This window comes from Mercenaria mercenaria, chromosome 10, assembly GCF_021730395.1.
Source record: "Mercenaria mercenaria strain notata chromosome 10, MADL_Memer_1, whole genome shotgun sequence".
NCBI classification, from domain to species: Eukaryota; Metazoa; Mollusca; class Bivalvia; order Venerida; family Veneridae; genus Mercenaria; species Mercenaria mercenaria.
This window is the reverse complement of record NC_069370.1, coordinates 43,052,827-43,124,915: the sequence shown is the minus strand read 5'-3', so window position 1 is coordinate 43,124,915 and position 72,089 is coordinate 43,052,827. Positions and strand designations below refer to the sequence as shown.

At 34.2% G+C, this 72,089-nt stretch overlaps 1 protein-coding gene across 1 annotated transcript; it reads right to left on the bottom strand.

Annotated features, from left to right (window-relative positions):
• Positions 1 to 19,160: 19,160 nt before the first annotated feature.
• Positions 19,161 to 70,933, bottom strand: LOC123561787 (dual specificity tyrosine-phosphorylation-regulated kinase 1A-like). The gene is made up of 9 exons (XM_045354386.2): positions 68,749 to 70,933; positions 48,023 to 48,234; positions 38,813 to 39,013; positions 31,405 to 31,552; positions 30,202 to 30,488; positions 29,441 to 29,587; positions 27,110 to 27,250; positions 25,930 to 26,212; positions 19,161 to 19,177 (listed from the first exon to the last, which is right to left on the bottom strand). Exons 1-9 carry the CDS (start codon positions 68,897 to 68,899, stop codon positions 19,161 to 19,163), a joined length of 1,587 nt encoding a protein of 528 aa, XP_045210321.2. The 5' UTR covers positions 68,900 to 70,933.
• Positions 70,934 to 72,089: the final 1,156 nt, after the last annotated feature.

Genomic DNA, 72,089 nt, shown 5'->3' with positions numbered 1-72,089 from the left:
TTAGTATGCCCTTTATGCATATTTTTAACAATAAAGGGCCATAGCTCTGGTCTGACTGACAGAAATCCGGAACAAAATCCCAGGTGCATAACTTCACATGCTGAATAACAATCCAATGATGTTACATGACCCTAGATGAGATAGTGCGACACAAACTTTTATGCCCTTTTATGCATATTTTTGACTAAGTCAAGTGCAATAACTCTGGTCTAGCTGAGTGATATCTCTAACAAAACCCGAAGTGCACAACTTCACATGCTGAATAATATTCCTGTAATGTTTCATGATCCTAGGTCAAATATTTTTTGAGATACATGCCACGCAAACTGAGGCCCTATTTACGCAAAATGATAGCGGGAGTAACGGAAGCTATGTTATTCAGTTGCTATCACCATGTTACCATGACAAAGAAGTGTAAAGGTTCATTTAGTTATGATTAGTAGTTACTGTGGACAATCGCAATCAGACTTATTTCTTCAATAAACGTCTAAGTAAAGAATAGATATGTATTCATCGCCGAAATGACAGTGTAACTTCTGCAGTCATTGACTTGCTGCTATTATGGGGAAGGAATCTGTAAAGTTTCATTTAGTCGCAATGAGTAAGAGCTGAGAATCATGAATAATGTGTCTATGGTATTGGTAGGACGACAACTAGTTGAACCCGGTCCCAATTTTTAACAAGGCAAGTTATATAACAAAATGTTCGTAAAGGTCTGAAGTTTATCAGGCTGCCGGCATAAATTAGCATAAATGGTGGCGACCTGAGAAATCTAAGATGGCGTCCAAGATGACCGCCACAAAAGTAATGATGACTACAATGTTTAAACACACCATCAAGTCTGCATTTTCATATAAATTTTAAATATTTTTCTGTTTAATATTTTACTACGATATTCAGATTTGATGAGTATCTTTTTAACATAAATTGCCTAAAATCATTATGCAGATTAAAAGTCAAAAGGTCAAATAATCACAAAACTCAAATATCGGATGGATAAAACTATATTTTAGCATAAGATTTAAGGACAATTTTCAGATTTTAAAAGTATTTATGCAAAAACATGTCCTTAAGTTCATTCTTGGTGATGTGAACACTACTCAGGGAGCAGTACTTACGGTAATGTGAACAGTACTCAGTGAGCAGTACTCACGGTACCGTGAACACTACTCAGTGAGTAGTACTCACGGCGCCGTGAACACTACTCAGTGATCAGTACTTCAGTACTCATGGTGCCGTGAACACTACTCAGTGAGCAGTACTCACGACGCCGTGATCACTACTCAGTGAGCAGTACTCACCGTGCCGTGAACATTTCTCAGTGAGCAGTACTCACGGTAATGTGAACACTATTCAGTGAACAGTACTCACAGTGCCGTGAACACTACACAAACAGCAGTACTCACTAAACCATTGTGGTATCTACAAAACGATATCTTTACATTTGCTTGTAGTCAGCCACCATTTTGGAAAAATCCGCAAAGAAATGCATACAATATAAGTAGCAATATACATGCCAGTTCATGATACAGAGAAACCCACAATATGTTTCGTCTGCATCATCGCATCCGTCTGCGTCTTTATTCTCAAAGTACCCCAACATTATATTAGAAAAAAAAACAGCAATGCAAAACAAAAAGAATAAAATGCAGAAATAAAACAAAACTATTGAGCACGTTTACCCGGATGTCGTCTGCGCCTTATGTCTGTCGTCATATGTCTTTCCGGCTATCTAAAATTCCTGTGACCAGTAAAATTATTAAAACACAACTCGCAACATTTAACATATTCTAATAATTGTTTACAAGAATAAATGTACATATAATATATTGCTAATGGCAGAAGTAACGAAACGAAAGACAAAGAATCCAAAACGACAAACAATTCGAACCAACAAAAATCCTTTACGACAAAACAACTCAAACTGTATCGTATACAACCGAAAAGCCCACATTGAAGATATGGTCCGAGAGCTCACGGACTTTTTTTGCAACAATTGAGGCCAAAAGAAGTTTATACATTTTTGGAAACAATATTTCATATCCTCCATGAAAACCCATCTCTTAAGTGTCAAAGCCGTGCCTATCTATATTTTGTTCACTTATGTTTGTGATAGGGGAGGTAAAACTCACTTGTTAAAATTTAGGGGGTAGGGTAAAGTTTACGACTACCAGTTTTTTCACTGTTTAATTACAGTAACTATCTTATTGTCAGTAAATGTATATATGTCAACCAATGTCAGCAAAAAGGAATTCATCAAAAAGGAATGAATGGTACACTTGATATTTAAGGTCAAAGGTCAAATTTATGTATAAATCACAAAAATTGGCATATTTGAAATTTATTTTTATTCTTAAAAATTAGTTTGTTAACATAAGTCACTCAGTTTTACTTATGTAATGTGTATATATCAGCCAAAGTCAGAAATGCAAATCTTATTGCAAAACGTCAAAGTCAACCAAAGATAACTGAAGGTCAAAGTTCATTTTTATGCAAAAATGTGAAAAATGTTACTTTTACTTTTTTAATCTTTTCCATATGTATTCGCATTATTAGTCACTGAAGTTAATTTGTTTTAATGTCTGTATGCCAGGCAAAGTCAGCAATGCAGATGTAACCCCAAAACTGCCAAGAGTAAAGCTTATATCAAAGGTCAAACGTCAAATTTGTGTGAATAATTGCATGAATAGCTTCCTGTTTGAAATATAACAGCTATTTCTAATCATTATTAGTAATTGCTAGTGGTTTATTTTTATGTATAATATGTCCTACAATGTCAGTAATAAAGATATCGTCTGAAATCAGACAAGTTCAAATGTGATATTAAGGGTCAAAGGTCATTTTCATGTAAAAGAATGAAAAAATGGCTCTTTAACTTTTCTAATATTTCGTCAATATAAGTCAACGATATCAGTTCATTTTAATGTATAAATGTTAGGCGATGTCTAGTATGCACATATAATTTCAAACATTCAAGGTCAACCATAATATCAAAGGTCAAAGGTCAAAAAAGGGAGTAAAATGTTGCAATAATATCACCTGTTTGTAATAATTTTTATTGTTTAGAAGTTGTTTTTTTTGTCATTTTAGTAACTAATCGTTGTTCATTTTACTGTATATATGTCAGACGATGTCATGGAAGAGAAAATAAGTCAAGGTCAAACCTGGTATTTGAGGTCAGGGGTCACTTTTGTATAAAAGATCACAAAATTTACCATACTTACTCATTACTTTGACCAAAAATAGGTTGTTGTTATAATTCACTGTTAGCAATTCACTTTAATGTATACATGTCAAGCAAGGTCAGCAATGTAGGTCTTATTCTTATAAGTCAAACGCAAACCTATTATCAAAGGTCAAAGGTCAAATTTGTGTAAAATTTCGCAAAATAACTAGAATTTTGCAATTATTTTTTTTATTGTGTAGGTTATTTTTGTCACTACTAGTAAAATTGATCAGTATTCATTTTAAAGTATATACAACTGACAATATTACTGTTGAAATAATAAGGAAAAATAAGTCAAGGTCAAACCTGACATTAAAGGTCAAAGGTCATTTTCATGTAAAAAATTCAAAATACATCATTTTTAATTTTTTCTTCGTTACAAATTATCTTGTCATTTTGTTCATTGAAAATAATTTTGTCTTATGTTTATTTGTAAATCAATGTCAGCAATGCAGATCTAATTTCAAAAACAGTGATTGGTAAAGCTTATATCAAAGGTAAAAGGTCAAATTTGTGTGAAAGATCGCAAAAAAAGAATTTTTGCAATAATTTTCATTGTTTAAAGGTATTTTGTCATTATTAATATCTTATGGTTAATCCTTGAAGTTTCATACATGTATATATATGGGTCAATGTCAACAATGAAGATATCATAAAACATGAGTCTAGATCAGCCTTGATGTTAAAGTTGTAAATTCATTTTCAGGTAAAATATTCAAAAGATAGCACTGTTATTTTATTTCTTTGTTCAAACATAACTTGTTATAACTTGCTGTTAATTCATTTTAATGTTGGCCTTTACTTATTTACGTCTTTACTGCCTTCCATCTTTTTATGGCCGTTTTATATCTTATGATTAGATGCGGCAATGAACTGCACCGTATTTTGCAGGTTGCTGGCATCTCTCCACGGCTTGGTCTCAAATGGGATGTCTGTTGGCCAGACTTTCTGGCATGCTTCTTCCAGATAGGAACAGCTCTGCAGAATGTGAAACGGTGTTTGTTCCTCTGATCCGCACTGACATTTAGCTTTCTCTGCAGCTCCCAGCTTCTTCATATGTTTTCTCAGGCCACAGTCTTCAGTGCGCAGAGAGAAGACAGTTAATTGACTGTTTAGCTTGTGTAGACAATCCTGATTTGGCAGGTAACCTCCATTTATGTTCTTTCAGTCTGACGCAAAGCTGTTCTTCCACAGAGTCTGAGATTATCTATATGAAGTTGGAGATTGGGGCTGTATTTGCCTGGTTGCTGTCTTTGCAAGTTTGTGTGCAGCTTCATTTCCAGCTATACCCACATGTGCAGGAATCCATCGAAATGCTACATTGTTGCTCTCAGGCAGGAGACTGATGTTTTTCAACAGCTGTCTGATTTTTGTCTGATGGACCTGCTGAGTGAGCCTGACGAGCTGACTTGGGGTCTGTTAGGAATATATTGTCTCTTTTCTCCTCGCCTATACAGTTCGAGTGTCGCCGATGTGAGGGCTTACATCTGGATCTGTTGTTGGAGCATCTCTTGCTGACTGGATGAGAGAGTATAAAGGAGGAGCTGTTTGAAAATTTGATGTAGGCACAACTCCCAGCTTTCCGAACAGCCTTTTCCACTGATCCATCGGTATATGCTTGGACCCAAGAGTGTGCTGGATAGCGGTTATTGATCATTTCTAGCGTAAGAGATTGTTGGTAAGCCTGATGTTGCTTTCCCTTTTCTTCTACTCCTGGCACTTTCAATCTGATCTTGGGAGCACATTGTATGGGAACCCATTCATTGGGCTCGAGCGGCTCTGCCTCTGTGTCCAGTGCTGCTAGTTTCCCTATTTGCAGTTCTTTGACGATGTGGTTAAGACTCTGCCTTTTCAGTCTGTTTTTGGTTCTGCTCTCGAGTTTTGAGTGGTGTGGATGTGATGGTAGTCTCTTTGCCTTCTCTGCATGCACAAAAGCTTTGTTCTCTCGCCTTGTCTCTTATGGCTCAGGGTTGGCTGTCTTTTCCATTTATTTTATTGGAGTTGTTTTCATTGCCCCGGGATTATCTTCAGACCTGAAATTTAACCTTGTCCCGTTTATCTTTACTGGTTTTGGAAGCAGGTACCAATGAGGTTGATGCGTACCCTGCTATGGGCCGTACGTTGCCTGTGTAGATTTGCAGAGGATCTTTGCATTTACTCCCCAACTTGTTCCAGGCAGTTTTTTTCATAATGACGAGGTATTTTAAGGCTCTCTCCTTTGACCTTTAATCTGTTATATATACAATGTACTTTAAAATGAATAATAATTAGTTAATAGTTTTGATATACCCTCAAAAAATGATGAAAAATCATTGCAAAAATACTGTTTTTTGGCTAATTTTCACGCGAATTTGACCACTGACCTTTGATAATATGTTTGGCTTTGCCTTATTTGGATAAGACCTACATTCATGACCTTGCTTGACATGTATACATTAAGATAAATTGCTAACAGAAAATTCTAACAAGCGCTATTATTTTTGAACAAAGTAATGAGTAAGTATGCTACAATTTGATCTTTTACACAAAAATGACCCCTGACCTTTAATACCAGGTTCGACCTTGACTTATTTTCTCTTCCTTGACATCGTCTGACATATATACAGTAAAATGAACAACGATTAGTTACTAAAATGACAAAACAAATATTTTTAAACAATAAAAATTATTACAAACAGGTGATATTATTGCAACATTTTACTCACTTTTATGACCTTTGACCTTTGAAATTATGGTTGACCTTGAATGTTTTGAAATTATATGTGCATACCAGACATCGCCTACTTTTATACATTTAGATGAACTGATATTGTTGATTAATATCGACAAAATATCATTAACTAGAAGAAAAGTTAAAGAGCTATTTTTTTCATTCTTTTACTTGAAAATGACCTTTGACCCTTAATATCACGTCTGAACTTGTCTGATTTTAGACGATATCTTTATTACTGACATTGTGGGACATATATACATTAAAATAAATCACGAGAAATTACAAATAATGGTCAGAAATAGCTGTTATATTTCAAACAGGAAACTATTCATGCAATTTTTCACACTAATTTGACATTAGACCTTTGATATATGCTTTACCCTTGGCAGTTTTGTGGTTACCTTTGCACTGCCGACTTTGCCTGACATACAGACATTAAAACGAATTAACTTCAGTGACTAACAATGTGAATACATATTAAAAACGTTAGAATAAGTAAATGTAACATTTTTCATATTTTTGCATGAAAATGAATTTTGACCTTCAATTATCAGGGTTGACCTTGACATTTTGCAATAAGATTTGCATTTCTGACTTTGACTGATATATATACATTACATATATAAAGCTGAGTGACTTATGATAACAAACTAATTTTTAAGAATAAAAATAAATTTCAAATATGCCAATTTTTGTGATTTGTACATAAATTTGACCTTTGACCTTAAATATCAAGTTTGCTCTTCATTCCGTTTTGATGAATTTCTTTTTCTGACATTGGTTGACATATATACATTTACTGACAATCATATAGCTACTGAAATTAAAAACATGAAAATACTGGTAGACAAAAATTTTCCCCCCCCAACCCCCCAAAATTTTTAAAAAAGTAAATTTTACCTCCCCTATCACAAACATAATTAACCAAAATATAGATAGGCACGGCTTTGACACTTAAGAATTTTGGGTTTTTTTCATGGGGGAAAAAAATAAAAATATTTTTTTCCAAAAAGTATAAACTTTTTTTTCCCCCTTCAATCGTTACAAAAAAAGCCCGTGAGCCCCTGGGCCCAAATACCATAGACACCATCAAAAAAACAAAACCCCAACAAAAACAAAACAACAAAACAAAAAACCCCCAAATCCCCACTCCCTGTAAAACAAATCCCTGACAAAAAAAGAAAAACCGAATAAAAAAGTTTTAAACAAAACAAAGCATCTCGGGTGCCATAAGCCATCTTTTTTATCAAGTTCTTTTTAAAATTTCAATTTTTTGCCTGTTTTCTTTTACCGGTTTTGGGAAAAGTTTAAACTATTTAAAGCTATGCATTCACGAGGGGAATCGGTTGCATGGTTTGGGTTTTTGGGACCCTGCCCAACCATTAACGTTTAGCCCCCCAAAATTTCAAAAATTTGGATGCCCCACTTTTTAATTTGGTCAGTACCTTTTTTTTCGAAGGGATTTCACTGAAGATTTACGCTGAATAACAAACCCGTACAGACCCAAGATCAGGTCTGAAAGATGTCGGGGTGTTTTTGGGTCCAATGACGAAAAGGCAAATCACTTTTCGCCAGCGGGCCTAAAGATTAATACCATTGCCTGGTGTAGATGTAGGTTTTTTTGTGGTAACTCTTTTGGGATGTATAAAACAAAAAATCATTTTGAAAAAAACAGAAACAAATATTGAAAAAACTTGCAACATCCCAAACCCTACTTTTTCCCAAAAACCCTGCTCAAAACTCTTACATCTGAACGCGTCACCCAATTTCCTTTGGGGCCTAGATATAGAATACTTTTTCCCTTTAAAAAACCCTGGAAAGGTCAAGAGTAAAGATACAAAAAGGGAAATGTAAAAAAAGATTAAAAAAAAAACAGAAAAGAAACATCATTTTTTTTTAAACAAGAAATAAAAAGTAAACATAAAACGCCCCCCAAATCTAGTGAAAACTTTAAAAACTTTGTAAAAAACGTTGGTCCCCCCATTTAAAAATCATTCCCCTAAATTAAAAGTACCCCCTTTTTTAAACCTCCAAAAATCTGCTTTTTAAACTTTGTAATCTGAACGTCGTTCTTTTCCAATTTTTTTCTTTTTTAAGAAAAAAGCACGCCACGCACGAAACAAAAACCAATCCACTCACAAAATAACCCTCCTTTCAGAATGTGCTCTTGTAAGACGTTTCATCTTTTGTAGTGAGCTTCGTTGTCTGCTGCCAACTCTTTCATTTTAGTACTCACTTTAACAGATAAATAAAAAAAAACAAGAAAAACGAGTGAAAAAGAAAACCCTTTTTTATTTCCTTGTTTCCCTTGAAAATTTAATTTTTTACATCGGGGTTTTTGGCCCAGTGGGGGGGGGAAAAATTTTGCTCCCCCACTTTGTATGGGAAAAAACGTTTTGGATCAAGTACTATCGATTAATTGTGAAACCCTTTTAAAAAAAAGGGTTTAAAAATTTTTGGTTACTGCCATAATAAAAAAGACTTTTTAGGGGACAAAAAACCGCATCTCGGGATCAGCTTAAAAAAAGTCATATCAAACGGATTTTTTAAGTTTTTGCATTTTCATTTTAAAGGGTTTACGCCGGGCTGTCCTAAAAATGTTACAAAAAAAAGAAAAAAAAAACCCAAAAAATACTGAAAAAACGTTGATCTTTTTAAAGGCTCTAATCCCTTTTGTAAAAAATTTGGGCCCATTTTTTCCGGTTATCAAAAAAAAATAAAACAATTTCGTTTAAAAAAATAAATTTTTCCCCATAATTTTTTTCCTAAATTTTGGGTAAACCCGTTTTTGAATTTTGATGAACAAAGTAAAACCTTTGAATATTGATGAACAAAGTGGGAAGTTTTTTCTATTGTTTTTTTTCCCATCCCTTATGACTCTAACTGAAAAGGGGTTTATGTGCGGGCATTTTTCTGACCGTATAATTATCATCAAAAACTATTTTATAGTTTTTTCCCAAATCTTTTTTAACAAAAAATTTTAAAGGGCCTTTAAAAGGAACTTTTGATTTCATTTTGTTTTCCCGGGTTTTTTTAACCCTAATTTAAAACCGTTTTTGCTTAAAATACCTGTGCCGACCCCTTTGGTCTAGGGTTCAAACCCGGGTTGAAAACTTTTTCGGGCCCAACACGCGAAACATCGACCTTTCACCCCCCAAACCCCAAAGGCACCAATTTTCCCTGTCTGGCCCGGGACATAAGATATACGTCCATATATAAAAAAAAAAGGGGCCAAAATTTCCGAAAAACGTAATTAAAATTAAATTTTAAAAATTCAAAATTTCCGTTGATAAACGCATTTTTGCTCTTCTTTACATAAATATTTACTTGATTTTTTCCCTTTCGCAACATCATTTTGGTACTTGCAAATTTTTGGGGATAATATTGACGCAAACCCGACTTGGCTTTTTCGCATTTATATATTTCTTTCTAAAGAAAACCGGCCCCAAAAAAAATTTTTTTTGGGGGGGTTTTAAGCGATTTTTTCATAACAAAGTTCTTTGGGGGTCACCTTTTTTCCCCAACCGGGAAAAGGGGTTTCTGAAATATCCCCGTCCAAAGTCTTCAAATGGGCCCGAAAAAATTTTTGAATAAAAAAAAAGGGAAAAGTTAAAAATTTGTCCGATACTAGTTTTTTTATTTACAAACATGCCTTGTCAGGGGAATTTAAATAAAAATCAAAAGGGGCGGGTCTTTAAATTTATTTTCGTTACCCCCCCCTTAAAAACCTTAAAAAAAGCATAAAAAAATAACTTTAAAACCTTTCGCCAAAACCGCGTGGATAAAAAAATTTTTAAAAATAACATATCTTTCATACATGAAAAAAACACCCTTATTTTTTAAAATCTTTAAAATTTTTTAAATTTTAAAAAAATTATTTTCTGATGTATCATAAGAGAGAACTAAAAACCAACATTAACTCTACATAAAATAAATTTTCCCTTTTAAAATTTTAAAGCCCCTGGGGGTTTTAAAAAACCCTGCCAAAAAGTTTTTTTTAAAACTTTTTTTGGGGCATGACGGGCAACCGTCCTTATAATTTTGGCGGGGTTTTTGGTTCAATGAACGTAAAAGTGAGGACAAAAACTGCTGCACAAAAATAAAAAAAACTACACCTTTCGCTCGCCCTAAGGGAAAGGGGTCTGGAGAAATTTTCGGGAACCCATAGGGAACAATACAATCATATAGAAATTTTTAAAAAAAACCTAAGTGATAGATATTTTGCCAAAAAGGCCCTTTTAAAAAAATTGGGTGAGCACCCCCAAATACATTCTTTCATTTATTTAAACATTAAAAGAGATCCTATTTCATTACAAAATTTGGTGATTCCTAAAACAAGGCCCTGAAATTGGGTTTAAAATCCTCAAACAAATTTTCTTTATAAACTAATTACCTATTATTTAAAGACAATATTGAAAAAATCAAACTCAATTCAATGGTATGTCCATGAAGACTAAAAAATACAATTCTTAAACAGTTTGCATTGTTTTAAAAAAACAGTATGTTCCCCTCCATAAAAATAAAAGGTTTTTTTCAATTCCAAAAAAAATTTTTCCGGGAAAAACCTTAAATATCTTTCCCAAAGTACTTTGCCTAAATCCTAAACAAAAGGGTGCTATTGCCTAAACCTTGGTTTGACTAAAACATGATACAATGTCTGGAATTGCCTCAAGACAATAATTATGTTTAATTAGATTTGATCGAGAAAATGCAAGATCTGCAGGGGAAAATATTGCGCGACTTTAGGAGCAAAAATTTTCTTGATGCAAATCTAATTAATCTTTTTATTCCATAGTTTGCCTCTACATTTAAAAATTTAATTAAAATAAATGATTAAAATTTGATAAAAACCCCCGGGAGGGGAAAGGGGAAAAAATTAAGAAAATTTTTAAAAAATGAAACAGCATACATGAACTGACACCCACAAATAAACTTCATACCCCCCAAGATAAAATTTTAAAAGGCCCATTGGGAAAAAAATTACTTTTTGGTTCCACTAAAAAATTTTCCTGTTTTTTTAAATGATATTAATAAAATGACTATTTTAAAATTTGCCAACACACCAATAAGGACTGAACATCAAAAAACCCCTTTTCCTTTAAACCCTTTTAAATGCAAGGACTGATTTTTGCCTAAAAGAAAGTGGCCTTCAGAACTAACAACATTTAAAAGGATTTTCTTTTCCCCCGAAAACTCTAAACTGAAATGGGAAAATACATTGAAACCCCATAATTAGAATGCCTAAATTGTTGTCTCAACATTACATGAAAGGGTTTGGGTTTTAGCCTCATTACCTTTTCATTAAAGGGGCAGTTTTGGGCCTACTGGACGGCCAGACACATTTCACCCCGAACCAGTCCCATTTTAAATGAGGACAAACTGCCCTAAACCGTTTCGTAAAAAAAACTTTTGGAAGTTTCAAACACCATTTTAAAAAAAGGGAAACGGGTTTTTGTTTTAAAACCCCCAAGAAAAAGCCCCGGAAACGCAAATCATTTTTTGAGTAAAATTTTCCCCTCCCCCATTAAAATTTGTTGCCCGATAGCTTTAAACCTGCACAGCCCTTTTTTTAAAGACTAGTTTTTTTTCATTCATAAAAGGACTTCGACCCCAAAACCCCCAAATCTTTTTTTGCCTAAAACTATCGCAAAAGAGAAAAATGGTCAAAACATCTTTTTGGGGGGGGCTCGTTTTTCCCTCCAATATTTTCAAAAAAGGGCCTCATGTTGCCTCTTGAACTTTTCAAAAAACCTTTTGTGTTTCCTAACATTTCATACAAAGACTTGTGTTGCCTCAACATTTCATACAAGGACTGTGTTGCCTCAACATTTCATACAAAGACTTGTGTTGCCTCAACATTTCATCCAGGACTTATGTTGCCTCAACATTTCATAAAAGGGAAACTTTTTTTTGCCTAAACCAGTTCAACAAAGATTTTTCTAAAATTTCAAAAAAGGGACTTGTGTTGGTTCTACTTTTCATACAAGGACTTTTTGTTCCCCTCAGTTTTTCATACAAGGTTTTTGTTTTACCTCTCCCTTTCTTAAAAGGGATTTGTGTTGCCTCAACATTTCAACAAGATTTTGTGTTACCTAAAATTTTCCCAAACAAGGATTTTTTGTTGCCTCAACTTTTCATAAAAGGGATTGTTTTCCCTTTCAATTTTTTCCATAAAAGACTTTTCCCCTCAACTTTTCCCAATCAAATATTTTGTTTCCTTTTTCTTTTCCCATACGGATTTGTTTTAAACCCTACATTTCATACAAGAACTTGTGTTCCCTAAAATTTCAACAAGGATTTATGTTCCCTAACATTTCATAAAAGGGGATTTTTTTTGCCTTAACATTTCATATAAGAATTTTGTTTGGGGCCCCTCAATATTTCACACGGGGGCTTGTTTTTCCTTAAAAATTTCATAAGAGGGTTTGTATTACCCAACTTTTTCATACGGGACTTTTTAATTGCCTCAACTTTTTCAACAAGGACTTGTATTGCCTTAACTTTCAACAGGGTTTTGAAATCCCCTTAAAACATTTGGGGGTTTGGGTTTTCCCTTTCCCATTTCATACAAGGACTTTGTGTTACCTCAACATTTCAAAACAGTTTGTGTTACCCTCTACTTTTCCCATATAACTTTTTTCCCTCAGCATTTCATCCAAACACTTGTGTTGCCTGAACTTTCCCATACAAGGACTTTGTTCCTCTAAAAATTTCATACAGACTTGTGTTCCTCAAACTTTTTCAAAACAGACTTTTGTTCCCCTCTACTTTCATCCGGGACTTGTTTAAATTTAAATTTCATAAAAGGTTTTTTGTTTCCTGAACATTTCATAAAAGGGACTTGTTTTCCTTTTAACATTTCATTTAAGGATTTGGGTATTGCCTAAACCTTTTCATAACGAGGGCTTGTATTCCCCTTTAATATTTCATAAGAGTTTTTGTATTCCCTTTCAGCTTTTTCAAAAACTTGTATTCCCCCTAAAACATTTAAATACAAGGTTTGTAGGGGCCTTTAAAAACATTTCATATGAGGGCTTGTTTTCCCTTTTAACCATTGGGGGCTTGAAATTGCCTCACCATTTGAGGGTTTTTGCATTGCCTTAACATTTCTACAAGGGATTTTGTGTTTCCCTACATTTCTTAAAAGACTCTGTTGTTCATTAAAAACCTTTTCTTTCAAGATTTGTTTTTCCTAAAATTTACCCAATAAGGACTTAAGGGGCTGCCTAATCATTTCATACACGAACCCCGTTTTGCATAAGCTTTCAAAAACACCCCTTTTGGGGCCTTTTTTTTGGGGGCCAAATTTTTGGGTATCATTCCCCTCCAAAAATTAAACTTTTTTTTTCCCCTTTTCTCAAAAGAAAATTCCCCTGAGATGGGTTTTTTAAACAAATAATATCTCTTTCTTTTAAATATTATATAGGCCTCAAAGGGAAAAGATTACTTTTGGGCAATTTTCACATAAAACTTAGAAATGATTGAAAACAGTATTGTAAGAGTGAAAAGTAGTTACATATACAGGCAAAAAACCTTCCCCTTTTCGCTTAAAATTTTAAAAATTCCCCTTCCCCGAGGGTAGGGGGAAAAACCTGTCCCCAAAATTTTTGTCTAGTCCCTGGCTTTTCAAAAAAGTACTTTTTCCAACTAGACTTGACCCTCCTATACTTTTTGGGTCCCAAAATTTTTTTCCTTGCCTCTGCATTTCATAACAGATTTTTTTTTGGTTTAAAGGGCTTTCCCATACAAAGACTTTTTAATGCCACAGATTTGAGCTCCCGCATGTCCTTAAAGCCGCCTTTTGCTGGCTTTGCCAATATATAAGAATTCTAGCTGTGTAGCATTCAATTAAAACCCAACAAACAAACCCCAACTATCTGTTTTTAAATCTTTTTTTAAATGGGGCAATGTTTTGGGTTTACATATTCCAACATTACTTTACAATTTAATAAGTATTAAAAATTTATTTTAAATTTATGAGGGCGGCACTGTGCAAAAATTTTTTTTTGAGACTTTTCCCTCAATGTCATTTATAGAATTAAAATTTTCCCCCATATAGTAAGTGGTCACAATGCTTATGTGAAAAAAATCTAACCTGAAAAAACTTTTAAAAAATTTCATTAAATTTTTTTTCAATTAATTCTATGTAATTATCCCAAAATATTGGGATTAAAAAAAAATATAAAACTTGTTTTCCCCAGGGGAAAAAAAATTTTAAAACCCCAATATTTATATTTCAATTATAAATATAAAACATTTAAATTTTAAAACCATAAACCACTTTTTTCTTTTTTGTTTTTTCTCCATTTAAAAATAAAAAATTACCACAGAAAAACCCAACTTTTTAAACTAAATTTAACTTTTCATTTAAAACTTTAACATGGAGAAGGAAGTAAAAACATGATTTTAGTAAAAATTTAAACATTTTAGGGGGAAATATTTTACAAAATCCCTTTTTTAAAAAAAAAATTCTTTTTTTTACTATTTTTTCCCTATTTTAAATTTAAAAAACAATCCAAACAAAAAAAAATTTTTATATCATTTTTAACCCTAAATTGAGGCCGTTTTTAAAGAAAGTATATTTTAAAAACACTACTGTGATAAAAGAGCCGTTCATTCAAAGTGCATTCTGTATTTAGTGCTTCTTTGACTTCTAAGCGCTACACTTCTAATTTATATATAGATTAATATCAGAAACCTTTGCATATGTCACAAACATTAATTTAGCACAACCATATGTTTAGGACTTTCTTGTTATAATTCTTAAATTTTCAGTAGCTTCGTCAAGGACTTTTTGTGAAAATTTTCAAAATTAGTGATCTTACAGAGAACTTTTTTTGCTTTAATTTACAGCAGTCTTTTTAAAATTATTAAACAATAATTTTTTTTTCCCTTTAAAACAGTTTTTTAAATTTATTTGCAGATTTTTTTTTTTTTGTACTTTTGGGGAAATTTACAGCTTTTAACCTTTCCCCCCCCTGCAAAAACCCGGGAAAAAAATGAACATTTTCTACCTCTTTTTGGGCAGTCCCCACTTATTTTTTGGGAACCCCGGGGGGTTAAACAAAAATTTTACTGACTAAATTTCCGAACAGTGCAAAACCATGTCACCTGCACGTATGTTCGGGCTGATTTTGGGGCCTGCCCTGGTCACAAAGGAAATCACAAACCACCAGCATTTTTAAATTAAACGCGGGTTCGTCAACTAAACTTAATTTTTTTCCAAAGGGGCAACAATCTAAAACACTTACAGAATTGGTAAAACATTTGGCAAATATGTAAAAGTTTTAAAGTTTTTTTTGGAAAAAAGAAATTAATTTTACAAAAATTTAGATTCTTCTCAAATTGCAAAAAATTTTAAAAAACCCTTTTAAATGGGCCCTAACCAAGGGGAAAAATAGTTTTTTAACACCGTTACCCTTTAAAATGGTTTAAACTAAACCACTCCCATCTTAAAAAATATTTTTTCTAAAAAAATGTCGCTTTCCGAATTTATTGATTACAAAAAAACAAATTTGAGGGTACTAGTAAAAAATAGGTTTCCCCAAATCAACTATGAATTTTAAAAATCAAATTCTTTTAAAATGAATACGGGTTTGGGAAATTTTCTCCTCATTTCCCGTAACATATTCCCAAAAACATTTTGACTTTCCCTTTACACTGGTGATTTACTATGAAATGACCAAAAATTTTTTGGGGGGATTATTTCTTTTAAAATTTGATTAAATTAAAAAATTCCAAACTTTTACAGGGTAACAAAACACAGCACCACTACTACCATCCCTACCCCTCCAGTTTTTGATCAAAACCCAACTTTATAAAATTTTGGGGAACTTTTTTTTTTCCGACAATGCTTGAAAAGTCCGGGGTTACATCAAGAACCCCAAAAAAGTTTTTAAGGGTTTTATCTACTTAAAAAAAAAATAGGGAATTAAACAAAAATTCCCAATTTCAGATCTTAAATCCCGTATACCTTTAAACCCAAAAATGATTTTTTCTAACTGATTTTGGACTCCCAATTTTTAAATGCCATTATCACAGTTAAATCCTTTTTCAGCCTTAAATTTAAAAAACATTGTAAAACCCACTTTCAGAGTTTTAAAAACAGACATTTAAAAAATATTTTCATTTTCTGGGCACTTTAATTTTTTCATCATTTCATTCCTCAGTAAAAAAGGTAATTTTTAAAAATAATTTTTCCCCCATTTTAAAACCCCTTAAAAAAATTAAAAAAAAGAAGAGATAGGTTTTTTTTTTAACCAGACCCATTAAGCATAAATTCCCCGGGCCCTTTAAAAAATTTTTTTACACATTAGCAGAAAGACAAAAATTTAAAATTTATCTCATTTTTAAAAGTCTAATTTTTGTCTAACAACATAAATCATAAAAACCCTCAACACTAAAAATTTTTTTTGTAACCTTAACACTATTAAAAAACTTTGTATCAATTTTAGGTAAAATCTAGTACTTAAAAATACTTAATAATAAAAAATCCAGAGTAAAAAAAGCATGTTTTTTTTTTTAAAAACCCCAAAAAAATTAACCCCTATTTCTTTCTTGTCATGCAGAAATCGAAATTTTAAAACTAGCTTGTACTTTTTTTAAAACTTTTATTTTTTTTGAACTTTTTAATGTAAAAATTGAAAGTTTAAAACTTTACAGAAAAAAAGGTAAAATTTTTTTGCAAACTGGGCCTTAAATTTTTTAAAAATTTCAAAAGAAAATAAAAGGACTCCATTTTTAAACTTTTAAACTGAATAAAAAAAACTTATAAGATTTGATTTAAAAATTTTCAACTCACAAAATCGAATAATGATCTGTTTCTAACTTCTATAAAAAAAGCACCTTTGCAGAAAAAATGAAGTGTAAATGATCAACATTCAGTATATTTTTTTTAAAAGACCCTCCCCCCATCTGCTGAAAATGACACTTTTTTAAAATTCTTTGTTTATTAATTTTCTTTTTCCGTCTATTTTTTATCAAGTTAAACCCTGCCTCCCCCCTGCGGTGTTGAGAGCAGAAAAAAAAGCTTTGGGGTCAAAACTTTTTAAACCCCGTGATCCAAACATTCAAAATTAGGTTCAAGCCGGGGGCCACAGGAATTACTCCAGGAGACACTGGGCCCCCTGAAACGTCAATACTTTATCAAACAGTGTTTTCACTGACAATAATAAAAAGAAACGTTAAAAAATTTTTCTATTCTTTTCAAAGACATTTTTAGAATATTTGGTTTCATTTTTATGAAAAAATAGCAGGGAAAAAAAATTTCAAAAAAATCTATAATTTAATATACAAACAAAGCTTTTTGGGAAAAAATTTTTTTCTTTATATTGAATAATAAAACCCTTTGCAAAGAAATTTAAAAGAAATTTTTTTTCAATAGTCAAAAATAGGGTTTTTTTCCCTTTTTTTTTTTTTCTAGATTAAAAGGGATTTAAAAAAGATACCATTTAAAAAATTCTCCTATTTAAAAACAAGAAAGAAAGTAAACTCCACGTAACCCAAATAAAAACCTTTTTTTTTTTTTTTCCCATTTTCCAATACAAAAGAGCGGGATAAAAAATTTTGACTACTTTTATCAAGGCATGTTTAATGAAAACTGAAAACTGTTTCCCCTTTAATTTTTTTCATCGAGTTAAAACCCCTTTTCATAAACAATCATTACATTTTTGTATTTCTACAGCCATTACAAACATTTAAAACCCTGCCGGGGAAATACACATATTTCAACCACTGTACTTCTATAGTTTTTTCACATACATTAAAAAATGTTAGCCCCTGTCCTCGAAAGAATATTTTTTTCCCCTATTTTTTTTTAACCTACACTAAATCAATTTTTTAGCAACAACCATTTCCCAAATTTTCCCACCCCCTCCTGAACCAAATTTCCCCCCCAACCCTAACTTGTCTATAAGGGCTTAAAAAACAAACAATGGGTCAAAGGCATTTTTTATTGTTTAACGGACCTCGCACCCCTCCTTTAAACCTTTTTTTAGCTTTAGTAAACCCCCATTTTCGCTTTTTTAACCCAACTTTGGGTTGTTGTAGGGGGTGTAAAAAGGAACAACCATTTTTTGTTTTCCCCCCGACATCCAACAAAACCCAAATCCCTTTTCAAATTAAAAATTTATAGGGATGGAAAAACCCCCTTACCTTTAAACCCATTACTTACATCCCATATGGGAAATTTTTGCCCATGAAAGAATAAAGATGGGCCCTTTTCAAAATTCTATTCCATTTGCTACAACATGTTTAAAAAACCTGCGCTTTCCTTCCCCTACCTTTTTTTCCCTGGGAAACCCCGATTGCCATGGTGATTAAAACCCAAAGCCGCTACAACTTTAATTTGTTTCCACACAAAAAAAAGGGGCCAACCCCAGTGCAACCGAACGGTACAACACAAGCATGAAACCTACCATAAAATAAACCCCATTTGTTTCCCCTACCTTTTCAAACAAAAAAAACAAACCTTGCTTTAACTTTCCCCCATTTCATGACAATGAACAAACAATTCCCCCCATAAAACCTAAAAAGTTGACGGCCCTCAATGACTTGCTACTGGACTTTTTTGACACCACACCCACCATCGGGATTCCCTCCCCCTTTTCTGATGAAATCCTTGTAAATTTTTGGGAAAAGCCCGGGGGGGCTGGACCCGGGAATTTTTGTTTTTACCCCCGCCGCTTTTGGAAGGAAAACCCCCCCCCTGGCCACTGAGGGGGGGGATATTTTCCATACTGGAAGATACCCCAAAAACTGCAAAATTTACTGCCCCAAACTGACCGGTCTGAACTACTGTCACCCTTTGTGAGCACCAGGCCCCATTCCCAACCCACCCCCCCCCCCAGACGAGGCGGGTGTGGGCTGAAGACTGGAACCCGGCGTGATTAACAAAATTGCTGAAGTCCCATGGTTGCGACAACTGGCCACCGGGAAAGGGGGTGACAACTGGGCCCTTGTTTATGAATTTTTCCCATTTACTGGGAATGTGGGATTGTTTTTTTGACCGCTGCCCTTCGGGGTCCCGACCACTCTGTTGGGTTACACCTGTGGGTGAGGGTGACCTTGACCCCTCTGACCTTGAGGGGGTTTCCCCACTCCATAGTCCCTGGGGACTGGACTGGGGGGGCCATGGGTTTTCCCCCGATTTAGCAAAAGTGGGGAAAAGAAAATGCAGATGGGTTTTGGGGCTGATGTGTGGGATCCGACCCCTGCACCCCACTACCGGGAGTTTCCAACTGGAAAAAAAAAAAAAAGTAATATTTGTAAAAATTTTTAGCACTTTTAAACCCCTACAAAAAGAAAGATGACAAAATTGACAATCAACATAAAAATTTCATTCATTGGGAAACCCAAATTTTATTGTTTTGTAAGTTTTTCTTTCAACAAGGGGCCCCCAAAATTCCCAGATCAAAAGGGGGGGGAGGAAATTTAAAAATTTAAAAAAAAAAAAAAAAAAAAAAAAAAAAAAAAAAAAAAAAAAAGGTTTTGTGTGTGGGGAGGTGAGGGGAAAGAGGGATGAAATGTGGCTGTGGGTAGACTGTTGGGGGCTTTGTGCAGCAGCAGTGATGGAATACTAAGGCACAAGGAACTGAAAGTTTTGCTCTGGACACAAAAAAAAAGGGGCAGATTTTGAACTAACTTTTAAAGACCTTTTTCCTACCGCCCAAATTAACAGGGTATTGCCACTACCTAATGCCAAGTTTTAAGTCAACATCCTTGAAAAAGTTTTTAATTTTTGCTCTGGAAATGAAAAAAGAAAAAAAAAATTTTACCTTTAAACCCCCATTTTTTGACCTTGACCTTTTAACCCTACCCAAATTTGCCATCTACCTAATGCCCCGGTTAAAAATCCCTTAAACCCTTTAATTTGTTTAAAAAAAAAAGACGGGGGAAACAAAGTTAAAGTATGAGCATGAAAAATTTACCTTAAAAATCCATTTGTATCCTCGGGCATTTTGGGGCCCAACCCCGACTGTTCCCGTGCTCCCACTTGTCCTATTGCCCCCCCACATTTCATGTCATTACCGAGTTTAAACTCCCCCACCCTAAAAAAATGACAGCCCGACCGACAAAAAACCAATGCCCTCACCTAATTATACTGATTTTTTAAAACGGGCATATAAAAGATATCAAAATCAAAATTTTAAATCCCCCAGGGACAATTCCCCAACTAAAAAAAAAATTGTTCAAGATTTAAAAAAGTTGCAGAATTCCCAAAAGTGCATCTTGATAAAAAATGATATATTGACCACATTTGAAATTTTAATGGACCTACCCTTTTCCTTTAAAAGTTTAATCAAATCCCTATTGTGTTTTCCCGCTTACAACATTTATTGATCATTTGATGGAACGATTCTTTAGCGAGTGACCTAGTGTATGAAAATTACTCACACCATAAATGGTAACATCTGTTATGAACTGGATTTCACCTGCTTAAAGATGTATGTACGAGTAGGTAGACATAAAATGACTAAGAGAAAAGGACAGTGCTGGCAAGTTTTTTTTTAAAAAAAGATTTACAAAATATTTTTTTAAAAAACAGTTTTTTTTGATTGATCAGGATAAATGGCAACAAACTGCTATTAATTCCCAACTTCTTTTTTTTGTTTTAAAGGGCCATGACCTTTCCCGATTTTTTGCTAAAATTTTATTTTTTACAAATCGAAGTTTTTGTCATCTTATGAAAAATTAGAATTTTTAAGTTTTTGTTTCAAAATTAAACTATCCCTTTAAAAAAGCCAAATCAAAAAAAAAGAAAAAGATGCCCACATAAGGAATCTAACCCAGGCCGCTGCGGCAATAGAAACTTTTGCGCTGTCTTCAACCAATACCAACCCGGAAATTTTGTGAGGGGAACATGTAAATTTAATAAAATTTATTATTAATTTGTTTTAAAAACCCCTCGAGTAAAGCATTACCCAAACCTTTTTTGTTTCTTTGTTTAAAAAGAATAAAAAAAACTAAAAAACCCGTTTTAGCCCTACCCTGACAAAAAATTTTTGGGGTAATTTTAGGGGAATTTGGGACAAAAAAAAAAGGGCTAAAAATTAAAGGAAAATTTTTTACAATTTTTAAAGGGAAAATTTTTGGGCTAAATTTAAAGGAAATTTTTAAAATTTCAAGGATCACAGAGGGATCTTTTGGGGCCCACCAATGTGCCCCTTTTTTTTTGTGTTCCAAATTTCAAGACTTACTGACCCACCAAGGTCAAAATTTTATTTCCGGGAACAACACAAATCTTCAAATGGTCCTTTTAAGGCTGTAGCTTAAAATTTAAAGGGAGGTCACTAAGGGCAAAAACCGGGGCAAATTTTACCCGAAAAACAAAAATATTCATGTGGTCCAAATTTGAAGCCTGTACCTTTAAAAAAGTGAAAGTAGGGCACTAGGGCAATGTAAAGGTCAAAGTTTTTTTTCGGTAAAACAAAACTAAAGAAAAGTGGTTTCCCAAAACTAAGCTTAGTTGAAAATGGGAAAAGTAGGTCCAGGGCAAAATAATTTCAAAAATTTTTTTTCGGAATCAAAAAATGCAGTGGTCCAAATTTGAAAAACCCTTTTCCTTAAAATGTAAAGTAGGTCCCCCAGGTCAAAGTAAAAGGGCAAAAGGGCATTTCGGGACACAAAAATTCAAGGGGGTCCAAATTTTAAGGCTGTGCTTGAGAAAAGTAAAGTAGGGTTTACTAGGGGCCTTTTCAACTTTTTTTTTTTTAGGGAAAACAAAAAATAAACATGTGGGCCAAATTTTTAAAGCCTGTACCTTTTAAAAATGTGAAAATAGGTCACTAGGGGGCAATGTCAAAGGTCAAAGTTTTTTTTGGGACAAAAAAAACTATGCATGTAGTCCCCAAAATTTTAAGGCTGGGAGCCTTTAAAATGTGGAAAAATAGGGCACTAGGTTTAAAAACAATGTCAAATTTCAAATTTTGAAACACGAAACTATGCATATGGTCCAAATTTGATGCCTGTACCTTCAAAAATGTGAAAGTAGGTCACTAGGTCAAAATAAAGGTCAAAGTTTTTTCCAGTGCACAAAATTATGCATGTGGTCCAAATTTGAAGGCTGTAGCTACAGAAATGTGAAAGTAGGTCACTAGGTCAAAATCAAGGTCAACTCATGTCAAGGTTCATCTTGCCACTCAAAATATACATGTGGTCCAAGTTTGAATGTTGTAGTTACTGACAAGAACATTTTAAAAGCTTTTCCCTATATAAGTCTATATGAACCATGTGACCCCCGGGGCGGGGCCATATTTAACCCTAGGAGGATAATTTGAACAAACTTGGTAAAGAACCACTAGATGATGCTACATTACAAGTATCAAAGCCCTAGGCTTTGTGGTTCGGACAAGAAGATTTTCAAAGTTTTTCCCTATATAAGTCTATGTAAACCATATGACCCCCAGGGCGGGGCCATATTTGACCCTAGGGTATAATTTGAACAATCTTAGTTGAAGACCACTAGATGATGTCACATACAAAATATCAAAGCCCTAGGCCCTGTGGTTTTGGACAAGAGGTTATTCAAAGTTTTTCCCTATATAGTCTATATAAACCATGTGACCCCCAGGCGGGGCCATATTGACCCCAGAGAAATAATTTGAATCATCTTGGTAGAGGACCACTAGATGATGCTTCATACCAAATATCAAAGCCCTAGGCTCTGTGGTTTTGGACAAGAAGGTTTTCAAAGTTTTTCCCTATATAAATCTATATAAATTATAGAAATAAACAAAGGGCCATAACTCACTCATAAATTGTTGAACCAGTCTGATTTTCAGGGGGACACAACTAGGGTACCAATACATCATTCTGACAAAGTTTGGTCAAAATCCCCCCTGTAGTTTCTGAGGAGATGCGATAACAAGAAATTGTTAACGGACGGACGGACGGACGGACGGACGGACGGAATGACGGACGGACGGACCACGGACGCAGAGTGATTTTAATAGCCCACCATCATCATGATGGTGGGCTAAAAATATGGACTTTAAAGACCATGTAATGTGCTAACCTTTATGTGATTGACAAAAAAGTAACTCACAAATAGTGCTTTATTTACAGAAAAGACGTCTACCAGCTTTCCACTGTTTTCAGCTATTGTTGGCTGTATCCTGAGAACTTTTAAACAACATTTAAAACATTTTCTCTTTTTGATCATTGCAAAAAAGTTAAAAAATTAGGAATCTTTCAGAAAAAATAGGGCCTTTTTAGGAATTTCCTTTGATTTTTAAAAAAAAATAGGAATTTTAGCCAAATTGAAAAAAAATAGGAAAAAGTAGGAATTTTAGGGACGCTAGACAGCCTGAACTAATTCTCATGCAATTCCATAACTTATAGTCTGTCAGTAATTATGTTTCAAAGCATTCTTAAGAAATATAGCATTAATTTCCTGATACCGTATCTTTTTTTCTCTTTTGTTGTCGTACGATCTGGGGGCCAGTGCCTTTAATATCTAACACTTGTTTATTCTACCTTTCACAAATCAGAAAGTCAGAAAAGATTTTGACAAGATAGGTTTCAATGGAAGACATCAAGGCCAGCTCTGCAGTTTGCATACAAGACAGTATTCTTAACAAGAGGGCCAAGATGGCCCTAGGTCGCTCACCTAAGAAACACTCCATAACAGTGTAAAACATGTTTGACCTAGTGATTTCATGGAAACAAATATTCTGACCAATTTTCATTAAGATTGGACCAAAAAATTGGTCTCTTGCGATAAAACAAGCATTTTCTTAGATATGACCTAGTTTTTGACCCTAGATGACCCATGTTCAAACTCGACCTAGATTTTATCTAGGCAATCATTCTGACCAAAATTCATGAAGATCAACTGAAAAATACAGCCTCTATCACATACAGATGTTTTTTCTTTGATTTGACCAAGTGACCTAGTTTTTGACCTCAGATGACCCATATTCAAATTCGACCTAGATTTCATTAAGGCAATCAACCTGACCAAATTTCATAAAAATCAAATTGAAAAAAACAGTCTCTATCGCATACACAAGATTTTTCTTTAATTTGGCCTTGTGACCTAATTTTTGACCTCAGATAACCCATATTCAAAATCGACCTAGATTTCATCAAGGCAATCATTCTGACCAAATTTCATGAAGATCAATTGAAAAATACATCCTCTATTGCATACACAATGTTTTTCTTCGATTTGACCTAGTGACCTAGTTTTTGATCCCAGATGACCCATTTTCGAACTCGGCCTAGATTTTATCAAGGTTATCATTCTGGCTAAATTTCATGAAGATCAGTTGAAAATACCGCCTCTATTGCATACACAAGGTTTTTCTTTGATTTGACCTAGTGACCTAGTTTTTGATCCGAGATGACCCATTTTAAAACTTGGTCTAACTTTCATCAAGGTAATCATTCTGACCAAAATTCATGAAGATCAATTGAAAAATACAGCCTCTATCGCATACACAAAGTTTTTACGTGATATGACCTAGTGACCTAGTTTTTGACCCGAGATGACCCATTTTCGAACTGGGCTTAGATTTCTTCAAGGTAATCATTCTGACCAAAATTCATGAAGATCAATTGAAAAATACCGCCTCTATCGCATACACAAGGTTTTTCTTTGATTTGACCTAGTGACCTAGTTTTTGACCCGAGATGACCCATTTTCGAACTCGGCCTAGATTTCATCAAGGCAATCATTCTGACCAAAATTCATGAAGATCAATTGAAAAATACAGCCTCTATCGCATACACAAGGTTTTTCTTTGATTTGACCTAGTGACCTAGTTTTGATCCGAGATGACCCATTTACGAACTCGGCCTAGATTTCATCAAGGCAATCATTCTGACCTAAATTCATGAAGATCAATTGAAAAATACAGCTTCTATCGCATACACAAGGTTTTTCTTTGATTTGACCTAGTGACCTAGTTTTTGACCAAGATGACCCATTTTCGAACTCGGCCTAGATTTCATCAAGGTTATCATTCTGACCAATATTCATGAGGAAGAATTGAAAAATACAGCCTCTATCGCATACACAAGGTTTTTCTTTGATTTGATCTAGTGACCTAGTTTTTTGACCCGAGATGACCCATTTTCGAACTCGGCTTAGATTTCATCAAGGTTATCATTCTGACCAATATTAATGAAGATTAATTGAAAAATACCGCCTCTATCGCATACACAAGGTTTTTCTTTGATTTGACCTAGTGACCTAGTTTTTGACCCGAGATGACCCATTTTCGAACTCGGCCTAGATTTCATCAAAGTTATCATTCTGACCAATATTCATGAAGATTAAATGAAAAATACAGCCTCTATCGCATACACAAGGTTTTTCTTTGATTTGACCTAGTGACCTAGTTTTTGACCCGAGATGACCCATTTTCGAACTCGGCCTAGATTTCATCAAGGTTATCATTCTGACCAATATTCATGAAGATTAATTGAAAAATACAGCCTCTATTGCATACACAAGCTAAATGTTGACAGACGACGGACGACAGACGACAGACGACGGACGACAGACGCCGGACATCGAGCGATCAGAAAAACTCACCTGAGCATTGCTCAGGTGAGCTAAAAAGTGTTATTTTATCATCTACTTAACATTTCGCAAATAGCAAAACTAAACATGACACTTTTAACAATTTAATTAAGTTAAAAATTATTCTTTTTCAAGTTGAAGTTTTCCCCCTGAGTAAAAAAATCTGTTTTACAATCATGTTAAGCATAATGTGTAATACTGATAATACAATAGACCCTTAGAATGAAAAGTTTTGCATCTGAAAGGATTTTGTGACAAAAAAACAAAAATTACATTTGTTTGTTTTGCTGTGTATGTTTAAGTGTCTCACAGACACAATTTAAGTTATATAGCAATTTTCCCAGCTTTCGATGGTTGAGGAAGACCCCATGTGCCCCTAAAGGCATTATTTCATCATAGGCAGGCACCTGGGTAGAACCATCAGCCTTCTGTAAGCCAGTTGGAAGGTCAAAAATTACATACCTGTAGGGCTTCCCACATTATGTTGTTCCATCGCCGGACTAGTTGATGTACTATTTGATGTATTTGTACTTTCATCTGTCGTCTTTTTGAAGAAATTATGTTGTAACGCATAATATGGTGTTATTCGTGTCTTTGGATCATAATCTAACATTCGCAATATCAAGTCTTTAAATTTCAGATAATCTGCTACAGTATGTCCTGGTTCTCCCGCCCGTCTTCCACCGGGACCGCCAGTTTCCGCACCTATCACATCGTGCAGTTTCCGCGTTCCTGCATGCTTATACTGAAATGGAGAACCCCTTTTATTACTCATGACTGCTTTGAACTTGTTAATCATTTGTATCTTATTGGGAACAATGTTCTGCTAAAACAAATTAATATCAACAGCTGTCAAATAATGACAGGCACTCATGACAGGAACATTCAACTTAAAGTGATCAAACTTAGTTAAACAAGTCAATTATACGATGACAGGTATTGATTCAATATTCTTTTTTCAAAGTTTCACATCTAGTTCAAGGTAAAAACACTTCAATTTTGCACGACTCAAAAAAAGTCAGAAACTGTCAACCCTTACAATTAGCAAAAACAAGTTTTACTGAAATGAATTCTACTTTGCTATGTCTGATGCATTTGTGTACCGGTATTTAAACTGAAATTTATAGACAAATAAACAAGCCTATTTAAATATCTGTCATAACCAATTCAGATTTTTATGTAAAAAGGTGCTGCCAATCAAGTTTGCAAGTTCAAAACCACCCAAGTTTATGTCACCTCACATGACAAAAATTTTGATTTTACAAATGGAGTTGAGTCTCCTCTAATAATCGAGCTAAACTTAAAAGTAACACAAAACTAACAACTGTTGATACCTAATTTTTCCATTTTAGAAAATGATCTTCCCTTAACCTTTAGCCTGCTCACGGCAAGTTATTCTGTCTTTGCGACCAGTTCAGACCAAGATCAGCATGCACATCCGTTCAGTCTGATCATGGTCTGCACTGTTCGCTATTCAGTCAGTAAATTTTCAGTGACACCCCGATACAGGCCAAATTGAATAACGAACCAATCCATTTTAGAAATTTAGCAGGCTAAAGGTTAAAATCTGAAGTGTAAAATATTGTATGGACAAAAGCACTATTATGCCCATGACCTTAGAGTCTATTCCAAGCAAACTCACCTTTTTACCATCCTTAGGTTTTTTACAAATGTAGCTACCATCTGGGAGTTGATCAAAGTACTTGCGGGCCTTAGGGGCCTGATCCAGGATGTGTTTGGGGGGCATCCCTAGCACCTCAACAATCTTCATCATCTGGTCAAACTGCAATAATATTATTATTTCATCACTATCATCATCATCGTTAGCACCTTGACAAAAACTATTTGGAACAAATATTTATTTTTTCCAATGTACTTTCAGCCAGTTTAAAAAGGCTGAAGTGTTGGCCACTCTAGGTTATAGGGTTAAATACCTGCTAGCATCACAGCCACACATATAGAAACAGAAGCATCAATTTTTCTTAGGAAAAAGGACAAGAGAGATTCAAAAGGCTTAAAAGTTTTCTTCGGGGTCAAAAAAAAATAACTAAGAATATATCTGATTTTTGTTTTTTAGGCACTCTCGTTGTAAAAACATCAAATTTGCATATATATATATATATATATATATATATATAAAGAATGTTATACAAGAGTTTCACCATTAAACCTCGATTTCTTCATGACAGCGACAAGACTAAAACTAATTTTGAACATTTCACAAACTTCATTACTATGTTTTAAAATCAAAACTTTCCTTTCACAGCAGACTTCCCGTCTGTATATTAAATTTCCTAAAATGCCACAGGGATTTAAGAACTCAAAATAAGAAATTTGATTTTAACTTTCTGCTTCAGTCTAACAGATCCAATTGAATACAAACAAGTTCGAACAGATGAAATGTTACGCTTGCAGACTACCACTATCCAATTATCTTGTTAGCAAGGGAGCTACAGGCAAAGTATGTGACAACACCACATACTTCTAAGATATGAGATATGCAAATTTATCTGTTGATGCGACTTAAAACTCTTTAGTTAAATCATGTGTAGAATGCATAAATATTAAGACCTATTCAATTTTTTATTCAGTGCACTAAGTTAAGTCTCGTTAGATCTACCTCTAGCCGCTCAAGTGCAAATTTTACAAGTTTTTCATCATAATATTTTGAGGTTATTTTTTGCCAATATTGAAGATGCAATGCAGAAGTTGTAAACCAATAAAGAAAGTGTTTGTTTTCTTTTTTCTATGAGAAATTTCAACATCTATAACAACATCATGGTACAGCTAAAAATGTCAAAATTTTCAGAGACTTCCATATCCAAGACTTTTCTTTTTTTTTTTTTTACATATGTTTTTCATGATCACACAATCCACCTTGAACGACCACACCAAAAAGTGTGTAACTCCCCTGGGAGGACTAAAAGACTTTCAGATTTAACGACAAAGATAATGTGTCAGAGTGTCTGAGAAGCATTGTCAAGTTTGATGTGTTTCAGCAGACCACACAAGAAAACAGCAGACGGACACAAGAAAATAAATCTACTGTCACCTTAGTGCCAAAGGAATGTAACTGTGCATAAATCAAGAAGAACATACAACTGTTTTGCACTACTGTAATGTGATAAGAAAACAGCAGACGGACACAAGAAAATAAATCTACTGTCACCTTAGTGCCAAAGGAATGTAACTGTGCATAAATCAAGAAGAACATACAACTGTTTTGCACTACTGTAATGTGATAATGTCACTGCTGTGGAAGGATTGGGAAACAAAATGATTTTGACTGCCACTGGTCTAGACAGTACATTAAACTCCCAGTTTCTAATTCCTGTTTTTGTTTATAGTTCAGATATTACATAAAACTGTAATAACACATTACGGTCATTACCAAGTCTCCCGTCTCTCTGACAAAAAAATGTTATCTCACATTAACACCTGAAGAATTTGTCTTATGCTGTTGTTTTTTTCTTTATGTTAAAGCCATTTATGTGGCAGTACTTCAGTTTTGTACATTTTACAAATTCTTCTGACTTATGAATCTGTCACTTTTAATACGGTTATCTTGCCATCTCAATTTTGGGGAGAATTCTCATCCATGCTCTTTTCCTAAATATTCTGGGATGGATGCACTAAACATCCATTCAGTATAAGAAATGGGGATGCAATAAGTCACAGGTTTGAATCCCAGTTAAAGAGTCATAAGTCTGGAAGCCGTTATCAAGTTTACTTAACACGTTTTTTTGTGTGTGTGTGTGTGTGTGGGGGGGGGGGGGGGGGGGGGCATTATTTCATCATGGGCAGGCACCTGGGTAGAACCATTGACCTCCTGTAAGCCAGCTAGATATCTTCCTCATATGAAGAATTCAACGTCCAGAGTGGGGCTCAAACTCACATCGGTGAGGGGCAAGTGACGCAAGTTGGGAGAACAGTGTCTACAATCTATGTAAAACAAACAGGGAAAGAGACAAACCTCGTTAGAGCCTGCGAAAAGCGGTTCCCCAGTATGCATCTCCACAAGTATGCATCCGAGACTCCACATATCTATGGCTAGATCGTATGGGATTCCCAGCAATACCTCCGGAGATCTGTAAAACCTACTCTGGATATACTGGTATATCTGTAACATTCAAAAATAGAAAAACTTTTAAAATACAAAAATATTTAAATATAACTGAAAAATTACCTCGAACTTAACTTTTGTACATTCCTGAAATGCAACACATCAACAACCTTCTCCTATGATATATGCAAAATCATTTTTCCATCTCAACAACCTAAAAAACTGCTTACTAAACAGCCCTAGTCAGTTTTTTTTATATACTATTTTATATCTGCAAGTAAATGAAGGAGCATTATAACTATATACACAAAATGTTCATTGTACTTCATGTTATGTAACAGTGGGTAGTTAACCTAACCCATGTTTCTGGATTCTGTATCCTCTGCAAGTAAATGCCAACTTCCCAACATGAATCAGAAGTTGAGGACGAATTATTTCAGAAAAAATGTCTTTTATCAAATCATCGCGGAGAACATACTCCTCGCCCAGGGATCGAGCTCATAACCTTACCTTCCGTTAGATGTGCGCCCTCTATATTGAGCTAAGAGGGTGGGTATAAAAGCAGAAATCCAAGAATCACCACTAAATATTCGTTTTGGCCAAAACTATGAATTTCATGCCAAATAAAAGATTTCACAGTATATAGATAATCAACAAAACGAAATACTTACACGTTGCCCTAATTGACACGAACTTCCAAAGTCAACAATCTTGATTGCACTTCGTTTAGGGTTGCACAAAAGTATATTTTCTGGTTTTAGATCACAGTGGATAATGTTTAACTCTGGCGTCGCCAGAAACAACAACGCAGTACACAATTGCTGCGCAAACTTTCGAGTCAAGTTTAATGAAACACCTCTGAAGTTTGTATTCCGTAATAAGTCATAAAGGTTGTATGACAACAATTCAAACACTAAGCATAGATGATTTCTGAACATGAAATGTCTTTTCAATTTCACTGAAAAAGAAAGAAAGGAAAAAGTTAATCACATACAAGAAAAGCAGAAAATATTTCATGTGTATTTTAAAACAAATTGTAGTTGTCTCCCTTTAACTGAGGATTATAATAAATAATGCCTTTATGTACAGTTTAATATAAATTAAACATCTTAGTTTTTAATTACACTTCCCCCACTAACCAATTTGTAATATTTCTTATCCTTTTAGACAGTATATTGACACATGAATCTCTTTTTCCTTATAGCAAAAAAAAAAACACATCAAAAATCCCAAAAACAAAGTACTTTCATAGAATAAAGACGGTCAAAGGTTATCAATATAATTTTCCTCTAGTACGGGTATTCACATGTTTCAACTTAACTAATGTAAGAACAAACAGTTAAACTACCAGGTGGATTTCGTATCAGAACTATCCTTTACTTGTATTTCAAATCAGAAAAACCCTTTTACTTGGATTCCAAATCGGACCACTATCCTTTACTTGGATTCCATATTAAAAGTATCCTCCTTTAGTAATTTACAAACAGGAGCAAGATTTATAGAGGACAAAAGACTGCAGAAAAAGTGGCGAGTATAATAATGAAGAAAAGTTTTCTCTGCAGAAATTTGCCTCAGCAGGGAATATAACTCGCCAGGCAACTTTACACAGTTTTCTTTACTTTACTGATCTAACCAGACAAGTAAAACAAAATGTTTAACCCTTATTATGCTGGACACGATTGATTCTGCCTTTGCAACCAGTGCAGATATTGATCAGCCTGCACATATGTGCAGTCTGATCAAGATCTGTACTGTTCGCTATTCAGCCAGTATTTTTTTGGTAAGCACCCCTTATAATAGTTAATGGTACTGTCCAAATTGAAAGATGGACAATTTCATTTTAGAAATTTAGCATGAAAAGGGTTAATCCTTACCTATATAATATTTGTTTTCAGCATCATGTTTATTCATGAGTTCCAACAATTTCACTTCAATCTGAGCTTGGTTCAGGAATGGCTTCTTATTTTTGATGATTTTAATGGCAACTGGTTCCTGGTCTGTGTGGTCGTATGCTTTCACAACCTGTATTAATACAAGAAAAGGAAGTGTTACAATACTGCTAATCTTTTAAAGGGTGCTGATTTCTATTAAATCTGCTTTGAAAAAAACCTTGGCGTCTATTTGAATCACTTGAGACTATGGAATGTCTTAGGTCTGAGGTCACAATAAGCTGAGCTTTTACTGCTTGAACAGACTGACATTATTCTTTTACAACTTGAGAAATATGAATACAATTTCAGAAATACCAAAGTCTAGCTTTTTCAGTCTTGCAACAAATTCTGCTAAAACAGCTTTTAATATTTAAGTGATATTTTTCAAAGTTTAAATTGGAAACAATCAGCAGTTGTCTCGACATTGTATATTAGAATTTTGTTTTCTGTACATTTTGTACCCATTCAATAAAGACCATAAAAAGCTAATTTTTTAAGCTCATCCACCATATGGTCTGTTTTACACTGAACAATGGGAAGCAAACAAGTACATAATTGTTGAGGTTAAAAACAAGTCTTACACTATCAGAAGACAAAGGGAACAAAAAAGTTCTAACTGGCAGTATTAAATATTAAACTCATCCTCAACTAAACTGACAAAATAAGCCTGGGGGAAAATGAAAACAAGAACACGAAGGGTTTCCTGAACATCCACCAAAATGAAAATATGATTTTACTGACATCTTTCCAGACAAGATCAAATCTAGCTGAAACTTAATTGCTAAAGAAATGTATTTTATTCTTTCTATGTACTGGCTGACTTTCTCCTACACATGTTTATAATTACCATAACTACTTTTATAACCTCAAATTATGTAAAAACATCTTTTAAATACAATCTACCAATCAGTTTTACAGTTGCATGCCATACAAGCAGACAAACTCCCCATTTTCTGTAAATACGGAGATTACCTGTCTGAAAATAATTACAGATTTCCTGGTTGCATACACAGATTAGAGAAAACAATAGAGCACAGGTAAACAGAAGCTATTAATTGAGGGTTTCAGTTACTCCTATTACCCTGTTTTTTTCGAATCTCACCTGTTGCACAATAGTGCATATTAATCGATAGCTTTCTTTTCTATACACTTCCTATTGTCTGTGCCAAATACAGTCTACTTATGTTACAAGCTACAGTTATTTCCTGGGAAAAAAAACTAGTTTGTTCTTTTTCAAAAGCAACTGGGGAAAAAATGCTCCTTTGTGGCTTTGTTTTGAATCATTTTAACTGCACTAACAGGACTTGGTACGCTCAGTAATTCAATATTAGAATGATAAAACAATACTTGAAAAGTTCTGCTTTTTTAACATGTTTAAATGAATTTTTATGTCCAAACTGTATTCTTTAATTCAAAAAACAACAACAAAAAAAGAAAAAGAAAAACAGTGAAATAAAGAAGAGACATAACAAAAAGGGAAGACAATCCTTGCATAAGACTTGGAAAGTTAAAAAATTTTTTTAGCAGAACAAAATTCTGCAGAGTCAGCTAAATTTATGTTCAATTTCCTAAGAGTTTCCAAAGGAAGGTCAGGGAAAACAAACAACCTTTAAATGTAAACAATATCTCCTTTGAGAGATAAGTGGGCAGCAGAATCTACTGGAATTATGCAGTATATTCTGTCGCTATGCGGCAAATTCTGCAATGTCATTCTCAATATTGCACGCTTTTCCAAGATACGAATCAATATTCACCAATTTGTTGGTTATGCATTTTTGTAAAGTGCTACTGCGCACTGCACCAGGAATCTATTATCAGAATTACACTGCCGAGAAGACAATGCAAGTGGATCAGGGTCATCGGAGAAAAGCCTACGTAGCCATTTTGTTTATTCCCCGCAAGGCTTTGCACTCAAATGTACATTATTTATTTTCAAAATTGATTACTTTTACCATTGTAGGGCATGTTTATTTGAATTGCTTTCTTTTTCTTTCCACAAATAATAATGATAATGGAAAAAGCTTAAAAACAATGAGCCTCAATTTCAGTGTAAATACAGTGATACAAGATTTAAAAAAAACAAAAAACAACAAAACCAAACAAAAAAAAATTTTTTTTAAAAATGATACCTTGTGCATTCTAGAAATACTGATTTTGCTAAGACACTTGACAAATTGGTAATTTTGAGGAAAAGATATTGAGGAGAATACAAAGCAGAACTGCTCCAATGCTGCTGAATATCATAATAATTATTATCTCTTGCTTCAACCAGACATTTTATGCAAATATTGCAAGAATGCGGACATAGACATGGGAATTGCGCAATTTTAAGTGCACTTGCAGCAAAAAAAGAGACAGACTAAAATCCTTCGATCAATTTTGACAGAAAACGTCTTGCTTTCGCACCTTTAACATCTAGTCTTGTTTGACCTTTAGAAACTTTCGAAATAAAAAGTTTTCTCAGATGCAGTAGACCAATTATTTAAAATGAGATCGTTCGTTCACAAGAGTTTTTTTGTATTTTCTCACGTAGCATAGGCCCTTACATTTTCTTACAAAAAAAATAATAAAAAAACTAAACAAAAAAAATCTGGTTTTGTATCAGGAAGACAATTCACTATGCAGCACCTTAGACTGGGCTTTACTATTACCTCAAAGGATACAGTATAACCTGCAAAGGATGCAGTATTTGTTTGGAGAGGGATGCAGTATTACTTTGGAGAGGGAAGCAGTATTTGTTGGGAGAGGGAGGCAGTATTACTTTGAAGAGGGATGCAGTTAATACTTTGGAGAGGGAAGCAGTATTTGTTGGAGAGGGAGGCAGTATTACTTTGGAGAGGGATGCTGTATTTACTGAGAGAGGGATGCAGTATTACTTTGGAAAGGGATGCAGTATTACCTTGGAGAGGGATGCATTATTACTTTGAAGAGGGATGCAGTACTACTGTGCTGTATTTATTGGGAGAGGGATGCAGTATTACTTTGAAGAGGGATGCAGTACTGTGCTGTATTTATTGGGAGAGGGATGCAGTATTACTTTGAAGAGGGATGCAGTACTGTGCTGTATTTATTGGGAGAGGGATGCAGTATTACTTTGAAGAGGGATGCAGTTAATTTCGGAGTAGAATGTTTTACTTTTGGGAAGGTTGCAGTATTTCTTGGGAAAGGGCTGATGTTTTACTTAGCAAATGATTACTTCTCTATTTGCCAAACTATTTCATTAATGAAATGCTATTTTAATACCTTGAAAAGAACTTAGTAGTTAGATATTTATAACATTAGCCATTAATAAACAGTCCTTTTTACAAGCAGACATCAAATATGTCCTTCCTACATGGAGAATGCCCAAAATGTAAAAATGCTTATTTCCATGTCCTCTATGACCTTTGCCGAATCTTACATACGCATACATAACATTCTTTTTTGATGATTAACTCTGCAACATGTACAGTTTATATCTAATTTCCACACCAGTAGTGTTTCTTCTCAGAGTTTGAAACTCCACAGCTGGTTCTTTCATAATTTTGCTTTGATGGAACCATGACTGTAAATTTCTCAAATGACTGAGTTGTGTAATAAATTGGCCTATATTTTCTGCAACTTCTGCTAATCTGCTGTTAAAGCAATTAAAAATACAAGACAGAAACGAGCTATTTTGGGTTACTTTGCATTTTTCCCCCATTCCTGTTTTCTTGCAACAAAGCAACCGTCTTGGTTCCTATGTCTTATGGTAACTGAAAATTTACTGACTGAATTGCGAACAGTGCAGACCTTGATCAGCCTGCACGACCTTGTTGTGCACTGGTGCAAAGGCAAGATCACTTGCAGCCAGCAGGCTAAAGGTTATGCAAAACAACAACAAAAAATCTTCTGGTGGTGTTTTTGTGTTTGCTATTACTTATCACTGTCAGTTCCACTCAATGGCCAAAAGCTTCATGAAGCAGAAGTTTAAGATACTGTCATGTTTTATCTGAGATGTTGAAATAATTGTCTACAACACAGGCCACATAAATAATGGCCATTTCTTTTTTACCCTCCTCGAAATTCCAGACAGTTAAGTCATGTTCAAACCATGGAACTTTTCATCTTTCTAACTGTTAAGCATAAAAAACATCTTGTTTCCTAGTCTAGACTTGAAACATCGAATTTTAGAATTTGTTGCGACCTTGAAAATAAGCTAAAATGTCCTAACATGCTGTTTAGAAAGTATTTACTTGCTGACATTTGCCTTTTACATACCAAAAACAATTTTATCATGGTGTTTATGACCTAAAAATTTGACATGACAATGACCTTGAAAAAAACTCGACTGTTCTTTAATATGTTACAACATGTTACTACATGTTACGGTTGTTACCTATTATCTATAAAACACTTTGTAACCCTTTAGTAACATGTTATGACTCATTTTCACAATAGAATCTGATAACAAGTTTTACTTCAAGTATTTTTTGTGTAAGATCTGTTTTCCCACCTATAATCAATACACAGGTTCAGACAGGTCACCTGATCTAATATTCCGAAACAAGATGTTTTTTGTGATGCACTTCAGACTTGTTTTGACGGTGTGAGTTGGTTTTGTTTCATTCTTTTTTCCGGTCATTAACATTCTGCATGTCTAAAGCATGTTTCAATATTTAATTAAAGGTTTAATCTTTTTTTTTTTTTTTTATATATTTCGCTGTTCAGGATTCAGCCATTTTATAAGTACATTAATTTTGGTGTTGTTAAAGTTAATGACAATCTGAACTTCATTACTTTTCAAAAGAAAGAAAGCTTGAAGAGACTCAACTTACTTATTGCATGGTAAAATTTTAAAACTTTTTTTTGCAACAAGGGTATCTGTACATATTAAACAGTCTTAGAAAACGAAAATTGAAGTTCTCCGAAACTTATATGAAGAATCCGGAAATATGCATCCCTATATCAGCATAGCCTTGCGTTCCTGCCGTGACATACTTGCAGACTGGTTGCATGTCAGTCAATATTCTCTTAAATTAATGTCATTACATGCATAGCTTAGATACTAATTGCAACAAAGGCGCAAGCTTTCATCTATGCCTCATTCTTTACACTTAGTTAACCAGGAGTCTTTCAACTTTTCATGTTCTTCAAGCATCAACCAAATGACACAAACCTCTATTTTTAAAGGAATTTTACAGGCTTATAATTTTCCTTCAGTCTTCAAAGAGTTACAGTTCTATTTTAAAGGGCAGCAATCATGCTTAAAGTCACATCAACACAATTTTCAGGACAAATAGGACTGACCAAGCTGTTCATGGTGGAGAAAGAGCCAAGGTTGGTGGAGAAAGAGCCAAGGTGCGGCAACCCTACCAGCATTATTTCAGGTTTGAGCAGATGCCTGCGGGAAGAATTGTCGGTCTTTGGTAAGTCAGCAGTATGGTTTCCTAACATAGAAGAATTCTAGTTTTCTGTTCAAGACAGTGACCTTAAACACTAAGACTCCAATGTTTACACATGTTTAACATTCACAGAATTTCTAAACAGTCACCTTTCTAGTCATCAAAGTCTTTCTCCTGCTCAAAACTGAATGAAACAAGTGTATTTTTGTGTGTAAACGATATTATGTCTCTTTTTCAGTAAGGCCTAAAAAAAAAAATTCTTTGTTTCCGGTAACATGCTCAAAAAAATTAGGGTAGGTAGGTCGGAAAACTTTTTTTTTTTGGAAATTTTTTTTATCAAGGGAGACTTTTCGGAAATTATTTTTTTGTCAAAAAATGATTACAAATAAGGGGGTTATGCCTTTAGAGCATCAGTAAGTTGATTTCTAACATCACTGGCCATGTTTAAAGCATAAAAAGTGCAGTTTTGCATCTTTTTGTTAAAAAGTTGAAAAAAATATTCTCCAAGGCCATAAAAACATTTAGGGTCGGGCCAAAAATTTAGGGTAGGTCGGGATACCGGAAACAAACAATTTTTTTTTTTACGCCTAAACAGTCAGCTGCCATTTTATTTTATATGTAGGATAAATTCATTTATTGGGATGGAATTATACCATGTAAAAAAGGCTATATTCAGTTTAATTTGATTTGACTAAAAGATATTGTTCCATTTCGTAATAGAATCACATCAAACCCTTACAGTGCCAAACAGTGCGTAAACGTCTTTCAAAAAAGGGTTATCAAAATTTTGCCTTGATTTTTTTTAATTTTTTTTCCCCCCCCCCCCCCCCCCCCTGTTTAATTTGAGAAAACAGTGCAGTTATGATTTGGGGCCTTCAGTTACAGAAGGGAGAAAGCTATCAAAAGTCATGACTGCAGACAATTATTGAAGGCCATTTAAACAGTATACTGTTTCTTTGAAGACAGCGTTAAAGTTTACAAAATTCTGTAAACATGGGAGCCTTATTAACTGCTCTGCCACAGAGGCCCCTAACAGATCTTTAAACTGGTAATAATCATAGAATTTGCAGAAAAAGATATGTATTGTGGAATTTGTAGCAATAATATCGTGTGTTCTTTTTGAGGGGGCTGTAACTGGGCATCTTCTCCCATATTTTTGTAACACCATACACATACTTCTCTCACCTTATCATCGTACATTTTCCTTTAATAGTGTAACTGTTCTGCTTTTCTTGTTTTTTTCCCCTGCCCTATTTTCCTGTTTTCACTTTTTTTCACACAGCTTCATTTAATGTCACTAAGTCTAATTTACAAAAGGTGTCAACACAGAGGCTTTTCTCAGAGACTAAATTTAAGTTGTTTTGTAGTCTAATTATCTGACACTACCATCCAGAGGTAATATGGTTGGTCTTTTTTTTTGCAAAACTGTCTCTTTACCAATTTGTGTGGCATTTTCATTATTACAGGCTATCAAAAACGTCTAGCCATCAGACTGCTTAAAATGTCTCGCTGTTTGTCCTCTCTGAACTAAGGTAAACAATAACAGGCTTTGAACGAATTTCTATTATTTACCAAGGTTATCCTTACAATTAAACGATTTTTAAATAGGGATAATTTGGTAGCGACAATTTGATACGCACAGCTGTATTTCATGTTCCATTCACTCGAACTTTCACAAAATTTAATGATTTACCCCCAGTCTAGGATTTACATGACCTTCAAGCAAAATGCTGCAACTGCTGACTGCTTCACCGCATGTTTTCATGTTTTGATATTTATAGAGCAATTAAGAGAAAAGCAGGTGATTTTAATTAGGATTTCTGAGCATGTTCCCTCAATACATAACAACTACAAGTAGAAAATTTTGCATTTTCAGACCACAAAGAATTTCTGTAGTAACCAGTTCAACACTACATCAAAATTTTCTGGAAGCATCGATTATAAGCCCTGAACAAAATTATTCCAAATTCATCAAAGTATTGTTTTACCTGACCAAAAGAACCTTTGCCAATTAAAGAGTCTATCTCATAACGATCCATCCATTTTTCTCCGGGATTGACAATATAATCATGATTGGCATCATCGTAACCGTCATTGTAAGCATGAACATTGACCTTGCCCTTCTTGTGCCCACTTTCATCTCCCTGAGCACCAGGAGCTGCTCGCCGCTTCTTCTTTGCATAGTAAACCTGCAGATATTGACAAAACAGTCAAATTTTTGTACAAATGCCATTCAAAACAATATACAATTCATAAAATAGCATGTTTTCAAGAAAAAGTAAACAGTTACTAATTTTCTTTTAAATATACTTTCTTGCATCTTACATGAATGATATTGTTCTAATACTATATGTTTTGGTTTGCAACAGTTTAAAAAACTGAAAAACTGACACTGTTTTATTTGATTAAACGCCTATTTTTACGCAAAACATATTCAATGGCGTTTTACGTTTATAATATATATATGCAAGAAATGCTTCTCCAACCAAAACGACTACAAAATGACTACAACCAAAACTTAAATTTTTGAGGCTTCAAGAATTGAAAGTAAATTAAGGATCTAAAAACTCACCTTTTTTTCTTTGAGTAACTCACCTGATCAACAGTATTTTCACTGGAAAATCATTTACTCTGAGATTATTTACTTTTGTGGGTATAAACTTACCTCATTTTGGCAAAAATGGCTCAATCACTGGGAAATGTTTCCGTTGATTTTAGATTTTAAAGATATGACAATTGGCAATTTTGCTGGTTTGCTGGAATTAAATACCCGAACCCTCATGTATATTAACAATTTCACAGTATCTGAAGGGTTAATGAACAAATGATAAAACTGAACAGAAAGTACGAGTTACTTACATCAAGGTCAAGGTCTTCTATACGACTGAAGTCCAACTCAATCATTGGAGCAAACTTCATCTTTTGTGCAATGCACTTATTTGGAAAATGGTTTGCTGACAGCGTTAGCAGCGGCTTCCTTAGTCCTTTAGCCACTAAACGCAACACAGATCCCTGATGCATTATTTTGTAAAGCAACTTATGTTCAAAATAGTCCCAACTTTATTTCAGTTCGAAAAGTTTCTGCCTATCTCATCGAAATTATGTCATTACACGAACTGAAGGCATGACAGCCTTCATTATCTGTTTTCTCATACATGTATTTCTCAAGTACTATTTGTTGTATACCTGTAATACGGAACTTTTTATTTACATTCCGAGTGGAAAAACAGCACCACTGATAACCTATAGGTCAATGTCCTTTCTCTGTATGCCTAAAAATCACAATAGTTGCAACCGTTAGATTAAATAGATTAAAACATCGAAACACTGCCAAATCCAGACTTTAAATGACGAAAAAGAAAACAACAACCATGTGGATCCTAAAAGTTCCTTTTCGAGTCTGATATTCCTCGAGATAAACAAGAGGGCCAAGATGGCCCTAGGTCGCTCACCTAAGAAACACACCATAACAGTGTAAAACATGTTTGACCTAGTGATTTCATGGAAACAAATATTCTGACCAATTTTCATTAAGATTGGACCAAAAAATTGGTCTCTTGCGATAAAACAAGCATTTTCTTAGATATGACCTAGTTTTTGACCCTAGATGACCCATGTTCAAACTCGACCTAGATTTCATCAAGGCAATCATTCTGACCAAACTTCATGAAGATCAATTGAAAAATACAGCCTCTATCACATACACAAGTTTTTTCTTTGATTTGACCAAGTGACCTAGTTTTTGACCTCAGATGACCCATATTCAAATTCGACCTAGATTTCATCAAGGCAATCATCCTGACCAAATTTCATAAAAATCAATTGAAAAAAAACAGTCTCTATCGCATACACAAGATTTTTCTTTAATTTGACCTAGTGACCTAGTTTTTGACCTCAGATAACCCATATTCAAACTGGACCTAGATTTCATCAAGGCAATCACTCTGACAAAATTTCATGAAGATCAATTGAAAAATACATCCTCTATTGCATACACAATGTTTTTCTTCGATTTGACCTAGTGACCTAGTTTTTGACCCCAGATGACCCATTTTCGAACTCGTCCTATATTTTATCAAGGTAATCATTCTGGCTAAATTTCATGAAGATCAGCTGAAAAATACAGCCTCTATTGCATACACAAGGTTTTTCTTTGATTTGACCTAGTGACCTAGTTTTTCACCCGAGATGACCCATTTTCGAACTTGGTCTAAATTTCATCAAGGTAATCATTCTGACTAAAATTCATGAAGATCAATTGAAAAATACAGCCTCTATCGCATACACAAGGTTTTTCCTTGATCCGACCTAGTGACCTAGTTTTTGACCCCAGATGACCCATTTTCGAACTCGGCCTAGATTTTATCAAGGTAATCATTCTGACCAAAATTCATGAAGATCAATTGAAAAATACCACCTCTATCGCATACACAAGGTTTTTCTTTGATTTGACCTAGTGACCTAGTTTTTGACCCGAGATGACCCATTTTCGAACTCGGCCTAGATTTCATCAAGGTTATCATTCTGACCAATATTCATGAAGATCAATTGAAAAATACAGCCTCTAGCGCATACACAAGGTTTTTCTTTGATTTGACCTAGTGACCTAGTTTTTGACCCGAGATGACCCATTTTCGGATTCGGCCTAGATTTCATCAAGGTTATCATTCTGACCAATATTCATGAAGATTAATTGAAAAATACAGCCTCTATCGCATACACAAGGTTTTTCTTTGATTTGACCTAGTGACCTAGTTTTTGACCCGAGATGACCCATATTCGAAATCGGCCTAGATTTCATCAAGGCAATCATTCTGACCAATATTCATGAAGATCAATTGAAAAATACAGCCTCTATCGCACACACAAGGTTTTTTTTGATTGACCTAGTGACCTAGTTTTTTCACCGAGATGACCCATTTTCGAACTCAGCCTAGATTTCTTCAAGGTTATCATTCTGACCAATATTCATGAAGATGAATTGAAAATTCAGCCTCTATCGCATACACAAGGTTTTTCTTTGATTTGACCTAGTGACCTAGTTTTTGACCCGAGATGACCCATTTTCGAACTCGGCCTAGATTTCATCAAGGTTATCATTCTGACCAATATTCATGAAGATTAATTGAAAAATACAGCCTCTATCGCATACACAAGCTAAATGTTGACAGACAGACGACAGACAGACGACAGACGGACGACAGACGACGGACGCCGGACATCGAGCGATCAGAAAAACTCACCTGAGCATTGCTCAGGTGAGCTAAAAACAAAACAAGTTACATTTATGTAAATACAAATCTACACACAATTATAATATACACAAAATCTTCCAGGTAATCAAGAATACTCAAACATAACTGGCTTTCTGATGGAACACTCAGCATGACATCAAAGGGTATATATAATTTGATATACATGTCAAACTGAGAAAAACAGGTAAGCACCTATTCACTCAGACTTGGATGAATCTATACATATACCTGGCTTTAAACCAACATAATATAATTAAACAAACTATATAAAAGTACAATGGATGCCAAACTGTGAACAACTTACACAGGTATTCCAAGAAAAGTCCAAAGAATTAAAATGTCTGGCTTCAAAATCTTCAAAAAGAATTAAATTAATCCTTGTCAACAAATAAAACAAGACACAAAATAAAAAGATGAAAGAATTCCAAATTTATAAACAGTATCCTGCTATGGAATCATGCTATAAGGTCCTCTGGTACAATAATCTGCTGCAATAATGATACCATTAAATGACCTTCTTTTTTGGAACCTTGACACAACCAAAAATACATCCCAAGAAATGATAACAAAATAAATTCATTTTTATAAACTTAAAAGAATACTTTATTCAAGATTTCCACAATCTTTATGTATCCATGTTTATGTTTACATCAAATGAGGTCACTTTCTATATGACATCATTTTAACTTGAAAGATAAGAGTACACTTCCTTGTTTTCAATGAGAGTAACTTGTAATCATTTTTATCCAGGTTCTACCTTTCAAATTTAATTATAAATATAATTCTCTGAAAGAAATGCCAATCCAGTCAAAAAGACACAAAAGAATATGTACATGTACGAAAGATACCGCTAGATCGATTAAGATGTATATATAAATAGAAAATCATAACAAATCCGGTCACAGATGTTAGACAACAACAAAAAAACTTACAACATTGCTTTGAAGACAGCAACATCTCCTTGACTGTTTAAACAGAAGCGCTTTCACAAGTTGAAAAGCTTGTTGAAAAGAAAATATAAATGAGTAAGGAATGCGATACAAAACAAGCATCTACTAGAATTCACACTGCATTATATAATGCAAACAGTCAATTATTCCATCCACTAGGCAATTTCTTGCCAAGTACAATTTAGTATCATTTCAGTTCTTACGTGAGTACTCCAAGTACTGCGTAATTTTGTTCAAATGCCATTAATCTCATCATAATAAAATATGTACTGTGAAATTATTAATATTCGTGGGGGACTAATTTTCGTGGATTTCGTGGTTGAGCCAATCCACGAAATTTAATCCCAACGAACAAGTAAATTTCCCATTCCTTTTATGTTCAAAAGATGAAATCCACGAATTCATATCCCCATGAAACTGCCGTTTTGACTAAAACCACGAAATTTCATGCCCACGAAACCAAATGATTTCACAGTATTTCATATTTGTGATACAAAAAAAAAAGCATTTTGTTTTTCATTGAAAAGAGTCATGTACACCAGAGCACTTGTAGTCCAAAATTTTTGTTCCATGGAGCTTGTTCAAAATTAAATACCGATGTTTCTTTATTGAAAAACAAAAGCATCCAAGGTTATGAAAAAGAAGAAAATACAAATTAAATCAAAAAGCTGCAAACTATTAAAACAAGCATTCAACTGAATCCATTATTTCCTTACAGTTCAAGAATTCTTTCCAACACAAATCCTCCAAAATATCACAATACTCTCAAAATTCTGAACTCTTACTGTTATAAAACATCCAGCGGATAAAAAACATTAAATAAGCTAATCATTTTAATTGGGTGAATACAAATTTGAGAATAAATCCAACTTGTGTTTATATTATGCTGAGCACAGTGAATATTGTACAAAACATGTTTATGTTCATCTTATCATGTTCAAAATTCACCTTGTCCCTAAAAACAGGTCAGAAATTATTTACCAATGAACAACATAAAACAAATACAGGTAATGATACAGTTGATGACTTCCAATAAATCTTTTTAACAAAATAATGTAATTTGGAATCACAAAAAATATTATACAATATTCGAATTATTATAAATCAGCTTTATCACTTAATGCAGACATGTATATTCTTGTTCTACTGTAGACTGTCTCATCAAAGTTTGCGATACATTATTAATTATAATTAACCTTGGACAATTTTCTGGGATATTTATATAACGAAAATTCGGTCATATCAACATGGTCACTTCTTTTAACAGATCAATAAATAGGTCCATCATATATTATTTATCTCTTCACATACTTTATTTCTTGATATGAAATCTTTAAAAAAATACTTCATGGTGAGCAATTTGAAAAAGGAAATACAGGTACCCGCCTTTTTTTAAATGGGCATAAATCGACATCAGTGTCAGTAAAGATGTTACAAGGTCTATCTGACTTAATACTGAATAAACATCCGCTACTTAACCCCATTCTAATTTTACTATCCCGCCAAAATATTGTTTGTTTACATTTTGAACATTTAAAAGCGGGTAAAATATATGATCAATACTATGAAATAACACGTTTTGGGACAAATCGGGCTCTTATCGCAGTATTTAAGAAAGATGATCCCATGGCAATAAATATGGAGTACAAATAGAGACACTCTCTTGTAACGTAGCAGTTTCAAGTCGGTGTACCACAACCTTGACTTTGAGTAAAATCAAGGTGAGATGCAAAAAAAAGTTGCAGAGGGTATAAAATAGAGCTTAGCAACCAATCTAAGCCTGCATGTTATTGCTTGTCTACAAGCACAATTTAAATTTTTGCCAAGGGTAAGCTGTTCTCTAAACTCAACCAGGTGCTCCAGAATATATCTGTCCAACCTTTTTCAAGGTCCCATCAATAAAATCATTTCAAACCATTCAATTTGATAGCTGATTTTTTCACATCTATAATCAGAAGGAGAAAAAAAAGCATTGCTGTCAAACCTGTTATCTTCAATTACTGTCCTGTACAGTCGGCACTGACAATATTGCATCCGACAAGACGTTCATTAAATATCCCTGTCTGGCAGTCTGAGATATGATTTTTTTTGCATTCACAGTTATTCCTTGTAATATAGTCTAGGGGTCTCTTCTTAAGAAAGTGGTCTTCTGATTTTTTTTCTGCCCCTCCAGACATTATTCACAGCCAATTAAACTGTTCAACTGAGGATTTTTTTTGTGTTCAGATCAATACAGGAAACAAATGAACATCTTTTTCTCACCTGCTGTGCAGACAAATCAAGAAGTATGTCAGTAGAGCACGTCAGTTCATGAGAGAGACATTTGAAGCCAAACTAGCAAATCCTCAGGGAACATTGTTGACTTCCTGTGTCAATAGAGGCTGCTTACCACAATAAGAAAATACAAAGGCGAGGCATTCCTGGCACAGTAGAACATGTTTTGTACAACACTTTATTGTACAACACTTTTATTTTTTGCAACACTTCAGTGTTTCAAATTACTTTGTAGTAGAAAATGCAGTGACATACTGCTCGCTCGAGCATCGGCTGCTCAAGCATTGGGACTTCCTTATATTTTCTAAGCTTTGAACCCTAAAAATTCTTGGCAACTTGAGCATTTTGCTCACCATCTTACCATACTGAGTGTTCAACAGTGAACTTATCGTCAAAATACATTATTTTTACCTCAACAATATTTAAAATTCACAACAAATACTGAAATATGACAAACAGAATTTCATAACTATTTACGGAAAAAAAAAAATAAAATTTGGAAGCCCAAAACTACGACAGATATAGACACAGTTCTTCTAACAGCCGTAGGATGTCATTCTATTCCTATTTTTACTTGTTTATAATTTCAGAAGCTGTTTTCACGCATAGCAGACAGACCAGCCCTGTTCAGAGCCGAAAGCTCTACTATACCGGACATGGTATTAAGTCATATCTCCAAAGAATGCAACAGTGTGAAGATGAAACCTGTAATATTCTGAGGAAACCCACGGAACTCTGAGGATAACCGCAGTGTCTTACATCTCTAATCAATGGCTGTTTTGTTAGGTCTGTACTTTCTCTGTGTTGCGAAACTTTACAATTTTTGAAATACAAAATCAGATGACATGAAACGACCAGTCCTGAACGTATTATACCAATCCCAGAGAGGAGGTTGGAACATTATATAACATGCAACTTCCCAATTTTGATACTGTCCTTATATATCCTGGAGCTATAAATATTTATGAGAATTATGTCTATGTCTGAAGTGCTATACCCTATAGTATTGTTGTATCTGGACACCAGGCTACAGACAGAAAACCCAGTCTACAGTCCCATTACCATAGCAACCATTCACTTAAAAATACACTAGACAAATATATTGATCACACTGGGCCAGCTAATCGGCTGGAATGGGACGTTAGAACTGAACAAACTGTAAAAATACTTGTTTCTTTGCTATTCTTATAAAATGCTTTTTACTTCTCCCATGAAAGGCTAAAATAAGTTTTCTGCTAATTTTGGGCTTTACGCTAGGTTCAATACTGCGTCAATTAAGTAACAGAGGTCACTGTTCCTACATTCTGTATCCGCCGTAAACACTGAAATCTTCCTCACATGAATCCGAGATTCTATTCGATCTGTGACCGGACCTGCAACCTCTATAGCACAAATATTGCATTCTTCGTACTCAGTTAACTTAACACCAACAAAATCAGCACCATAGCTAGCATGTCAACATGACCTACAAGTGGTCTGATATTTGCATGACTGGTAATAATATATCACTAACAGATCTAACAATCTTCCATTGACTGCAGATCAGCTGGAATCATGCAGGCTTTCTAAGGCTTAATGAAGTGCTGACAAAAGTCTCCAGATGTCTTTGACCTATGAAAATATACTACATGACAATCAGAATTTGAATAAATAAAGGAACTCGACCTCAGGCAATGCACATCACAGAGAATGTTCGAGCTAATATATCAAAATTTGCATTCACTGCTTCTATACATCCCACAAAAGAACAAATATCATCCAATCTAACAACATAACTATGTGTTTTTCATGCACATTCAGAAAGATAATGCAGGCGAAAATCAATTTCGACCCAATTCCTTCAAATGCTCCATATCAACTGGAGTATTCACAGAAATTTAAGTAACAGAAAAACCTCAGTACTGTCTGAATCTGTGGCTAAAATGGATAAGACAAACCTGTTTTTGAATATATCTAGAAATACATGTACTTTAGCAAGATTGTAAAGTCATCTTTTAATGTTTTTCTTCCTATCACCCACCGTAAGCGAAGACCTGCATCTAAGGATTACCCGCAACCATAACTTACACAGGTCTCAAACTCACAGGTTTCATGGAGATTGATACTCTCTTATATCTTCAGTGCCTCATTTCCAGCAAAAATGATGGCACTCATGAAATAAACAATTTCAAAAGCATCTAAATTGTCTAAAGCATATAAATATGAAAGAATCTAACAAATGGCTTAAATGTTCACTTAGAAACCACAAAATACATATATTTATCTTAAATGTAAAATCAAGAATGTGCTTTAAAATTCTTGGAAAACCACCTACAGGCTCTTATCTTCTTAGAAAACGCTGTCACCTCCTTAACAAAGTCAACATTCATCAAAATATATTTCCTAACCATAGTTGCATATTTTTCTTTATCTAATGACAAGCAGATGAAACTTCCATATCAAGTCCAAAGAATTTAATACCAATTTGAAAATTAGTCTAGGTAATGATTTGTTAGAGGTACCCTACCATTTATGACTGCTTCTTCGTATAGAACATCCATTCCTCCTCTAATAATGTAGAAAAAAAAAAACCTACCTCTGTTACTATTTATAGCTAAATTTCTGTTTCAGACAGAACTTTGTTACTATAAATAGATCATTTCTGCAGCAGACAATCTTTATTTGTTATTATTATCAACAGATCACTGAACTTTATACAGAAATTAGAAAATAAGTATACCTCATTTATATGCTTGTAGGTTTTAATGAGGTCCACACTGAGTTTGCGTAGGGGTGCGGCAGTAGCATCGCGGAACGTTGTCGGTATTCGGTTTTGCATGGCCGCCATTTCTTGCTGCTGCTGTTGCAGCGTGTCCGCCATTATGACAAACTGATCCGCGTCACTCAGTCGCCCGTAAACCATCGGAACATGGCGACCTTTCGACAGCTGGCCTGCAAAAGAATATAACAAAATGGTTAATAGAAGTTATTTAGAGAAACAAGGGTTCTGTAACTTGTGTTACAACAGTATACTTGTCTGTCGGTGAAATATGCCAGCTGAATAACTGTCTTCAAAATTATAGTATTACCCTTTTAATAACTCACTTTTTATGACATAATACTGAATACATGATATAGAACACGGCATAATTATATGTATGTTTTCACTGTTTGTCATATATGTGTGTATGCTTGTTATGCCATGATGGGCTGATAGCCTAGTGGAATAAATTAATAAACTCTCTTTTTTACAGAGCTTGAATAGTAGTGATGGGGCGACAATCGAATAATCGTCGGCGTTGCATTCATGACCGCGATCGCCGACTTCACCTTTCCCTGGCCGATTAATTACTTGGCACCCCAAACGGAAAATTTTGTTGTTTCTGACCTTTTTCTTTCTGGTACTTACTGTTCTTTGGGGCAAATACGCCAAGGGAAACTACTCTACGTAAAAATGGCTTCCTCCAAAGTCTCGAAAGAAATTGAGTTCATCTGTGATCACCCAGATTTTGAAAGATATATGGCTTTTACAAAATTAAGCTTGGAAAAGCATCAATCTAAACTCTTGACATTAGTATGGCAGTATGCATAGCATGCTGTTAGACTTAGGCAAGCATATTAGCTAAGGTATTTTCAATTTTTGATTTTGTGGGATTGAAATCATTCCAGTCGTTAATACTTTTATTTTTGCTCCATATGATTTTAATTTGATAACACAATATATCAATGGATAAGAGTCTCTGGTGAAATTGAGACCGGTACCCGATTTGAAGTTTACAGGGGTCGCGCTGTCGGTCGCCAATGGCGCCAAATGCGCCGATTTACAAATTCTGGCGCTAGTTTAGATCAGTTGGCGAAAGTTTCTGGCGACAACAAAGCAAAGATCGGGCCGAGACAATTTTTTTTTTACTGACACCAAGGATCATCCTACATAGTCACTGTGTAGTCAATTATCGCCTGCGGGCTTAATCCGAATCGCCGAGATGTAATCTGTTTGTTTAATCAATTAAAGTTGTAAAACAGATGTCAGTTATCGATATATCCTTGGTTAACTCCGCCTACTCGCCTGTCAAACTTCAACCAATCGTAGCGTCGTTTATAAATATCGTAAGCCGCCGCCATTTTGAAAATTTTCAATTGGCGTGAAAAAGCCGATAATTTTATCGAGTGCAGACTTGAACCTTCTTCTGCATGATCTTAATGTATCAGTCTTATGTTATTTATTGATTTTATTATAAATTGCATCCAAATTTATTTCAAACACGGCCAATTTCTATAAATGAATTACCCGGGAACCGATTCCGCGTACGTCTGAACTGCTGTAAAATATTTGTAGAAATATCGAGAAGTTTGGTATTGTTTTTGAAAACATTAATAAATAAATCGAATAAATTTATAAATCTGAACAAGTTGATGCAAGAATCGGGCATTTTAAAAGCAAAAGAATCCAAACATGCACGAAAACTTCCACTGCGTCCGATCGTGCACTTGATAAATTTACGAGTTTCGGACGCGGAAATTTCGGATGAAAATTTAAAGGGGCTTTTTTCCAAAGCGCGGTTTTTACTTTACTTAGAAATGATTAAAATAACTTGTAAAACACTCGTTTTACAAAAATAATTTTTTAAACTGTGCTTTTTATTCTATTTGTTTTGTTACTTTTGTAGTTTTGAAAATCAAACTAAAATAAATGAAGTTGAATTTTAGTATTTAATTGTTTTTGTTCTTGTAGTTTATAATGCAGGTGAAATTATCTTTCAAAGTTTCTAATCTTCTTTTGGCACCGGCACCAATGTTGACTCCAGTGGCTCCTCTTTGGCTCCAACTTTTGCCAAATGGCGAAAGTGTTGGCGACAGCTAAAAAATACCCAGAGCCACCCCTGAGTTTACTATCTTCACAATAGGGTTGGATACCGGTTCCCGGTATCGGTACTGTACCGAATAATCACTTCGAAAAGTACCGGTATATACCGTTTCGTAAAGAACCGGTTCCGATTTCGGTATTTCCATAAAAGTAAATAAACAAAATAATTACCAAATCCGCGGCAAAAGAAAGCAGAAAATAAGCAAACAGTATTTGAAACACAGCAATAACGCGATCGATATTGTTTACTGTGACACCGCTCCGAGTAACATGGAGAGCTGGCCTTGCGAATAATTTCGTATGCTAAATATTATTATAAAAACATCTTTTCCTACCGTTTTAAACTAAGTAAATCATACTCAATTGCAAAATATACGACATTTTTTGCTGTTTGTCATATTCTATCAAAACAAATGAAAACAAAAATGATTTGAATAAAAAGTTACGAAACTAAGCTATAACCTACGTAAACAAGTCATCGGTTTTCGCGAACTAATAGAAATACGTTATTGTTGGTTGTTTCAAGCGTTTTGAGGGTTATTTTAGTAAGTGATGAATTTAACAGTTCTCGTCAGTGCTGAGCAAGCATTACCACAGCCAGTGAGTCCTAGATTTAAATTGCACAGTGAGCGACGTATCTACTCTGTTTCTTTTTATTTTGGAAAACTAGTTTGTAAGATATGTTTATTTTTTTTACTCTCTCATAGTTCTAGGACAACACCAAATTAACAGACTTAAAATGTTTATATATCAAAGCAAATTTTCCTGTATAACTACTTAAAAGGGTGTATTTAATACTAACCAAATCATTACTTATGTGATGTACTTCAAAGCTTGGTATCGGTATCGGTATCGTTAAAAATACCGTATCGTTTCGTTGGTATCGGTATCGGTATCGGACCGCTTCGTCCTTAACGATATCCAACCCTACTTCACAATTATTTTATTTTTTAAATTTATGCTGTTAACTTACTTATGTTTATGAAGGGGTAAAATAGAAATAAGATATTTGATGCCTGTGTAGTTTATTTCTTAAGTAATGACATAAAACATACACTGTGAGGTGAACTTATAGATATGCAACTAGAGTAACCGATTATCCGATTATATCCGATTAATCGTATCGGTTGGCTTGTCCGATTATGCCAATTAATCGGTTGGCAAATCTAACCGATTTGCCCATCACTATTGAATAGGCAAATGCCTCATTTAGACACTGCCTTTGCCTGACCAGGAAAATTTTTTACATAGTAATTTCAGGTCTTCTTCACTAAGGATGTATACCTCCAAGGAATAATTTTTTGTCACTGATTTTATTCCATACATGTATAGCTACAGCAAGTACCTAGCAGAATCGGCAGCATTACAAATCTGGGGAGAAAAAAGCTCTTTTTTAGCATCAATATCAGGTAAAAATGAGTTCCTATATACTTTCACAGAAGAACAAGATAATGGATGGCTTCTCCAAAATTAGAGAATTCAATACTAGGCTATGATGGTGACAACTATGTGATCTGAACTCAACAAACTTCACAATAACAGTTTTACTTTTTGATTTGACTATAAAATTACCATAATTTCGTTACTTTTCCCTGCTTTAATTTGTACATGTACGTAACTATATGGACATAATCTTACTAAGTTGACTTTATTGTCTCATTTATAAAACCACCCAGTAACAAAATGAACTGGGCCAAACATTATCTATGTAATAATAAATATATATACATAGCTTTAGACACAGGTATAAAGCCTGGCTATATATAATGTTATCAGGATTTACTGATAAAACTGATCTGACAAATTTACATCAGCATGATCAGACAAGTTGATAGCCAACCGATCAGCTGATTGGCCTGATACAAGTTCATTCATAAATCCACTCTCTCCCTCCATTTTTATTTAGTTCGATTTGCTTACCCGGATATCACAGTATGGTATGGTTGACTGCTACCTGGATATTACAGTATGTTATGGTTATTAATAGACCAAAAAACTTTTCTCACAGCCAGAGCCACTAATGGACTGCAATGTGATCAAACAAAATCCCTATTGAGACAAAAATCATTCACAAACATACATCAAAGAAGGTTTTTAAGAGAATGTTTATGCATGTAAATGTCAAGATCGATTTTCTTGCTAATTTTAGTGCACATGCTTTTTTTTGCAGCTCAATTTGCTGCACTTTTTCATGAAAAATAACACTCCTGATTAAATGGTCAGTTAAACATAAAGTAACTTATGTAATTGAACTTTACAAACAACAAATTTATATTAAGCAAAAATACTTTTAAAGATCTCCGAGCATTAAACAAAGTTTAAAAATTTTCTGCACCTAATCAGATACAAAATTAAAATATAATAACCTCATTATTCCTGAAAACTGCCCATTGCAGGTATCCTCATGTAAATGAAATCCAAACTTCCAAGAAAATGAACTTTCAAATTCTTTATATCAAGACTTAACATGCAAGTTTAAACCTATCTTGGAAAATATGCTTTCAATAAATCCAATAAAGGTTAATACGAAGCTCAATTACTCCCATGAACCCGCATTCCACTGCATAAAACTGAGGTCACAACCATTTTTTTTTAATGTCAAATTGCGTTAAGTGGTAAAATTTTTAATTTTCCATTGATTTCTCAGTCCCTGTGATTTTTCATACATTCTAAATGTAAACAAAAGAATCATGGGTAGTCAACTGGCGATCACCTAGTACATGTGGAAGTATGCCATAACACATTGGCGGCATTTAAATACACATTAGACAAATATAATAGAACTTAAATATAGATCAATTTGAAAGGCATTTAGTCCAACTTTGCACTAAATGCAAAAGAGTACCTTAGTCTTGGTTTTACACTTTGAAAAAGAACATGTATTTTAAACAGCAATGTACACTGTCTGGGCACTTGCAATAACTATAAATAATAACAAAATGGTGCAGACTGTTTAAATGGACTGGTGTTACCCTGAGACCGAGCCCAATCAAGAGTTTTTATAAAATATAGACCGGATTCAGCAAAATTGTGTGTGCACACATATATCTGTCAGTATCATACCCAGATGTGGAGCCCAATCTTGCAAGTAAAATATATTCCAAGAAAAAAGGCTTGTCATTTTTCACTCAAGTGGAACTGCTATAAAAGTAATGGAAAATTTTTAGTCAAAGCTGTCTTTTTTTTTGTTGTTGGGTTCGGAGTAACACTGACAAAACTCAGGTCATATGGTGACTTTTTAAGGTTTAGATCATGTAGGAAAACCCTAAGTGCCCCTCCCACCACTATTTCAGGAATGTATGGACATTTTTGTAGAACCACCATCCTTCTGTAAACCAGCTGGATTGCTTCCTCGCATGATTTTTTAAACGGCCCCAAGCAAGGTTTCGAACCTACATCGACGAGGGGCATGTGATTCAAAGTCAGCGGCTTTAACCATGCTACCATGGAAGCCCCCAGACAAAAATTGTCTTTATTGGCAGGTGGTCTATATGCAAAGGTAAAAATACACTGTAAATGTTAAAATTCGAAACAAAACCAGTAGTCTTTAAACTTTAAAGTCAGCTGTCCCCGCCTGCATGGATCTGTTCTTTAGCACTTTAGTTTGACTGTAAACTGAGTTCCACACCTTGGAACGACATAATTATGTGGAGTAAACACGCTTGAAACACAACAATACAGGGATAAAAATAGATAGAACCAGATGGAAAACCTACACAGAAGTATGTAATAAACGTCTGTCTGACTTTTCTTCACTTCTCTATAAACAATTCCTCTTGAAATACTTCTTTCTATTCCCTATTTTTCCTAAAAAGCTGAGTTTTACCAAGTAAAAACAAATTGCCAGTTGTTCTTTTTTTCAACAGATCTGTATATATTTTAAAAGTCCCACAAAAAACCTATTTCATCTTTTTTTTTTTTGCCTCTATTAATACCATGTAAAACATAACCTTTTTACATTTTTCACATTCCTTAGTCAACATTAAATACCTCAAGATCAAAGCAGTATTTATTAAATGATACATCAGTCAAGGTTTATCATTTATCATAGATGCACAAGAATTCTGATGATAAACCAGACACCAAGGAGCACCTAGAAACTAGGTAACAAAATACTCTTAATGTAGCTAAGAAAATCTCCTGTTGATATTTTGTGTTGTTTTTGCAATGTCAGAACAGTCTAGGTTTAATACCCAAGAAATAATTAAAACTCTGATGTTATGTAATTGAAATGTTAAAAAATTCTTGTGAACTTTTATAGTAATTTTTTAGAAATCTAAATAACAAAATTTTGTGGGACTCGAAACTAATATGTATGAGTCCCAGATGAAAAAATTACGAGTCCCATCTCAATCAACAACTTAAGTTTATTTATATAAGCATCAAAATTAGTAAGTACTCACTGCCAACAACAAAATTTGGGTTTTGGGGATATTGATACAAAATGACCTTAAATTTCTAGCACATTTGACCTAAAATTTTAAATTTGACCCACATGCAGTCATAGACCAGACCATGAAGTAAACAATAGTCTGCGTTCACAGCGTTTTGTTCGCAGGAGGTAACTCCTGAGGCCATTCAAATTTAGAATAATTATGTCCTATATATAGTGTTTTCTTCTCGAAACACTGGTAATCAGAGCCAAGAAAGATCGGTCAGAATATATAAGAGAAATTATTAAAATCTTTAAAATTTTAAAAGATTATCTTGTCGTTAGCCAGATTACTGGTAAACAAGTAAATATTTCTAGGAGAAAAAACTGATGATTGTCCGGCTGTTCTAGAAGGAACATCAAGACTACTTTTTGACAGAGAAACACTTCCTTCATATTTATCTGAATGTACAGTCAACCCTGTATCTAACAGCCAGCCAAGGCAGTGACATAATCCGGTTGGAAGTTACAACAAATAGTCAACTTGGGAAGTTAGCAGACTGGTCACATAAGTATAGGATAGACAACTCGTGCCGTTGTCTACGGGATATATACAACGAGACAACTCGTGCCGTTGTCTACGGGATATATACAACGAGCAAAGCGAGTTGTATATATCCCGTAGACAACAGCACGAGTTGTCTATCCGACTTAGACCATGTGACATAAAAACTGCAATTACTGAAAACACTCCCATGCGTTCTATAGAAATTAGGATTAATGTGTTTTTATAAGAGTAATATCATCTTTGTACCGTTAGCGCTTAATTGTCAGTAGGGCATATGAAAGAATGCAGGTTATTTGTATAAATTCAGTTTTACTCAAATACTGGATTTACTAAGATTTAACGTTCATCAACACTTTGAGTCATTTGCAATCACAAACTTAATGCTAAACAGTTAAATATGGATTTCTCAAAAATACTCAAAATTGGACTGCATGCTGAACAATTAGTTTTTGTGAGGAGTTTGCATGTTGGCTAAACACGATGACAGATGCGTTGATTCGTTGATTCAAGAAGATAGCCAGGTTATTTATTTATTTATTTAGTTAGTTCTTTTTTTATTTGTTTACTTTGTTTATCAGGATATAGTTAGTGCGTAGATGCTCGTAGGACTACGAATACCTTTTACTATATCGCGCCCTTCTTGTAAGAATGATATAGTTGTTTTACTTTCTAACTGGGCCAAGTTGTTCGAAACTTTAACGGACTGTAATTTAGTTTAGTTTGGTTTATACTAATTTGTTTTAGCTCGATTTTGATGAAAGCTTTAACTGTTTAAGCTTATTGTAACCACTCTCGAGTCCGTTTCCTATGAAAACTAGTACTGGGGTCATATGAAAAGTCATGGTCGTGACCCCAATGATACTCGAACCCACGACCACTGCATTAAGCTGTTAAACTAACCCTTCTGTTAAATTTCTATTTATGATACTAGTCTTGGTGGGTGGGAAACACTAGCATGATGTTTTAATTTTACTGTAAAGATGGTTTAGTGTTTATAATCCTTAACAAGTGCATTTGATTTTCTCAGTCTTCTAAACTGTCGAAATCTACTGATAAAGTCAATCGACCGTTAACTCAATCGCCTGTTAAAGTTTCGAACAACTGGATCCAGTTGATTGCAAATGTAAGGATCGTGCTGACATGTCTTTTTTATAACAAGTGAACATAAAAAGTTACAACTAAGTGTTGGAAACGTTTCAGTGAATGTGTAAATTAAGTTTATACCCAGTTGGTTCTACACTACAAATATATAGTTTATTGTAATTCATTTTTATTGATATCTTATAACATGGGGCATTTTTACAATATTAATATTTAGACGTTGTCAACTGAATTTACCTCCAAGTCAGTCTTATTTTTTATCCCATTGATAACTGGTGAGAATATTGCAAGGTCATTTAACTCTGGCGTTAGCCTGTATTGTAAGATGGTAAATTGGCACGAAATTCACGCGTTTTTTGCCCAAGTTTCCCCCGATATATATACAACGCTACTGTTGTATATGAAATATAGACGGGTACAAGTCTGCTTTGCGATTGGCTATTTACGGATTGTCGTGGTCTAAGCCAAGGTCAACTCAGTATTCCTCATAATTATAGAATTGTCATACATCAGGAATGAATGGGTCACTGTTTTTCGAATAAAAGCAAAATAATTGATATTGCTTCAGACATGTAAGGACCTAGCTAAACTTGACCTAGATTTCTAATTTAGAGAGAGAAATAAAATAGGTCGTTCAACATCAACAGTACTGTGGATATAGCCCTAACTTTACCTATATTCAGTTTTCAGCACAAAATTACGTTACCATAAGACTTTGAAAGTGGAGAACAGTAGACAGTAGTTCACTGTAATATCACTGAATCAGTAATTCACCATCACAAAGATACTGGGAGACATCAGTACACAACTAATTTTAACTAATAGAAAATGGGTCACTGTCAGTTAAGGGTGCAAATCAAATTTGGATCAAATTCTTTGATGCTTTCAAAGTAAGTTGGAGTTATCTCTTGAAATTATGTGACTGAAATTTGTAAGTTTCAAGACGACACAGAACCTTACAAAAATATGAAGTATTGTAATAGATGACTGGTATTTCTAACAAGAAGTGTCACTATGTCAAGATGACACAAGGCAGTGTAGCCATGTAAATGCTACAACCATGGAAATAGTAGAAGCCAAACAGTGAACAAACAAGAAAACACCACTGCATTTGAGACAAACAACACCAATTTAACTGCTTTTCTTCAGTTTCAAATATCAGTATTGTACATATTTCAAATTTTCACCGATCAACATTACATTTCATAATTAAGTGATGTTTATCTCCACATTTTCCATTTCTGCCAGCTATTTCAACTGACATACCATGCCCCTCGGCAATACTGCATATAATACCTGTCAAACGTTACATTTCATTTTCAGTCCAAACAGTGTAAAGCAATCAAACAATGTCAGAGGAATGCAAGCAAGTTGTTCCAAAGATAAAGTTCATTTTCTTCTGTAATTTTTAGTTCCAAATTGAAAATGGAAGACAGTATCATGTAGAATGGCTCATGAGCTGGTTAAAGGTATAACCTGAGGCTCATTTAAATACTAATTACTCAACTTCAATAAATTTGGCGATAATCAGATACAAAGTACTATTTTTGTTACTGACCTATAATTATCCAATTTGACCTAGTAACCTGAAACCAAAACTAGGAAAATGAAACCTTCATACAAATGTTGGATTAATGCATTTATTCGTTTTTGATACAAAATGATTTTCATCTTTTTTATTTAAATAACAATCTGATTTTTTAACCTTTCAAGCAAGCTTAACAGCTTCTATAAATATAATTTGACCAATTTCTTGACCTAGAAAAAAAACTGAATTAAAAGTTTATTATGGTAAAGTGGTACTGCCAAAGATTAACTGATTAAAAAAAGAAGAACATAAGTTCCTCTGCATCATTCTGTTCAACAAGAAATATCCTTCCTCATTCATATCGTTTTCTTTCCCTTTCCTAGAATATGTATATTACTGAAATTGTTTTTTTTTCCAAATAAGGTAAAATTAATTTTCTCCTCACTTTTGACAGAATAAAAGCAACAATGGAGGTTACTCAACTTACTGACTTGCCTTCTTCAATATTATTTGACATTTGGAATCCTCAATCATATGTTTTTGTAATGTCTGCTTCGTCTGTCACCTTTCAAATCAGTGAAAAAAAACAACAAAATCTAAACATAGCCTAGACTGTCCTTGTTGTCTGCTATATAATTATTTTTTTTTTAACTTCTGTACCATCTTCCATGTTCTTTGTTCATGCAGTAATTTAGAGTAATTGACTGTATGTATTTTGTTAATATTAACAGGACAATCTAGAGGCCAAGAACTTGATTTTCAATTTCAACTTAAAGTAAATTAAGTCTTCTACAATGAGAGAGAAAATACAAATCATGTCAAATGACAGCTTAAAATCATTCACCCTACTCCAGAAACAAACTTGGTGGGGTGGATGTTGCGGACAGTCATCATTTACAGAAAGTAAACAATGAACAACAATGGGTAGGTTAATATCTACCATAACTATCTAAATTAAATGAAGTTGAATCACTCAAACCTCATTCTTTAAAAAAAAATGTATATTCAGATTACATAACTGGAAACCTTTCCATTTATCAGACAATGAAATGATAAATTTTATGACAAAATTGAGTCTACCTTTGCGACCAGTGTAGATCATGATCAGCCTGCACATCCACGCAGTCTGACCGTGATCTGCACTGTTCGCCATTCAGTCAGTATCTTTTTGATAAGCATCCCTTTTAACAGTTAACGGTACTGTCCAAACTGAAAGATGAACAAGTTCAATATAGAAATTTAGCAGGGTAAGGGTTAAAGTTTGATTACAGAATTGCTGTTACCTTGTGGATCAGTTTGCAGATGGAGGCCGCACATGGAGTGTACCAGGGCCTCGCACTGCTGCCTATCAACCGGGTAACCTTGTGTTTGGTACACCAGAGCAGCAGGGTGAAGCATCGACTAGATTCCACTAAAATTCATTTAAATCAAGCACAGCTTTCAAATGTCAGCATCAAATATCTGAAGAACTTGATTAAAATCCAAAAGTGTCAAAGTCCATTTAAACTATTTTGACTTGAGCTGATATAGTTTAATATCCAGTCAACTGTTTTTCACTAACTTCACTGGAAACAAAATAAAATCAGAAAATAATACAACAAAAATTATTAAATCCAATCAAAGACTTGATTCTTATACAGAAATATCAAACATATTCCTAATTTCAAAACATAGCAGGAAGTTCAGATTTTGACAAGTATGTACATGTAACACAACATGAATGAAACTGTCAAATTCTATAAATAGTTCAAATAATTCTCCCACCTTGGTGATAAAGTTAGCATTAAATGCCTTTATACATCCAAAATGCTAAAAACACTATCAGAAGAACATATATTTGACAGGTAATCAGTAATGAATGTTTATTTAACTGATTGGTCATCAAGAATTAATGACCTTTCCATTCACTAATTAACCCATCTGTCCTATCTTGCACAGGTTTAACTCTGCACTATACTTAAACAATGGTATGCATTTAAATTGTGAATGAAAAGTGCCTAATTAACAAAACCTTTCACACCCTAATATATCACAAAAACAACAGTAAATCCAACTTTACACAGGCAATCAATAATTGACAAGAAAACAATGAATATGTCAAACCTCAATAAGAAATATAGTCAGCCATGCTTGAATTTTCTCCAGCTGTGTTTTGGTCACATGACTAGTTCATTATCATATGCTTCAGGCATATTATTCTCATTGAACCAAAGCTTAGCCAATCAAAACACAGTATTCCCATCTTAATCTAGCTGTTGCTGTGCAGCACGTCTATTAATAGAACAGTAGAGCGTAAAAACCAGGTCATGTGACTGAAAATGAAAAATGTTGTGGACAGTATGCCAGTGATCAAATAGCCACTGGGGTTTAGAAGGTCACACTTCAGTGGGTCAGTGAGGGGACAGCTGATGACCAAACATAATCTGATAAAATTGTTATTTACCTGTGTAGTTCAGGTAAATAACTGATATTTTACATATTTATAGGAAGCCATTCATGAATACATAATTTTATGTAAAATACAAAGCATTTTTGAAATGGTATACAAGTTTAAAGTGATTTGTTCCTCCACCACACAGTTTAAAACTGTCTATTTAATAGTAGACTACTGTAATACTTGGAGGTGTTAAAACTTCAATGGATCAATTTTTTGTTCCTCATTCTGATTAATAATTTCAGTTAGTCTGGTGAATCAAAATGAATAAACTGGTAATAATGAACAAATAGTTCTGTTTATTTGTCACATACAAGTATAAATTCTCTGTAAAAAGAGACCATAAACTGCAAAAAAAAAAGAAGAGACTCAATTTATGAATCGGGAGGCAGGACTAGTTGATTGAATTTTTGTCATACTTTACATACCTGCCTACAGTCATATTAAATGTCAAAATAACACCTGACAGTCCAGGCAAAAATAATGGTACAGAATGTAAATGTCACTAAGTATAGATCGTTTATTTTTAGAACAGATGTTATTTTTAGATATTCATCTCCGAGAAAACAGCCCACACAATCAGTAAGGATAGGAAACAAAGATGGCTAATAAAATAAATTCATCAATAGGTTGATTTTTTCAGTCAAGTTACAACATAAACTACCCTCCCACGAACAACCAACAAACTAGTCTGTAATTTAAGATAAGGGAGGTAATTTTTTCATTTTGGAAGAAATAATTGTACAACTCACTTCTATAAATTTTTATAAAACCAAATATTGCAGGATTACATACAAATGTCAAAATTAAAAAGCCCAATGACACTGCTGCTACACTCACTCTTTCAATATCATATTAAAACATAAGAACAGAGGGTAGGGGCGTAATAAATAAAAAGGCACCATTCCTTTGGTATTTTTTAATAAACTGAAAAAAAGGCATATTTCTTATAAAATAGGCCACCCAAAGCTACATTTGCGGTTCTGGTGCCAATGAATAAGACCAAACTGAAGTACAACATGCTCAAATATGACTGTCGGAAAAAAAAAGGTGATCAAAGTCCATCGTAATGTAAATAACTATTTTTCATAATAGTATATGTTTAAAATATATTAAATCAGGGCATTTTCCTGCTACAGTGGTGACCGACACCTTTTGTCTACAAACAAGCCTGCACAAAATCAACACCTGTTAATACATTCCAAGTGTGCTGTACTGTTCCTTGTTGGGTATAGTTACATAAAGAAGACAAGGTTTGTTGCTGAAATATCGATCAAGTGCTCAAAAATGGCATCTTCCCTACAGTGTAAAAAGGATATTCTATGATTTAACCAAGTGACTTAACCGGTTTAAAAACTGACCCTGATTCTGTAAAGGTAAACATTCTGGCCAGGTGTTATGTACATCAAGTAGAAAGTACTGTTAACAACAGTGATTCAACTTAAGTGATCTATCTTTTTCCAAGATAACCAAATTTCTAACCTGGCCTAAACATCTTGCAGAAAAACAATGTGACCATGTTTCATGTAAATCTGGTAAATAACATGGCGTCCGCAGTGTTCACAAGGTTTTATTATGAAATTACATAGTGAACTAGCTTTTCGCTCCAGATGACGCACTCAAATCTGACCTAGATTTCATAGTGTTAATCTAACCAGTTTGCATGCTGACCAGGTAAAACAAGAAGTCTCTAAAATGTTAACCAAGGTTTTTCTATGGTCTGATCAAGTGACCCAACATGACCCAGTTTCAAACTTTACTAAGATTTCATACGCAGACTAGGTAGAAAATGTGGCTGAAAATGTGACCTCTGGAGTGTAAACAAGTTTTTTCTATGATTCAACCTAGTGACCTAGTTTTCTGACCCAAAATGACCTGGTACCAAATATGTTCATTCAGATAGTAGGTGATCTCAAGGGAGATATTAACTATAAAATTTAGGTTGATAGATGAAAAACCTCTGAACCTGTTTGAGCCCTTGTGGCAGTTAGGCACAATGATTCTGTATCAGAGCAAATTTGTATTTAGTCAAAGAAGAAATGTCGCTCTATACTGAAGACAGCAAACTTATATTAGTTCAAGTTAGCACAGACATTTATTTCCTCAAATACTTAACCCTTACCCTACTACATCTCTATAATGGATTTGTCCATCTTTCAATTTGGACAGTACCATTAAATGTTTAAAGGGGTGCTTACCTAAAAGATACTGACTGAACAGCGAACAGTGCAGATCATGATCTACACTGGACGCAAAGGCAGAATCAATCTTGTCCAGCATGATAAGGGTTACAAAGTTAAGAACTTTAAGCAACAATTCTGCGTAGAAACAGAATTGCTCAGACATGACAAAATTTCTCCAACACTGACTTAATTTACAAATCTATGAAATGATCAGACTCTTCAAATAATAATATTCATGAAATCCTCTTCAAAATTGGCAGACATCAGAATAGACAGAAACAGGACTAGATGTATCAACTAGATGCATCATTTCTGACAGCGTTTATGCCAACCGCAGATCACTACACTGAAAGTACATTTAAATTTCATTCAGCTTTTCACCAACTTTACTCGTCAACTTCTCAATCCCACAAACAAACAAAAATTAAGTTCCAATCTAATTATGCTTTACCCAGTGATGAAACGAAGATTTTTAATTGGTGTTCCTCCCAACTTTTAAATGACCTTATTAAATAGTCAATGGCCACATTAATTATTATTTAGATCCTGAATTTTTATTTTTTTGAAAGTGTTCTTCTCTTTTTTTTCTTTCAAGAGCACAGACCGATTCCACGAAATTCGGTAAAAAGCACTATTTGCCGACTGAAAAAATACTTCTTGGCCAGAAAGACAGTTAAACTATGTACTTTCGCATCAAATTTCTTTATCTAATTATCTTTTTGCTTTTTTACTGTGACTTTTGGGCCCCGTTCCCTTCACCAAGACGTTGCGTAAACTACACCATTTACTTTTAAACACTAAACAAGGCTCTTAAGTCATTTTCTCCTACATTGCAAAAATTACATCAGAAAAATACTACTTTTATAACACAATTTCCCCGTTATTTTAAATGCTATGATGGGATTTTTCCTCACTTAATAATGGCCCAGTGTCCATTCACCGAAAACTGTATAAAACAGACCTGAACATCAGTTTTAAACTAATTTGACAAGAAGTGAAAGTAACAAACTGTAAATAAGGGGAAGGTCAGCCTATGTAAGTTACCAGACACAAGGTCTAGACTTGTGTCATATTAGTCATGCAGAAATACCTCAACTGCCAAGTCAAACCAAACAAGTTACATTTGCAAATGTACATTCTTTTTTAAATAAATTGAGACATTTAAATAATCTTTGTCCTAGTTTTAGTACAATTTTCATTTGTGAGTACCTCCTACAGCATTTTAAACAGTGAAAATGTACTTCCATCATCTTATAATCTTCTAAAATCTTTTTTTCTTTACATCTACATGTATCTCCTTTCCTGACATTAAGTGAAAGGTTTTTTCAAAGTCTTTATTGAATTGAAACAGACCATTTTAGTGTTTACAACACAAAAACTTGAACAATATCTTGCAGCTTCTCCACATGACATGACTTCTAGACTTCTTCATGTGCTTGGACTTCTTCATGCAACAAGCACTGACCTTTGCTTCAGTTAATACTGTTTACAGTTAATTTTTTAACCCGACCAAATAAAACTGGATTCTTAAATTTTCATCTTTCAAGAAACTCGAGTATTTTTCCTTTCTCAACCAGATAGAAGCGGTAAGACACACTATTACCGTAAGTAGCTTCCAACACTGGCCATTTCCTTCCCGTAAATCATCTCTAGTGGCAGACCAATACATCTATATACCAGTTAAACACAGCTATTTGCTTGACAAAAAATCAATTGGTCTAGACCTACAACAGTAACTTAATAAATTTTCTCCGTTTACTTTCCGACTTCTTGTCGTATCTATAATAACTTGGTAATTTTCAGGCGGTAAGAGACAGGATGCTCCGAGCTATGTTTACTTTTGATCAAGATTCTTTTTTTCGAAAGCAAACGGAGAGAGCTTTTATTTGAGGATAGTTATAACGAAGATAATTAATTTTACTGATTCATTACAGACTACAAAGAGAAATGGTTACATGAACCGTATAAAGTAACAATTATACAGTAATTGTTGTTGCTGCTACACAAGTATCTATACTAAAGTTGCAATACTGAAACTCATTTGGAAAAAATATCCCTTGTGAAGTTTGATCAGATTCAGTAAATTTTCACATGACATTCCAGCATTTTATCTTCCATTTTCATTAACAGATCCTTTCAGCAGTCTCATGGGAACTTTAATTGCACAGGGTGATGTCATCAAGCTATTCTGAACAGTTCATTCATAAAACTGTGTGACAATTACCCAGAAAATAATCCCATCTCACCATCTCTACATACTTATACCAACTGTCATCCCATTGTTTAATTAAATTATTCCACCGAGACTTGGATGGGCTTTTTATGCCGCTACTTGTTCAGACTCCGCGTTTTGTTAGTTTTGTTGGACTTAGTGCCGTTTGTCATCGGAATATCAGTTGCATTTAATGGTCAATTAACCTAATAGTGTTTTCATACGTTTCGTTTTATAACATGTTAAACTACACCATGAAAATTTATGAATTTTCATGGTGTATTTTCATGGTGTAGTTTAACAAGTTATAAAACGAAACGAATAGGGATGGTTGAGGGGAAAGTAATGCTTGGTAATACTTAAGTCATGTTTCTAACCAAATCCTTCTGCAGGCTCAGTTTTGGTTTTGCTATGAACTTGTTAACCCCTTTTTTCTTGTTTCTTTTCAAATATATTACTTTTCAAATTACTTATAACTTTTATATCAATTCATTTAGTATCACAGAACTGAGGCACCTGGACAAAATTGCATGATTATAAAGAATTTTGAAAGGCTGCAAATGAATCGAATTATCTTGTACATAATAAAATAGCATGCAGATGAAAATGGAAAGCAGTCAAAGTTCAATGGTCCACGTATCATTCCTGCAGAGACCATTTGAATCTTAAAAATGTTGTATTTTCGAAAACAGATTTTGCACTCACATAATAAGGCAGCTCTTTTGTTTTTTAGAGAGTAATTTACCATTTTCACATTGAAATAACAGAACTTTAGATAAGGACAGGAAAGATCCTGAATACAAATGATGTAAATTAAACTGAATGGAAGGAAAACAAGGCTTCTGTTTCACTCATTTTCATAAATGTTGCATTATCAGCATTCCACCAGCTTGAAATTGAGATTCTCTACGGTTTGTAACGAATTCTGATGAAACCTGGCCTATATAAATTCTTGGAGATTTTCAACTCAACAGAAAACAATATCCCCCTAAATCCGCTTGTCCGCCACCTCTCCTTTTCCCTATACAGAGAAGTCCCACCTCTCCTTTACCCTATACAGAGAAGTCGTCAGTTACTTCTAGAGAACAGTGTCAAAGGTTATAATACGAGTATAACACTGACATTGAAGACGAGCCACAAATCTCAAACTTCTGATTGGTTGTTTCTGAGCAGAAATTCGAAATTGACCAATGACTGTGCAGCTCTACCAGACTTGTCTCCAAGCTCTCTTATAACTTTGAATCCACATCATTCTGTGCTGATATGAAATCTGCGAACACTGACTGCCTTTACGTGTTTGAAATACTGTAGAAAATGGCATAACAACCGAATCAAATTCACTTAAAAAATATCTTAAATAAACTACAACTTGGCAACACATTAATAAATAAATGGGGATGATTAACCATATGTACATACTTTTAAATAGTAATAAATATCACCAATACATCCTTAAACTCATTGACAAATAATATTATGCTTTGAAATCTTATTTTTATAAAAACATTTACTAAAATCCAGCTGTCTTCCAGCAAGTCGGGAACCTGGGGTATGACAGAATTATACTTTTTTTTTTTTTTTTTTTTTTTTTTTAAATCATGTAAGAAGCAACTCAATTAAATTTTTAGAGGACAGTTTTATCATAAATTTGCTAACAATTCCAGAACAGGTTTGACATAGCAACCTCTCTATTTTTTATCTTTTAGGTTTGGTTGAAGCTTCAAAGAACTTCTGTTTGATATTCTGCCACTATGGCATGCTCGTACAAGAATCTCTCCTGTCTAATTTTACAGAAATGGACATAATATTATGTTACCAAGAAATTTTCCTTCACATAGGCAAATGAAATACATACTGGTGGATATAACACAAGATATGAAACTGACACCAGATAGCAGTCAACATATGCAGTATCTTAACCAGGATGCCCCAATTATTAGAATTCTTCTCATACCTACCCAGATATACAATACTGTATACATCAAATAATATCAGTCTGATATGTCTGGCATAACATTGTTAGATCAGGGAACATTGAAGGTGATGCACAAGCTACATTTTATGCAAAGGATACAATCACAGACCCAGGAGTTTAGCAGGGTAAAAGACAAAATGGTTTGGAGGTACTGGGCCTAGGAAGTTAGCCTGGACAGGCAAATGGTCACAATGTACTGCACCTAGGTGGTAAGCCATGACAGATAAATGGCCTGCAGAGTAAAGGTCATGGGCAGTTAGCTATGGAAGACAAATGGTCTGCAGAGTAATGGGCCCAGGCAGTTAGCTATGGAAGACAAGTGGTCTGGAAGGTATTAGACCCAGGTGGGTAGCAAGAACAGACATAGTCAGAGGCATTGTTTCCAGAGGGTTAGCTATGGAAAACAAATGGTCTTCATAGTAATAGGCCCAGGCTGTTAGCTATGGAAGACAAATGACCTATAATGTATTAGAACCAGACCTTCAGCTGGGACAGACAAATGGTCTGGAAGTACTGAACCTAGGTGGTCAGCTGGGACAGACAAATGGTCTAGGGATATTGGACTCAGGCAGCCAACTGGGACAAGAATGATGTTATTGTGATGAAAGAGCTTTAAGCTTATTTGATCACTCAACTCTAGCTGCTATTTCCGGTGTCAGATAAGGGTCCTGTAGGGTGTTGCACATTTTTTTGGACAGACTCGAGTCAAATCGAGCCTGTTATTATATTGTTTTACTTGGTTGTCACTTGTATTCTATGCTTCTGAAGGACCTTAAACCAGTAGATGTAACTCATAACTGCCAAGTTGTTAAGCACATTTATGAAATGTTGGTCACTCTGCGGTACCATGAATGAATTACATGTTATCACCCATTTTTCTCTGGACTGTTATTGTGCCTTTTTAACTAAAAGCGTATTAATCATGATTTTTGTATTGATGAGCTGGATAACTCTGAAACAATGTCCAAATCCTGAATTTCACAATTCAATCATGTTTGTGGACACCTGAAAAATGTATAGCTAAAGTACACACCATCCTATATCTTGTCAACTACTAATGCAATCTGACTTGCATTCCTTCACCATCTGTTCATAATTACAGCTGCTGGCCTGGGCTGGACACACCACATTATGGACCATAAATAACTTCTGTAATCACTGTATCTAATCTAGTATGACCTCATCTCTCCAATGTGAATGAATGTATGTAATACACAAGCTGTGCCATTGATAGACCAAGTATATTGTTGTTAATGAACCAAGGTTGGTCAGACTAACTGTTAGCCAACTGTTGACTAGTCTGTATTTGTTCACAGGAGATAACTCCTGGGGCCTTTCAAATTTTGAATAATTATGTCCCTTTACTTTCAAAAGTTGGTAATCAGAGTCAAGAAAGATCAAGTAAAATGATTAAAAAAGTCAAAAAAGATTATCTAGTTGATACAAGGCTCGACCTTACAGACTGCCCTATTGCCAGGGGCAGGCAAAAAATCATTCTCAGTAGCCTGTTAGGCAAGTGAAATACATGAAAGATCCCATGAAATACTTCTCAGAAAATCATGTACTACTGTTTTTGTTGCTATACTGTATTGTTATATCTCATCACATCACCATGTTACACTAGTCTTGGGCAACCAAAAATTGGGTTCAGGCAAGTAAAAAAAAATTGCTGAAGTTGCCCTTTGGGCAAGTCTTAGTAACTGCAGAGTTAAAGTCAAGCCCAGTGATAGCCAGACTAACTGTTGACCTACAACAGGGTGGTACTTGTGTGTAGTTACATTGGTACAAATTAAATGGTAACAAAAACGTTATGCTGCCTATGACCATGAAGCACAGACCACTCTTATGAATGACAAATCTCACCTCATCATGCTTACATAAACTGTATAAAGTTTCATTGGGATCCACAGAGTTGTTTAAAAGTTATGACAGAGACAGGAAGTATTTGAAGTGATGGGCAGTACAATTACTATACATACCAGTATAATGCCCCTATCCCTCTCCCTCTTTTAGAGCATAAAAATACACAGTGCGTACTGTTACTGTCTGTATATAAAGTTAAACTTGTATTACGGAACATTACAGAACAGAAACCATCACAAATTTCATTTCCAATTAAAACATTTGCAGGTACATTGCAATTTGTTTCAATAACAGGCTGGTAAATAAAGTAACAAACTTCCTTACTGGTAATTAAAAACCTACAAATAAGAAATATAATATACTAACGTTTCAGCTTCATGGTCTGCTTATAAGCCTCTTGTTCATGTTTGAGCCACAAAGTCCGATCAGTGATTGGGAGAGGGTCTTTGACACCACCTGTACCAGAGGTATCCATATCAACCATCTCGTTGCTAGGCAACTGCCCACCACTCACCATTGGTGGGCTGCATTAACTTCTACACTTAAAGTAATACAGTGACCTTGACCTTTGTGGCAAAACTATGTTCAAAATGAATTCCGGGGATTTAAATCCAAAACACAATTGTTTCACTTTCAAGTTCAAATTGGCTAGATCTAATCCAGTTATTTCACTGAAAAATCAACTGTTATGCTATTAAATTTCCTTTAAATGCAATAATCTTTTCCGTCTCAAGAAACCACAAGGTAATTTCCTCTGCACAAAAAGGGGGATGCACTTTATGATAACATACTGAAATTTAAACAAAACAGAAAAAATTCAAGTTTCCTGTATGATTCATGAAATTTAACAATTGAGTTACTTCCTGTCTTCTTTAAACAAAGATGCCTCACACCAGACATCTATGTTGCCTCCCGAAACCTAATAAATTTGAAGATGTGTTGTTTTTTTATATCTCCAGACAAACACTAAGAATATTACGCAATTTATCCATATGGTGATTCAGATCTAGCTTTTCTCATTTTCCCAAAAATACTTGTTTACATTTTGTTGTCACAAGATTCACAAAACATTACTCAACCACTTTTCATCTATGAGGTAAGTATACTTTTATTGCTTTACTTTATTATTGTTTTTTCACTAACATGGAATGTTGCCTGTGGTATTCTAAAAGTACATCTCTAGACGCTGCCTCAGTTGAACTCCTTGACCCCAGTCAGCTGATTGTTCTCTGTTGAAATGTCTGCCGAATCCAGAATATTATTATCTTTTTGCGATTCTTTTTATATACAACAATTTTGAGAACGAAAAGTACATCAGACAAATTCCAAAGTGTACAAAGGTTGGAAATGAAGAATTTCTGTTACCCTGACACTTTCAGAATAGAATTGCAGCATATCAACACAAATGGAGGCAGTCTGTTTCTAATTATAGAATATGTATAAAGCAATAGACAGAAATAGGTCCGATGAATAAAGACCTATCACGATATACATGATATATACATCATCGTGAAACAGTCGTATCTAACGACTTGTCAAACTGAAAGCCAATCCTTTCTAAAACACAGAAGATTGTTAATAACACAACACTATTATCTCCACATCACACTGTGAATGAATTAGGGTACCAACTACCAACATCTGCTACATAGTCATGAATAATTTAATCCAATTCAGAATGAATATCCACAAATGCTGTTAATTGGTCTACAATCCATGTATATACGCATATATATTAAGCCAAACACAATCGGAGAAAGTCATATGACCTCTTTCATCAAAAATGTCACCAGATACAAAAACAAAACATTTAAAATGGTGATCAAACTTTTGATAATTATCAGTAGAATCGTGAGAATTTCTAGCCAGTTATAGACACATTATCCTTCTCCCATGTGTAACGACTTATCTTGCGACAACATAATTATCCTAGATCCACATCAATCCTTATTTAAACCACAGCTATTTCCCACTAATTTAATTCAAAACTACACCAAGACAGATAACATCCCTCAGGGAAAATTCTTTCACTGTTTGACGATCCAGTAACACCTATGTGTCACCTACAGTCACATATTCAGTTTAAAACGTATATGTCATTTTTCACCTGTAAAACGTAAGTAAAAGTGAGTTTTCTCCACGTGTTCAGCCAGCTGTAAGATCACATGAATGACATTTTTCATCGAAAAACGTTGACAGTTAACTTATTGTTAAACATCACTTATCAAGCACTCCGAAGATTTTCAGTTTTTGTACAAAAAGAAAATTATCTCCAAAAGCTATGCAGACGACATGTACCCACACTTTTCAACAAGTATAATCATGAGATGCATTTTTTATAAAACATATCCACACACATCAAGTTTTAAAGTACTTCCACAGCCTTCTGATAAAGAAATATCTGCACATTCAAATACATATATCATTTACTTATTTGATCGTGGTGATCAACGTAAAGAATGCAGTGTCAATTTCACCCAAGTGGAGAATGTAACTCAATTTGTAAGACTAGAGTTAAGCAATCAATTTCCAATTTCTGAAGTGTACTATATAGGAAAAAGGTACTTGACAGTTAAGCAGGCATGAAATGCAGCCTACTGTTAAACAGAAGATAATAGCATGATTTCATAACCAGCTTGACAACTAAACGTCTCTGACTCCATAATTGGTCCAATAATTATGACCCTGAGGTCATGCATCATTCTCTAACCAATCAGATGCCTTGTAACAAATTTGCAGCAGACTATCTGTCTAGTCATATGTAATGATGAGCAGCAGTAAGTAAAGAAAATCTAGGTCATATCCAGGAGGCTGGGAAAGAGGCTGCAGCTAGGCTACGAATTTCAAAAAAGTGACAACAATTACTTCCCTTGAATTATTGCAAAAAAATAATACCAAAATAGAATTAAAAGAATATAGTTGCTCAGTCGAGTTTGACTTACCAATTCTAAGTGTTTATGAGAAGGAACAAAAAAAATACAAAAACAAACATTATTTCATTTTTATAAAAGACAGGTAATTAAACAAGTAATTTACATAATTATGTTCTTATGCAAAAAGGTTCCATTAAATGTTTCCACCAGTAGCACATGAACTTATAACATATGTGCTTACAGAACACAACAGAAACAAGTGCACAGCAAATATGGAAATTAAAATGCATTATAGCACTTTCCAATGAGAAAAAAACATTTAAACTAAATAACAACAACAAATAAATAATCAAAGACATTTTTAAAAACAAAACAAAAAAACATTTTATAATTATCATAATATTATATGACAACTTCAAAGTAAAAATTTTGCAAACAATCAAGAACTATTTTGAATTGTTTATTTACAACTTTATAAATTGAAGCAGTTCAATTTTCCGCAGCAAGAAGTTTCACTGCATATAGGCACTTATCTCCCTTCTGTGACCAGTTGTGATTAATGCAGTAAGCTCCCTTGTTTAGAAATACTTGCAATAAATGTAGTACAAACTGTAAACAATTCTACATTAAGTCAAATTGTAGGATAGATTTCCTTCTTAATCACTGATACACAGTCTGTAATATTGTTTGCAATAAAAAGCAAGATATTGACTTGATTTGTGAAAAAAAAAATACTTCAGCAATTAACTATTCTGCATAGAAGTTTTCTATGGTTTTGGGCCCATCAAGTTGCAATGGGGCAAACTACAGTTCTTTGAAGCTACCTTTGAATTG

Coding starts and splice junctions, on each gene's coding strand:
- LOC123561787 (XM_045354386.2), bottom strand. CDS start 68,899: ATGGTGAGTGGTGGGCAGTTGCCTAGCAACGAGATGGTTGATATGGAT. Junction 39,014..48,022: donor CCTACAAGCATATAAATGAG/GTATACTTATTT, acceptor CAATATCTGCAG/GTTTACTATGCAAAGAAGAA. Junction 31,553..38,812: donor GCAAAGGTTCTTTTGGTCAG/GTAAAACAATAC, acceptor GTATTAATACAG/GTTGTGAAAGCATACGACCA.